Source organism: Periplaneta americana, chromosome 11 (assembly GCF_040183065.1).
Source record: "Periplaneta americana isolate PAMFEO1 chromosome 11, P.americana_PAMFEO1_priV1, whole genome shotgun sequence".
NCBI lineage: Eukaryota > Metazoa > Arthropoda > Insecta > Blattodea > Blattidae > Periplaneta > Periplaneta americana.
In genome coordinates this window covers 335,514-407,602 of record NC_091127.1, presented here as the reverse complement: position 1 = coordinate 407,602, position 72,089 = coordinate 335,514, and the positions used below count along the sequence as shown (strand labels likewise).

Genomic DNA, 72,089 nt, shown 5'->3' with positions numbered 1-72,089 from the left:
GAAGCAGAGTTTTAAAGCGAGTAAATGAACGGAGAGGGAGGAGATCCTCCTCTGCATCAGCGCATGGGCGGGAAATAGAAACCGACTGGTCGTGCAGCAAGCTCGCTACCGCTGCCATCTAACGATCTTGCATTCAACCAGCCTATAACACATTAGGAGGAGGCACAATAATAGTAATATACGTTACAAGAGCGGTATGTTGACGTTTTCATATTCGAGGAAAAGATTGAAAAAGCGAAACGTAGTTGAGCTTTTTTAATTTCCGAGAACATGAAAACAAACATACCGCTCGTGTATCGTACATTATTTTGTGGGAAGATCGTTTATTACATACCCGAAAGACGAATTTATAATTTGTTGCAATGTAATCTCCATGTTGGTTTCTGTTTAATGACGCCAACTTCGGAACACCAAAATATCTTTCTTGCTATAAAATGTTTTCTGTGTTTACTATACTCCAGCAGGCCGTGATATACGTCTGTCTTTTTTTCCCCCAGTCTATAAATGCGAACTTAAAATAAACGGTAAGGTTATGTAATGATTTATTTTTCATTTTAATATTTTAACAATATTATTTATATAACATATTGCAGTAATAATATCGGCATCTGGAATCTCGTTGATTTTTTCACGGCTTCCTTAATGTTACTTGTATCAGGAATGCAATAAGTTTCGTGGAATAGTAGACTTTACTTAATTTTTGCAAATATTTAAAAATAATAATTAACATTGCAATTTAGGTGAAATTGCAGTGATAAGTTTCCAATTTATAATAATTACTATGTTAAACGTCTCTAAAAATAATATGTTAAAAGCCTAAAGCAGTAAAATGAATGTCGCGCTTAAGCGGTAAGAAGAGGGAAATTGTTATGTGTGTTACGTTGGGAATACTGAATGTGGTATTTCACACTTACCGCGTATTGGTTCTGTGCGGAAAAGCAAATACGCACGATCTCGCACAAAACAGTTTTAACGCAACGCTATGAAAGACATCACATAAACTTTTTTCTTAAATTATAAATAAAAAATATTATTTATTGCGCTTTATATAGGCTACTATTCATGGTTTGAAACTTTCAAGGATATATGAAAGTTAAAGTCGGGTTTATATAAAACAAAGAGGAAGTAGTTCTACGTTAGTATCGCAGATCTTTTTGGCTCCTGAAATTCACTTCCATTCACTGTGTACTAGACGGGCAACAGCCAAGTTGTCAGTTTTGTACAAATATATTTGAAATTGAAAGTAGGTACTCCAAACTACATTATTTTTAACACAAAAAATTGGCCACCGGCAAGTTTGAACAATAACGATAGTATGACTTTACAAGAACTGATATTCTTCAAAAGCATGTGATACTGAACTTGTAAAATGTACATGTGGCAACACAGACCACGTGCGTGGGTGCAGTGTTCTCGCTTTCCTCAGATTATTTCCCATTCCCATTTCCGCGGTTCCGGTTACGTGTTAGTAGCTATAGTCTCTTCCAACACGTGTGATGCTGTAGTGTGCTCGAAAAATGCTGCGAGGTGAATTTCCTTGTAATTGTTAATTTGTGCAATTATTCAACAATGAATGGAAGTGAAAACATTATATATTATGGAAAATTTAGAAAACTCAATTTACAAGAACAGATTATTGCTATACAGAAGGGAAGGCCAACCCCAACATTACCTGGTCTTACATGTATGCATGTAGGCTAATTTGTAGCATGTTTCATTCAAGAAAGTGTCATTTCGTCCTGTTACCTTCTTTCCTCCTCTTAAGAAATACGCAGGAGCCGCCACTGCTTTCTTCGGTCATTTTTTATTGATCATAGGAACTTTATTTCACCTCATGTGAATTTAGGTACTTCCATCCAGTTTTTTTTAGGTCAACATTTTGAGTTACCCTATAATTACATGTCTGTACAACCAAGGTTTTTACAAAATTTAATTGGGATTTCCTTGTTTCTTTAAACTTATGTTCATCTCACTTTCCCACAGAAATTCCAGAACTTTGCTATAACGCATACAGCATGTCACTGTCGCACTGAAAAGGCTATCTCAGTCACTTATAAATCATGTTATTTTGAGACAAATACATAAACGTATTCATTCACACATACAGACACAGTATGACGACGATGCATATTCAGAAAGAGGCTAGGGGGGAGGCAGGCAGAGTGAGAGGAGAAGATATTTTATTGAATGGGCACGGCTATGAATGGAGGCCCGGCCAGCTGCATGCCACGGCCAGCAATGGCCCGCAGTCGTAACAGGCTGCAATTACGCAGAAATGTACTGCAGAGCAGTGAGAGGTGCCGCTTACTTTACGTAGTTAAAAACCAGCAAGAATTAAAGTTTTAAAATTAGACTACGTCACTGCATCTTCCAATAATGAAGAAGAGGGTTCCTATGTCCTTCACATTTAATTTATCCTTTTCAAGCTTATATAATATAGCTGTGTAAGTTTATTTAACAAGCTCTCCTAGGTCTTGCCTACATCCGTTTGAAAAAAAAAACACATGCAGAAACTAAGGGTGTCAAATTTATTTTATCAGTTTTTGTCATAACTCACATTACTTCCTTTAAGCTTCGGCCCTCTTGTCCTGTCACTCCCGTTTCCCCTTTCCTCTATGTTGACAACCGCTACAGAGACGCACAGGAGACCGGAGCAAGACATATACGTACACGTAAAATACAATATTTTATGCTCGACCATGCCGAAATGTAGTAATTATACACCTGGTAGCAGTCCTTTAATGCATGTCATTAAAGTACACCTATTCATTATAGTTCAGTTGTTCAGCCAATGAGAAATCACCATTGTAGCATTATAAAAGCGCAAGTATCGATTATTCTCGGATATGCAATCGAAAGACAACTAGCAAAACGTCATGGAGGCTGGAAATCCAATACTGTCGCAGAAGGTTATGTTCTGTTACTATAATAATTAGTGTTAATTGTAAATAATATTCAAATAAATTCAATTTGTCATCTCGTTTTTCAATGTCGAATTCAATTTCAAGGTTATATCAAGTTTAACTATCTTACACTCTAGATTATATCAAGGTCGTCGACATTCATTGCTCGGAAAAAATCAATACTTTCGCGTCTGCGCACATCTCACAATTTACGAGATTGCACAAGGTCAGTTCCGCTCCCCAGTCAGATAAGAATAACATGAAAACTTATGAATAATTTCAAGTTAGAAATATGGTCGAGCATAAAAAGTCGTATGAAACTTGCCTATAATGGTAATTAAGACGCTCGTATGAAAATGATGAAACTCGCTTGCGCTCGTTTCATAAACATCCTCGCGTCTTAATTACTATCATTATAGGCTCGTTGCATAATATACGAGTACTATTATGGTAACAATTTAATGGGTTCTTATTAAGTACAATTAATTATAAGTACAGTGGCAATTTAGTCCCACGTAAAAAAGAAAATTGTCCTCATGATTATTTATCACTTATTTCAGGGAACATATACAAGAATATTTTGGACACACTCTTTATCACAATTAAATAAGGATGACATAAATAGTCTACAGTATATCAGAATTCAGCTGAAGTCGATGAAAAACAAATATTTAAAAGTTAAATTCTTTAACAATCTTCCACAAACTCTAACCTTTAAACACATTTCGTAAAATAATTTTCAAGTGGTTAAAAAAAGAATGTTATTACGATGTAAATTAATTTCTGTTTTGTAAGAGTCCAGAAACTGAATTAAAATTGTACCCTAATGTTTTTATGTATCATTGGACAATGTCTATTTCTCTTCCATGAATTTGATTAATGTCAGAAATAAATTCCATCTTTCGGAGAAGCGGTGGAGTGGAAGTCTAATCTCTGGAAGAACGTTTAGAGCGTAAGCAGGAGTTAAGGGACGGTGGGGGTGGGGGTGGGGGGTAGCACGTAGGTGGACGTTCCGTCCGCCAATATCCCTCCTCCTTGCTTTAAGATTTCTGTACTTCATTCCGGATAAATTGATATGTAGTTATTAGATATGAACAAAGCTCGATCATTCGTGAAGGAGAAAGCGCTGTGCACAGACAAAACGCCCAGATCGTACTGTCAAAATCAGTATTGTGGTCTGGATTTGTAATCCTGTGGGCCTGGGGTCGATTCGTCATATGTATCAAAATGCCGTTTAATGTTTGCTCGAAGAAAGTCACTTAAAATCTTATTACAAAAGGCACTTTACACCCACATCATCTTTTTATAAAAAAAATTAGGCCTAATAGAATCACCTACAATTTGTTAAATATTTCATTTTAATTCTACATTTACTGCAATTTTACATTTAAAAATAAAACTATATTACCTCCAACGAGCCTATAATGATAGTAATTAAGACGCAAGTAGGTTTGTTTATGAAACGAGCGCAAGCGAGTTTCTTAATTTTCATACGAGCGTCTTAATTACCATTATAGGCGAGTTTCATACGACTTTTTATGCTCGACCATATTTCTAACTTGAAATTATTCAGATATATACATTTTATTTGTATCTGACAAGATTGGAAGTGACCTTGTTCTAGGTCGTGAATTGTGAGATGTGCGCAGACGCGAAAGTATTGATTTTTTTCGAGGAACAATGTCATTGACCTTGATGTAATCCCGTTAAACTTGATATAACCTTGATTATTGAATTCGACATTGAAAAACGAGATGACAAATTGAATTTATTTGACTATTATTTACAATTAACGCTAATTATTATAGTAACAGAACATAACCTTCTGCGACAGTATTGGATTTCCAGCCTCCGTGACTTTTCGCTAATTCTCTTTCGATTGCATATCCGAGAATAATCGATACTTACGGTTTTATAACGGTACAAAGCTGACTTGTCATTGGCTGAACACCTGTAAGCGGAGTTGTCATTGGCTGAACACCTTTACTTTAATATAGTAGGTGTACTTTAATGACATGCATTAAAGGACTGCTACCAGGTGTATAATTACTACATTTCGGCATGGTCGAGCATAAAATAATTTATGAGTCCTCTTTTTTCTCAACTTTGCATGGCCTCCTGGATTCTATTTTTCTACATTTGAAGTAGGCGTTAAATTAGTTGGACTTGGGTTGCAATAGCTATTTCCCTTCTCACCAAGTCCACAAACTCTCATTGGGTTCAAATACAGAGAATTTTCGGGTGAAGGCAAACGAGAGATGTTTTCCTGACATAACTCTTTTATCAGTGTGACAAGTGCCCCATCATGCATAAATACATATGTGACTCCATTTCGATAGGTGCCAGTCTTTTAATTGTGGAATTAGTCGTTTCTCCAACACATCGATGTACAGGTTCTGTTTTATTGTCCCCTGAACAATGTACAGGTGACCTGCAACTTTCCGTGACATCACTGACCAACCATGGTGGATGCTTCACAGTAGCGCTCCGCATGATTAGGAGTAGCTGTTTGCACCTCCGGTTACCTCCGATTGATGCCGCGCAGGTTGTACATGTGCTATGGCGCAGACATACACTTTCCGCTGAGCATTCCTTTATTCGGATAAAGTAGTGGTTCGAATCCGACTATTTTTTTTAATAAGTGTGTAATTTTTTCCTTATTCTCTAATTTTTTACTCTCTCTCTCTCTCTCTCTCTCTTGCTTGAAGTGCTACTTTAGCCGACAGATTTTTTTTCTACATTTGAAATTCATAGCATTTGTGGAAGAGAGTATTAGTTTTATGTTACTGATCAAATTAATGTCATTAAATTCAATTATTGCGAAATATATAGCAAAAGTACAGTTTTTCAGTAGCTAATGTAAACAATTATAGTCCTAGAAATATTCGTTTTTTTTTCACAAATAGTTACTGCCAATTAGTCTAATCGATTTAGTTTAACGTAAATTATATTAAATGAAATTTCAGAATGGAACCGAAGAAATGTGTGGTATGAATGTGTTAAGGTTCACTGTTTACAAGTCATTTATTCAGGCTCTTCGTTACCTTTAACTCTGGAAAGCACTTTTACATAATATCCATGAATATGTTCTATTAGAACAAAGTATAATTTATTTATATTTATATTTATTTAATGTGCTGTACAACAGCCAGTGGCCAATTACAGTTCAGCACAAATATAACAATAATAATAATAATAATAATAATAATAATAATAATAATAGTAATAATAATAATAATAATAATAATAATAATAATAATACACAAAATTTAAAATACCGATAATGTAAATTGTAAAGAATTTTAATAATAACCCCCTTGACAAAATTCTGCTACTTTAAACTGAATGAAAGAATTTCCATGTGTCGCATATCCGCTTCAGTGCCATTTTATTCCACTGACAACTACCGCCAGTCTCGTCGGTCGGTCGGTCGGTCGGTTGTCGCTTCCCTCCGGAGCTCTGCGTCCTCCCTCTACCACTGCGGTATTACCGGAGATCACCGGAGGAGAGCTTTATTCGTAATCTTCGACTGATCCGTCAGTAGTATTCGCTTTAACATGCATTCAGATCCAATTTCTCTTACTTTTTCCGTAGGGAAAACTTTTCTTTATCAGTCATGAACTGGAAGATTGACTCGTGCGAAAAGAATACCTGAGAAAGATATAGATACAGTATGAAGGGTATAAACTTTGAAGTTTAGCAGTCCTTATAGTTGGATGGAAATTTAAAATACGTTATTAGAAAATGCACAATGTTTAGTACGTACGCTTTTACAATCCTTAATACTGAAATGCAGGGGCGGATGCTAGTCACGAAAGTTAGGCTTGCTCTTTTATTCATAGGGGAAGATGGGAGGATATAATAATTCATAATTAATGAAAATAATCAGACCCACATAAATAATTTATTTTATAATTATGAAATCATTATGAGTCATGGATCATATTCGCTTATCAGATGTATTAGTTCTATATACTGTAATATAACAAACATGGCCAACAAAACAGTTTTAGTTTTTTCGACCCTGCCAACCAATGCACATTGTTGTATTGACCTGCACTGAACGAGCGCACATATTCTCTATAATGTTAAGAATTAATAATACATGCAGCAGCTAACACATGCATTCCGCTCATACAATTACATTGCACAGCACATTCCCGCTGTCAATACTGCTCTGTGTAACGTTAAATAGTCGTTGGTGTAGCTCTCAGACCAGAGCTTCAAACAACACATAACAAGCATGTGCGCCTGGGACGGACTAAGGAGGAAGGCACTTGCGCGCGCATCATATTCTCGCTGTTTCTACGTCTTTCCTGTAGCTTCGAGAAACGAGCAAGCGTTGCGATACTTGCGGTGTGCAACCTGCGGATGGTATTACGCCTATACAGTATTCCGAAAATAAAAATAAATTTTAATGTACGTAACGCCATTTTGAGAAATACACATTCTACGAAAATATTGGGCTTGCACAGCAAGCATAGCATGCCCTGAGAAATCGCCCCTGCTGAAATGTGAGTGCTGCTTTGTCCAAGTAGACGTTTTTACATCATCGCATCCGGTAGAAACATGTTTTAGTGGCATGCAGCACTTGTAGCCTTGCTCGTGCGCACAGTTCTTCCAGAACAGCTTAGTTGCCAACTGATATAGCTTTTTTTCTGTTTGAACGGCATTTTACTACACGATGAGAAGGTAAATTTTCTCCCGTTTCCGGTTTCTACTAATGCCGTTGACAAGAGTTCTGAGAAATGCAAAGTTTCCTCGTAACTTATTTTTGTGACAAATTCTGTGTTTTGGATTGAAGCTGCAACCCCAAGACTTGGCGTGGATGCCAATATTCCCCACGACAAACACTCCAAAGGCACAATGCGCAATATGTAACGAACTGGGATACTTCGTCACACCGCCCCGCCGGCCGATTTAGTTTGAAAGCAGAGAACAGCACAACGTGGCTCTGGACACTAGGTTTGCCTTCACCTGCGGAACGCAGTTAACGCTGCTATAGTAATGTATTGTCCGGAATATTTTCATATAATTGTGGACGCGCTCAATACTGAAGGCAGTAGGCTAGTTCTTCGATTACAGCAGCGAAATGTACCAACTCTTTAAAGATTTACTGACGATTGAAAGATATTCGAAACATGTAGCAAGGACAATCACTGTGTTGAAATCGGGAAATCTGGAAATTGTTAAAGCCCTTCAATACGTCCATGATTTGTGCAAAAGCATTAATCAAATTACAGTCGAAGAAAGTGCAGTAGTGAAAGAAAAATTGGAAAATGTGTTTCAGAAAAATGCAGGATTTTCTACTAATGTTGCCTTATAAGTGGCGTCTTCTTGGTGGCACTTGTGAGCTTCAGACCTGTCTTGACGAGACAACATGTGCAATTAGAGATGACGAAGAGGCAAATGTTGCGAAAAGTTGGCTGCATTAGAAATAAATAAAAGTGTATTTTTTTAATTTGCTTGTATCACATTTTGTGACGTAGAAAGAACATTTTAGAAATTCAAAGTATTTTACTCCGAAAAGCGAAACAATACTCGTTTAGAATCATTGAAAATGTACATTGTTGTACATTGGAATAAGTATCGAAAATAATGTGTATCATTAGACAACGTTATGGAGAAGAATATTTTAAGATCTATTATACTCTTATGTTACACATTGGCCCATATCCCAACAAGACGAAGAGCATGATGGTCATAGAAAGAAAAGTAAAGAAGGTAAACTTGCGAATTTTAAATGAGGCAGTAGAGCAAGTTGATGGCTTCAAATACTTGGGGTGTACTATAAGCAGTAACATGAGCTGCTGCCAGGAAGTCAAAAGGAGGATAGCAATGGCCAAGGAAACTTTTAATAGAATAAGGAGCATCTTCTGCGGACCTCTGGAAAAAGAACTAAGGAAGTGCTTTGTTTGGAGTGTAGCATTCTATGGAGGCAGAAACATGGGCATTACGACGAAGTAAAGAGAAGCGACTAGAAGCATTTGAAATGTGGATATGGAGAAGAATGGAACGTGTGAAGTGGATAGACAGAATAAGAAACGAAGCTGTATTGGAAAGAGTGGATGAAGAAAGAATAATGCTGAGACTGATCAGGAAGAGGAAAAGGAATTGGCTGGGTCACTGATTGAGAAGAAACTGCCTTCTGAAGGATGCACTGGAAGGAATGGTGAACGGGGGAGAAGAGTTCGGGGCAGAAGAAGATATCAGATGATAGAGACATTAAGATATATGGATAAAGCAGAAAATAGAAAAGACTGGAGAATGCTGGGTTTGCAGTGAAAGACCTGCCCTTGGACAGAACACTATGAATGAATGCTTCGTTGTTGGGTGAACGAGCTGCAGTAAGTGCGGCTGAATGGTTTAGTAATAATGTCCTTGAGGAGCCCATCGACAGATTACGGTCATGAATGAAAAGGCTTCGTCACCTCTGCATGAATGAATGAAACTGTCCGGTCGGCCTGCCCGAGAGAGAAATCGTCGTAAACAGGTTTGGTCTGCTTCGGATGGAAAGAAATCCGCAGGCGCGAGGTCATAATGCGTCCGCCGCGCCGTCTCTTTCTAATACATCATCTCACTCTCTCTCTCTCTCTCTCTTCTGGTTAGGAAATGAAAACGCTGAGCAAGGGAGAAGCGGATTAGCGCGCAACAACTACGCGTCATGTAAATCGATTACATACATTCTTACGGACATGCAGACACAGATGGTCAAGAATTAGCAAATGCGTTGGCTATGCATTAATTGTCTATTGTAAATAACTTACATAGCGGTGCAAACAGTAGCGGCCGGTGATCGAAATCCTCGGTGAGGCCAGATGCAACTAGTTTAAGTGCCTCCGATAGGAAATGTTTGTTTATGATATTAATTATTATTGTTATTATATTTTTAATATTATTATTACTGTATTACTATTACCTCAAAAAATACCAGCTAAAAGAGCTTGAAGTAATCGGACTTCTGGTTGGAGCAAGAGGTACCGCTACTCTCTTCATGAAAGATGTGTTTAAGAGGCTTGGAATACCTACACCTATTATTCCGATTGTAACCTTAGTTGCATTGAAAGGATCAATTGCTGTCCTGAAGAATCACCTATATTCGAAATCAAACTAAGTTCAGTAGCATTCTTTACTTTTTTGTAACACTTACCTTTCTAAAAATAGCTATATTTCCACTAATCTCAAAAAAAAAAAAATATATATATATATATATATATATATATATATATATATATATATTTGCAGCTATGTACTTGTAAGAATTTCATTGTTAAAACAAAATTAATGGTTTTTCATGAACTTGTAAAAATTTCTATGGTTAAGTACTCTTTGTCCCTTGTGGCAGCTCACGAATGGTGAGAAGATATAAATTATTATTATTATTATTATTATTATTATTATTATTATTATTATTATTATTAGTCTATTATTATTACTATTAATGAAAAATAATAATTTCACTCACCAAATAAGCTGTTATGCTCTGAGTTTCAGTGATTGTTTCAGTGTGATGAAGCTTCCCACATTATGTGTTGAAATTCTCCTTTCTTTCTTTTCTTTTTATTTTTTTCCTTTGGCAGCAACAAACAAGGCCAAGAGAAGTTTATTTTGCATCACATTACCACATAACCATTTATGTGGCCCATACCAGGATGCAATAGAAGCTCGCGTTTTAAGATTAAATTATCTGTCAGAAAAATTGTCAACTTCCTTTATTTCAGTATTATTTCTTCTCGAAAAAGGATACTCTAACAATGAATTAACTGCACCAGCATTATTTCTCTCATTTGTTTCTGTTTATATTTTCCCGAAATATATAACACTGGCCCAGATTCACTACTGTAATACGAAGTACAATAGTAGAACACCCTCGCTTATGTCATAAACTAAGACATTTAAAGGGAGAGAATAGAGTGGGTCTCTGCCTGCCAAAGAGCTGGGATTTTGTTATTTATGACCTATTTAGGAAGACAAGTCACCACTGCTATTCCCACCCCACTCTACCCTTGAGGCCGGCCCATGGATGGGAGAAGTGAAACCTGACCAGGCCAGACGAATTGTGCCTCAGCTACAACGTTTTAAGCGCAAACTCAAAGCCCGCGAAAGGACATGAAATCCATAAGCCAGACCCGGCACGAACGATTCTGGCCTCAGGAACAAATTTTACTGCAAAACAGGTCTATATACATCACAAAGTTTTCAAATGCTTCTACAGCGATATATGCTTCATTCAAATAACTAATACATTATATAGAAACACAAAATTTGACTTCAGTTAAGCCAAGTGACTGAGGCCCGGCCTCACTTGCCTCAATCAGCCGCCACTGGTGCAAACAAAACTTACCCATCTCCCATACAGTATTCAGGCCGAACTCTTTGCGATCAAGAAAGCAATGAAATGGTGCACAAGAACAGGAGAGGCTCGCGACAGGAACACTTTGGCTGTGACGCATGCGCAGACCTCTCATGCAGTGTTAGCGTGATCCTTACCTGAATTTATTTTCGCGTGTACATTCCAGATCAAATCAAGAAGTTTCCTTCGTGCTCCGGTTACACATCTTGCATATATGAAGGTTAGGTTTGGTTAGTTTAGGGTTTTTATTAACCAAGTCCGCGCATGCGCAGACAGCCAAGATGCCGCACGTCGCAGAACATTACTAACTCTCAAGCAGCAATGCATGCAATTGACAATAGACATATCTTAGATCCTCTTACAATTGAAATAATGAATAACAACACATTCTATTTTAATAACATATCATACATAGTGTTTAAATGTTCGTCTACAAAGTATGTATATTAAAATTATGATTTATGTAGGCCTATGTTTCTGCCTAGCTACTCTCCTCAAGAATGTGATCCTACTATAAGAATTTCAAATTTTATTTTAGAAACAACAGAGACTTTTATGTGTATAATTATAGCATTTTTGGTTCATTTATGATTACTGAATTATACTTGTGTAATACTCTGGTATCAGAATCTTAAATTTTAATTCAGAAAAAACAGATATGTTTGTAAATCATGTAAAATGTTATGTCATTCTCAAGTCTTTGTTAATCAAAACGAAACCGTTCTTTTGCTTTTTCACGACCGTTTTAGGGTAATATACTTAAGAAGTAGGCTGCTTAAAGATGATACTAATACTACTAGCAACAACAGAGAAAATCTATACTACAATTTCTGAATGAAAAAAAGAGATGGTGTTAAGATTGGTAATGGATTATTATTATTAGTGTAAATAGTAGCAAATCATGTTGATATAGTAACAAAGATAAGATTAAAAGAAATAATATACTCAGGGAAGAAATAAACTTGTTTTACAATACATGCTACATAATTATAAACTACGGAAGTCTGTCACATGAGTTGTTTAAAATGTCATTGCTTAAAGTAGCCAATTCTGGAGGAAATTTTTTTACCGAATTATACAGACGTGGATCATATGTAGTAAAGCAGCAGATGTGAAGCATTTAGGTTAAACTAAATTAAGAATTTCATTTCGTCTTCTATTATGATCATGCGGCTGAGCTACAAATTTCATTCCATTTTTATGACAGAATTTCATTAAAGAGTATTTTAAATTTGGCCAATTCTAAAAGCATTAAATTCGAAATTGATCAAGTTTGTTGGATAATCCAGTCGCCTTTTCAAACAAATTTTGATTATACGTTTTTGCAACTGAATTAGAGGAAGAACACCAGTTTTTGTAATGCCTCCCAAACCAGTTATACCATATTGGATATCAGATTCAACTATAGCCAAATAAATCAAACGTAAGACACGAGTAAGCAAGTAATGGCGGAGATTTACAAATTTGTGAACTGTTTTGCGGATCCTGTTACATAAAAAGGTGATCCCATTTCAAGTGCCGATCGACAATAATTCCCAGGTATTTCACATCTACAGACTCTTTGAGGCAAGGGCATTCAAGGATTGTAGGGTGTCTACAAATTGAGTTGTGAATTGTTAATTTTAAATGAGAAAGTGATTTCAAATTGCTCAATCCAGAGGCTGTTAAGAGAAATGACACTAAAGCAGTTTTAGTTATATTTAGAGATAGCAAATTAGCATCAAGCCATTTCTTCATCAAATTTGTATCTGTATTGGCATATTTATAAGTGTCCTCCCAAGTTAAACCATTGAAAATCACCACCGTGTATCAACGTAAGAATAGCAGGAGCCATTATATACTTTAAAATCAATGTTTAAGAAATCGTTAATATAGGCTATATTAAAAATAGAATAAGAACCTAAAATTATTCCCTGAGGGACTCCTATATCAATATTTACATTTTCACAGAAATTATCAATTTTGGTTATCTGGTTTCTTCTGTTAAGTATGATAATACCTCTGACTCTTTATATAATTTGAACTGGTAATGGAAATTACGAGAAAACGGCTGAACGGATTTTAATGAATGACCCATCCATCATTTTGAAGATTGAGATCCAAGGATTTTCAGAAAAATAGTAAATTTCAGTGAAGCATTAGTTTTCCTACATAATTGTCCTATTTTCCAAAATCCATCTTTCGTCAGTTTTGAGAACTAAATGCATTTCAGAATAAAATAAAACACTCACTACAATAAACAAAATGCTATTACGCGAAGGCCATGACTTGCAGGATTGCCAACATATTTAGAGTTCAGATGGCTCATATTCTCTGACATCATAATGCCAATATGTCGATCTTCATTTGTGTAATTTTTTGATAACGTACAAAAAATAATTTACAGGTCTTATTCGCTGGTCTGTAGTTTTCCGAATACAGCTGTATGTGTATTGGATATTAAGAATTACAAAACTTAAGAATGTTTGTTGACATTATTACCATTAAACATGAAATATTGTTATAGTTATCATTTTATTTTTATATCGATCTTTAGCGATATAAATAATATTCAAGTTATAATTTATATTGTTATCGTTATTTAGTGTTATAAGTAATATTTAAGTTATCATTTTATTTTATTATCATTCGTTAGCGATATAAATAATATTCAAGTTATCATTTGTATTCTGTTATCGATCTTTAGCGATATAAATAATATTCAAGTTGCATAATACTAGTGTTAGTTTTTTCTTCTATTATTACATTATACTATCTTGTAACACAATAAAATGAAAAGGAGTAACCACGATTTGAACCTGAGAGGTTGATATCTAAATTCGAACGTTTTTCTGACTGAGCTACGGGGCATATGCGGAAAAATTGGCCCAATCCCTCTCCAAGACGTTCTGATGCTTTGTGGAAGCTCGTCCAGGATGCCTGGGATGCCGTAATTGTGAACAGTCGCTATTTGAAAAGACTAGTCGACTGCAAGATATGATCGAAATGAGAGGAAGATGAACTAAATATAGAATCATGGCTCTTTTTTTTTTGAACTTTCAATTGTTTGAATTTTATAAATCAGACAGTAAGTTTGTTTTGTTTATGCTACGAAAGATATTTTTGTTGTGAATATAATCTTTCTTTCCTTCCATTTGCAGCCAAAATGCCATAATAAAGTCATGGCATAATACATTCATGAATCTGATGTTAATTACTAAAACAGTCATAAAGGAGACAGGAGTAATTACATTTTCTCTCTCCCTTAAAAAAATATATATATATAGAGTACTAAGTTGTGTTGAACGCACGACCTCACAAATACCATCCCGAAACGTGATATTCTGCAATTGAATAGCCGCCCAGAACAACGCTTAACCCTCATTTCTTATAAGTAGAGTTTTTTGTTAATGATGCGCATGTGTAATGCCTGTACTCGTGCACACGTGTCTGATTGTCAGCCTTGCTCTAAAATTAAAAGTATGTGTAGTAGGCCTACAATATATTTTTCCCGATTTTTGAAGAATTTCGTATTTGCTGGTTACAACCTTGTTCTGGGAGGCTGTTCAGTTATTTAATGTATTAAATTGATTTACATATTTTTGTAGTAATATTTCTAATCTTATCTGTGTTTATAATTTTTGTATAGCTTTTACTTTATGCAGTCATCGCATTCAAAAAGGATCAAAGACACAAACGCTTCGCAGAAGTCATAACACTTTCTATTTTCATTTTCAAATAAGCTTACTGCGTTTCTGAATACCTAAAATAATTGTGGAAAAAAATCGCATTTCTGATTGTGCGATAAGTTCGTGTATGACTGACTGGATGACGTCATCATTGATTTTATACAGTGTAAATTTGAAATTGAAATTTATGATGTTGCTATAAGACAAAGAATAATGGAAATAAGATTAAATATATAATACATCATTATAAGAAATCAGAAATTTTACAATATAGTGATCAATATAAAATTAATGTGGTAACAGGATAAAGAAAGGTAACTCAGGATGTGGAATGAGCACGATCTCGTAGTACTGAAGACTTTCAACAAAGATATTATTTCTATTGTAATCAACGCGTCTTCAAATATGAAGGCATAACTCTTTAGTACAGGTACGCTCAAAATTGTAAAAGCGCCGATTACACGGATGATGCTGCACTGCATAACACACACAGTGTACGGACTGGGCTCCGCAACTACATTGCAGCACCGCCCGTGTGATGGCTCTCATACTCTAACAAATACTGAATTTGAAAAAGGAAGGAGTATACACTAATATTCAGTTATTGAATTATTATTTTATTATGTTTAATATAGTTATGATATTATATCATATGTAATGTTATTTTCATATTCCACCATACATTGCGGTCTGTGCATTCTTTTCTGCAAGTAATCGGAAATCTATTTCCAACGAATTTACTGCAATGCGCAAAAGATGCTCATCTGTTAATCGGGACCTACTGTATGTTTGGATTTATCAACCTTCATTCTCGAAAATAATTGTTCGCACACGTATGTCGAGGCGAAGGTAGCTAACATAGTGGTAGCGAATAAGCTCATCTCGGGATATTTCCTTTTGTTCATTTTTTAACACTTCTATTCTTGTCAAGTCATATTCTCTGCATTACTGAATTCTACGTCACTTTGTAAATCAATTAACGCATCCTGGAACTGCACTGTCACGGATTGTACATTTACTATGAAAGGATTGACAAAAAATATTAATATCACTCTCCATACATCTAAAACCACTAAATGCATGTTCTGTGAATTCACATTTGAGCTGTTCCAGTACGGAGATACAATTAGCTATATTTTATTCAGGCACTAATTGTTCGACTTTCTTCAATGTTTGACCTTTCATGAAGTGCTTTCAATTCTTGAAACTGTAGTGCACGTTGCACCCCTGAAAAAATATTTTATCATAACATGTATTTCTTTTGGAATAAAATGAAACAATAGTAATAATAATAATAATAATAATAATAATAATAATAATAATAATAATAATAATAATAATAATAATAACAACGTTGGTCTATGAATACATATTACAGAAAACAGCTTCCCTGTTACTTCGACGTGTTCTGTGTAACAGAGCGTATAATGTCGTTTTATGTTGCTCAGTAGTATTGCTGACAGTACCTTACAATATAGTAAACAGTTCACTTTTTCACCGAAAGTACAACAAAAATTGTCTTCCTCCTACACTGTACGGAATGATCGTTTTCTTACAGAAGTTTTTGACTGTGTCATTGTCCTGCAATGTTCGTACGTTTACTAAGTAATTGAACTGCCTTCCGCTGTCACCCGTCGAGCTTCGAACGAAGAACAGCACGCTCTACATTCGAAGGTTGTGATTACAGAACGTAATCGCGAGTCAGAGAATGAGCATACCTGCTTTAGTAGCTCCATTTTCATGAAAAAGAAATCAAGAAACGTCCAAAAGAATATAAAATGCACTTTTATTCCATTAAAATCTGAAAACACGTGAATTTCAAAACATGTAGGTATCCACAAGAACCTGCAAATGTTTTAAAAGAAGTTTATGCTCAATAACATAAAGGTCATTATTATTATTATTATTATTATTATTATTATTATTATTATTATTATTATTATTATTGTTATTATTATTATTATTATTATTATTATTATTAGCACTGCAGTGTACACATTCGCACGCACGCACGCAGTCTGCCGTGTCACACAACGGCGGCCAGCCAGCTTACTACAGTACTACTAGGACGTACAATCACGACATGAATGGAAGGCAGAGGGGGCGTAGCGCGCAACAGCCACGTTCATCTTTTTATTTAAAAAGAATATAAAACACTTGTGCTTCTGGTCTTCTTGTTGTAGTTGATCTTATTGTGAATCGCCTCCCTCTCCTGCATCCTCACCGGTCTCAGCGCGCCACCCCCCTCCAGTAATGGACTCGTCCTAAGTCATTCATGAGAAAACCTTTCCTATAAAACCTTGTAGTAGCTGAGATTGGGTGGGCAGTCGACCGGCAACACGGAGGAGCGCGTATCCAGGGCGATAGGTGACTTCAACGCGCGAGTAGTTCGATCCCGCCTAGCTGTGTGCAAGTTTTGCGTGATATAGCTTCTCAGTTTGTAGAGATAATGCCACAATGAGGTGGTTCTATTTTTATCACTTTCTGACAAGGACATAAATGTTCCTTACTTTAAAAAAGTTTTTTTTTTCCTTTTCGTGTGTTCACAGTAAATGGATTGTAATGTTATTGTAAGATTGACTGAAAAAAGACAATTACGTATTAACCCGTGAATCGCAAAGCATATTAATTTTGTAGAAATAAATATTTGAGCATCAATCTGTTACTAGCTTTTAAGAAAAAAAAAACGTAAACCACCTGGATAGTAGTGGGTTGAGCGCACAAAAAACGGAACACGATCTGCGGTTATAGAAAAGGAGATAGCCACAATAATTCGGCCACGTGCACAAAAGAAACCATCAAAGAAGTTCAATATAGTAACCACAAATCTTGGCATTATTTTGTATATACGAAAGTTCGAACGAAGTAAACAGGAAGGTGGTTTTCGAGGCTTACAGCGTGGTAGAGCACGACAATCAGCTGATTGCCGCCACATTGTACACTTTCACACGCAAGACACAAGACAAACCCTTTCACCTCAATTCAACAAACAGCTTAAGGCAAAACTATAGCTTAATTTTCACTTCTGAATATTGGTTGAGAAATAAGGTCTTTCACACAACCAAGACAGAGCACTGAGCGGGATAAAGTGGCAGGTGTCCAAGTGCGAGTCGTCAACAAAACGAGATGACTGTACGAAATTCAGCAGTGATATTTCTTGGCATAGCAGCAGCTATTACCAGCGTAGCGAAAGCGTCCAGGCTGCCGTTGGTAGTGTTCCAGTACCACCATCACCACTTGCATGACCACCAGGACGTCCAGTTAGAAGAGTCAACGGCACCTAGTGCAGACGTCCATCATTCTGTGCATTTTCATCACTTCAATGACGACAGGGGCATCAGAGTTCTCTACCAAGTCGGGGTAAGTCTTGCATTTGTTATACATTATGTTCAGGTAAATAATTCAGCGGAGATGAAGACGTGTTTTTGAGATGAAAATAAAAATATAATCATCTTTAAACACGGTATTTCGTACCAAAATGGTCTTATAGAGATGCCAGCATGTTCTATAAAGTGTAAGTTACACTGCAACTCCAGACAGGATTTGAAGTACTATTTTATTTAACTAAATTTAATTAAAATGTGTCTTAGTGAAACTTACAGCAGAGTCCGTATAGGCCAGTTTCTATCTGATGCTTTTCCAATTCACTGCGGGCTAAAGCAGGGAGATGCACTATCACCTTTACTTTTTAACTTTGCTCTAGAATATGCCATTAGGAAAGTTCAGGATAACACAGAGGGTTTGGAATTGAACGAGTTACATCAGCTGCTTGTCTATGCGGATGACGTGAATATGTTAGGAGAAAATCCACAAACGATAAGAGAAAACGCGGAAATTCTAGTTGAAGCAAGTAAAGCGATAGGGTTGGAAGTAAATCCCGAAAAGACTAAGTATATGATTATATCTCGTGACCAGAATATTGTACGAAATGGAAATATAAAAATTGCAAATTTATCCTTCGAAGAGGTGGAAAAATTCAAATATCTTGGAGCAACAGTAACAAATATAAATGACACTCGGGAGGAAATTAAACGCAGAATAAATATGGGAAATGCCTGTTATTATTCCGTTGAGAAGCTTTTATCATCCAGTCTGCTGTCAAAAAATCTGAAAGTTAGAATTTATAAAACAGTTATATTACCGGTTGTTCTGTATGGTTGTGAAACTTGGACTCTCACTTTGAGAGAGGAACAGAGATTAAGGGTGTTTGAGAATAAGGTTCTTAGAAAAATATTTGGGGCTAAGAGGGATGAAGTTACAAGAGAATGGACAAAGTTACACAACGCAGAGCTGCAGGCATTGTATACTTCACCTGACATAATTAGGAACATAAAATCCAGACGTTTGAGATGGGCAGGATATGTAGCACGTATGGGCGAATCCAGAAATGCATATAGAGTGTTAGTTGAGAGGCCGGAGGGAAAAAGACCTTTGGGGAGGCCGAGACGTAGATGGGAAGATAATATTAAAATGGATTTGAGGGAGGTGAGATATGATGTTAGAGACTGGATTAATCTTGCTCAGGATAGGTACCAATGGCGGGCTTATGTGAGGGCGGCAATGAACCTCCGGGTTCCTTAAAAGCTAGCAAGTAAGTAAAGTAAGTATTTTATTTAACAACGCTTTCAATTGCTACTTGGCCGAGGTAATGGCCCAGGAATTGTGCCTGGGACCTGCAGTCAATCTCTGATTTACTTTGAAGACGAGTATTTGGCAGAGAAATAAAAATGTGTCATCACTTTTACACTTTATTTTCCGACTAACAAGTCTTTGTAACCGTAAGACATAATCAAATCAGAAAGTGCCTGTGTTATGGGGATTCCATATAGAAACTGGAAATACAGTCTTTTCAGTAAAGGATGGTTCACAATAAAGCGGGAATGGAAACGACAACGAGAACGAGAACAGAAATAATGTTAAAGTAAATGTATTTAAATGTAAGCATTCACAATAGTTAATTGTGAATAGTCACATTTAAATATATTTATTTGAACAATATTTCCGTTCTCGTTCTCGTTGTCGTTTTTGTTCCCGGTTTATTGTGAACCAGCCTTAAGTATGGAACATCACTCCATACTTACGGCTTTTAAGGAACCCGGAAGTTCATTGCCGCCCTCACATAACCCCCCCCCCCCATCGCCATCGGTCCCTATTCTGTGCAGGATTAATCCAGTCTCTAGCATCATATCCTACCTCACTCAAATCCATTTTAATATTATCTTCTCATCTACGTCTCGACCTCCCCAAAGGTCTTTTTCCCTCCTACCTCCAACTAACACTCTATATGCATTTCTGGATTCGCCCATACGTGCTACATGCCCTGCCCATCTCAAACGTCTGGATTTAATGTTCCTAACTATGGAAGGTGAAGAATACAATGCGTGCAGCTCTGCGTTGTGTAACTTTCTCCATTCTCCTGTAAATTCATCCCTCTTAGCCCCAAATATTTTCCTAAGAACTTTATTCTCAAACACCCTTAATCTCTGTTCCGCTCTAAAAATGAGAGTCCAAGTTTCACAACCATACAGAATAACCGGTAATATAACTGTTTTATAAATTCTAATTTTCAGATTTTTTGACAGCAGACTGGATGATAAAACCTAGATGATAATAACAGGCATTTCCCATATTTATTTTGTGTTTAATTTCTCCCGAGTGTCATTTATATTTGTTACTGTTGCTCCAAGATATTTGAATTTTTCCACCTCTTCAAAAGATAAATTTCCAATTTTTATATTTCCATTTCGTACAATATTCTGGTCACGAGACATAATCATATACTTTGTCTTTTCGGAATTTACTTCCAAACCTATCGCTTTACTTGCTTCAAGTAAAATTTCCATGTTTTCCCTAATCGTTTGTAGATTTTCTCCTAACATATTCACGTCATCCGCATAGAGAAGAAGCTGATGTAACCCGTTTAATTCCAAACCCTGTTATCCTGAACTTTCCTAATGGCATATTCTAGAGCGAAGTTAAGAAGCAAAGCTGATAGTGCATCTCCTTGCTTTAGCCCGCAGTGAATTGGAAAAACATGATAGAAACTGGCTTATATGGACCCTACCTATTTATATATTAATTTTACGAAAAAATGGTGCATACAAAAGTTGTTACAAATAACCCAGTTAATGTAATGCCAGTTTCCTTACAAAATACTGATTCAGGTATACGGTATGACAAAACACGTCTTTTATAAATGGCAATCTCTACTAATTTTAACATATTTGAAATATCTATTCAATTTTACATACAGATCATTCACACCTTTGAACATTCTCCTGTGGCTGGTGTTATGCTTCTTCCAAAGGCCTTGATATGCACATAATAGAAATAAGTTTGTCTATTATCTAGAGTAGACCATGGGACATTGTTTGGACGTGAACAGCTCTCATTTCGAACATAGCTTAAATGTTCTCTGAAAACTCTATGCGTAAAATTTAATAAAGATTCAAAATAATTAGAATTTAATAAGGATGTCAAGGGGCGTAAGTCAAAGTAAACTCAGTACATGCTGCATTCTTGTTTGTCTACTTTTGGCATAATATTTAATTGGATATTCAATCTATATATTTTTATATTCAGTGAATTACGATAGTTAATTTATCGTGTAGATTAATATTTATCCAATCTACGAGTGAATAATTTGATAAACTGGAATAAAATATGTGAAGTAACAACAATTTGTCTCATTACATTACTTTTACTTCTGCAGAAAAATGACATTAAATATAATTGATATATTTTATTTAAATGAACGTCTTCATTTCACAGTCAAAAGTGTTAATTTAAAAAGTAGGGATTTGGTGGTATTTTAGTCTTTTTAGAGGAATCCGTCTCTTAATCGATAGTCCACATCACGTTAACTCAAATTTATATTTGACACGTGATAAACATGTACAGTGCTCAATGCTTCTTCATTAATTTCTGTTCTTAATTTAATCCAATAAGCTTAGTGGGTTACTTTGACAGATTGTCTGTATTTCAACATCAAATAGCTACAAGAAATAGTACAACACATTTATTTGTTTCTGTTATTTAAATTTTGCAACTGTTTACCCATTGCAATACTTTTACTTCTACATCAACATTGTTTTTTAAGGCATGTCTTAATTTAACCCCATTTTCTTCGTCTTAAAATTATAATTATTTATTAGGACGAAGTTAAGCCATCAGGCCTTCTCTTCTACTTCACATAAATCAATTTGAGATATGAAGTAATTCGTACAATACAACAGACTTATAACATTCATTAGCTGCGGTGTATGCTACACACTACAACTTGAGAACATACGTTACACGCAATGTAGAATATACAGGGGCATCATTTTATTTTTACTAACATTTCTAATATTAACCTGGCTATATCTTTGGATCAAGATTGAGAACCGCAAACACCATTTGCTACCCCCTTCCACGACTGGAGTTCGATGATACTGGCGTAATATACAAACATATCACTTTACTAGGTGTAGGAGGGAAGAAAATTAGTTCATCCATTTACGTAAACTAGGAAATATTGCGCTTTTGACTCTGATAATTTTCATTAGGTTTTTGTTTAATCAAAATACAGTACAGTATTAACAATGAGTGTTTTTACTCACGAACTGAGCTGTCCATACGGACGTATTCATTATGCAGTGTATATTATACTGTCTACAGGACATTAGTGTACACTATGGAGAAAAATGAAGTTAAATTGAAAAATAATCATAATATGGATATTTAAACACATTTTTGAAAATGGTGCCCGTTCATTTCGATGCAGGCTTCAGTTCTAATGTACATATTATCGCACTATAAACTATTGTACGTAATTCCAATTACCAGTTTCGTACTTCGTATCAGTAACTCATGTTGAAATAATTCTATACCTACTCTATGAAAGAATACCTTACGTACTGTAAATTCAATCTTCACTTCTGCCCGATCCGAAAAGATAAAATTACTCAAACACGCTATCTACTGTCCGTCCAAGTGGTTACGTCGCAGCGTCGTAGAAAGGGAGGAAATCACGTGACAGTTAATTACTTAACGAGCCCCTTTTATTTAAGTTATTTTAAACAATTGTATGGGTATAATATTACGTAGACGTCCAATTCCTAACAGAAATTAATGTTCTCAGAAAAGAGCTAAGACAGCCCAGCCACTAGCCTTTACAGAAAGGCGAATAGAAGCAGGTGGGGGAAACCGGGATGCGACGTAGGCAAATGGACGACAGTACCTGTGCAAAAATGAAATAATATTGAAAGCTCTTTCGTCACTGGAAAACGCGAAAATATTTTGGAACGTACTGTTTACTATGACCGTAAAGCTACTATCTGTATATGCGGTCTTGGATCTGTGTGGAGGACGGTTGAACTTCATTAGTAGAAGGGGGCGGGAGTGAAGTACATTAAAAAACTCAGGTACAATAAAAATTGAAGTAAAAATAAAATGATGTTCCTGTACAATAATACATAGGCCTATAACGTATGGAACAATATTACAAAGAAGAATAGATCTTCAGTTAAATTTTTATGAGACGAAAAGAAATATTAAATTAATGTGGAACACTAGCTTACACACATGATAGACATGTCTAATAACAACTTTCCAAGTTTATTCTGAAACTCGGCAGGACCCGACAGTTCCTCATCTGGCGCGGGAGAGAATTCCAATTTATTTATTTATTTAAATTTAAATATACAGAATAAAGAATATAATTACAAAACAAACAAGAGAAATAGAAATAAAATAATACAAGCAATATAAAAAGAAGATACAGTAGTATTAACAAAATTTGAGACCGAATGAGCAGCGCTCGTGCTCGGTCGCAGTTCAGATGTAATATTAAAATAAATAATAATAATAATAATAATAATAATAATAATAATAATAATAATAATAATAATAATAAAAATAAATAAGTAAAATAAAATAGGAACTAAAATATAATTACAGCGGCAATGGAATTATATAATATAATATTAACACTAGAGAAGAATAAATATCGCACGTGAAAAGTAGGACTAATATATTTCCAACACAGCTTCGTTGCTTATTCTAATTCGGGGAGTGCAACACTAAATGATAAATATGCATTATTGCAATCAGTTTGTTGGTCAGAACTTTTCAATAACATTATTATTATTATTATTATTATTATTATTATTATTATTATTATTATTATTATTATTATTATTATTATTGACTTCATTTTTCACTAGTCGACGTGTGAGTTGATTTCTGCAGTATTGAAGCTCATATAATATTTTTTTCGCACTTACATGTTCTATTTTCAAAGCATCAAGTTTTTGCCATTAAAATGTAGGTGAGTTCCACATTTTTCACGTATCATGTTTTATTTATACACCACTTGTTTCCAGTTCCCATTTCTGAAATACTCTCAGAAATATGTTATCACATAGAAATTTTAGTTATTTTGAATATATATTGTTAACTTGGAATGACATATAGAATTAACAATAAGAAATTATTTTTCGACATTAAAAATGAGAGAACAAAAATAATATTGTCGCCGCTCCTTTTATCTTGTTAATAGAGGCGCGTCATGGACAGAGTTTAAAAAATGTTAAACTTCAGTCATAATCCGGCATGCATCCAAACAATAATTATCTATGTGTTTATTTCTTCATCATGTATCTCTCACTTGTCCGTTATATGCCTTTCTCCTAGGAAAAACCTATAATTCACTTGCAATATATACTGTACGTATTATTATTTAATGGCCATTAAAAGTGTGACAAAGCTTTTTCTGTTTTAAGATTAATCGAATTACAAATAAGGTAGGCAGTTTTATTCTATAACTTTCAATAATCCAGTTGAAAGTGGACTTCGAGAAAGTGTCAATCATCGTACTACTCGAAGTTTCATAAAGGCTGTTTTTATGTATAACTAACCTTCGTAATATTATTGTCTTGAATAGAGTTAGTTGTTAACAATATTAACATACTACTGCTACTGCTGCTGCTGCTGCTGCTGCTGCTACTACTACTACTAATAATAATAATAATAATAATAATAATAATAATAATAATAATAATAATAATTTGAAAAAATCCGAATTCTTTAATGTTTTTATACGCGTGCATATTAAGCTTAGTACGGAACATAACTACTCGCAGTATGCATCAACTTCTTAGATTTACTTGACGGCTCAGTTCCATTACTTGGCATGATTGAACTTCAGTTCAAAAAGGTTGGACCACGCTGAAAGACTAATTTATTTATTTATTTAGCTATCAAAGTGAGTACAAATTAAATTTATAAATTTTTATTACTTGGTAAGTTTAAAGATAAGAGTAATTTATTTCATATATAGGTGGGTATTGTACGTAAAGAACATGTTTGAAAATAAATAATAAGTAATTAAATGGTATCGAGGTTCTGCTGATATGCACATCTGTTATCAGGCAGTACATCTCACTTGACGATATGTGTCAGAGGAAGAACAATATTGTATGACTTGAGGCTTTCCCGGCGTTTGATATAGAATAACTCTTCTCGGGTTCTCAGCCAGTGAGTTGGAGATTAGCTTCCAAGCTTTCGACCCTGAAGAAGATGCCAGAGCTAGCCGTCGAAAGCTTGGAAGCTGATCTCCAACTCACCTGGCTGAGAACCCGAGAAGAGTTATTCTAAGAACAATATTGTTTGTATACATCTGAAGTCTGATTAGTGTAATATGTAGCTCAATGGCGATTATGCAATGGAGGGGGAAAGGAACTGGCCACCCTACCTCATTATCTCCTGGCCTAGGTGCCTCATAAGTGGTGCCATGTTGGTATCACTTGTGAGATTCAAACCTCTCCACAATCCATGCGCCATGCTTGTTACGTTGGAAGAAATCGTAGTCTGCGCGACATCGGCTGAGCAAATCGCAATATAGCGAACGTAGAAGCTCCGCCCACGACTCCTTCCACTTTTCCCCTACTAGCTCACCAGACACTCTACGTGATAGGCGAGTGTTGTGTCGAATGCACATTTCATGTGGGTGGGGATAACTTCCCCTACTGGCGTTCGCTATATTGCGATTTATCCCATCGGCTTTGCCCTCCCCCACCCCTCATCCGGGGCAGCGAGTAAATTACTGTACTCCAACCACGAGAAAGTCTCCAGGGAATGAAACGAATCGGGGTGATGCTGTGAATGAATGTTGATGTTATAAGGTCACACACGTGGGTACTCGTATCTCTATTGGCTATCTTTCAAAGCACAAACCATAACACTGATATACACATTTTATACTACCCTAGTTACAAAATTAGATCACTGTTAATCTCCTGGTCTTTTAATCCCTCCATACAGGAAATAACATATGCAGAAGAGCACATGGTTTTTAAACTGACGTTATAACTCTAATATTATCTATCTACTTCGCTCCAATAGATGACGCAATAGTAAGCACATTCCTTTCACGGTTGGAGAACAGGAGTGCGCATGCCTTTTTCTAGATAGGCTAATATCCAACGTTTCGGAAATTGTTTTTATTTCCAGTAAATCGATAATTCTTGTTGCTTCCATAAATAAAAATAAAGTCTGTTTTTCGACGTGCGTCATCCATAACTATTTACATAAACTATTTGGAATGACAAATACGAAGATTTAAGCTCGAGAGGAAGGATGCGAAATATTACATTAGTCACATGAAATAAAGGACTGTGAAAATTTCTATGACTTTATTCGAAAACGGACGTTTTTATCTGCGAATATCCCTCACGCATTTAATCTTGAAAAGGAGGCAAATAAAGATGGTAGTGCGTGTGGTCACTCCAGCGCAACCTCCATGGCTGCGTGACGGTTCAATGGCCAGGGGGGCGGATTCCCATTCAGCAGATCAGAAGTCCCAAGTTCTCCCGTCTCCATTTTTACTTTTTTTTTTTAACCTAATAGCCTTAAATTTCCTCGAACCCGTGCACCTATAATTCCTTGAGTTTCAAGTATTGTTGTGATTAATGATGATCGTGGAGCAATCGCCATTCCATTCTATTTATCAGGCAGAGGCGAGTATGTACAGGGCGTGAAACAGCAAACCACCAGCACAAATGTGACAGAATTGAATTCGTACAGTAATAATAATAATAATAATAATAATAATAATAATAATAATAATAATAATAATAATAATAAGTAATAATAATAATAATAATAATAATAATAATAATAATAATTGTTGACTGAGATCTATTTATAGACAGGAAGAGTATTTCGAAATCAAATAACCAGGGTGACTTAGTAAGAAAGGACATAACTTTTAGATAATATACGTAGTACCGTTTTGAGTAGAAAAATTGATATGATCACGCGTCCGATTTCGAATGGCTATTTATTATTTGAAAAAAAAATGAACACATCACTATTAATGCTGCGTTATAATTTGGTATAAAGTAGAGTTGACCACATTGCAATGTTGAAAATGACCGAGATTTAAGTCTTGAAAATAAGAATTCGCAGAACTGTGGTTAACACACTAGTAATACATTACGAACAAGCAGTGGTGTACGCAAAATTTACAATTTACATGATCGGTATTTAAATTTTGTGTATTATTATTATTATTATTATTATTATTATTATTATCAAACATATAAATTGTCAAATGCACAAAAAGTTAAACGAACGTTTCACAATAAAGTCAGAATTCTAACGAACGGGTGAATACCGCTCTTAAAATGAGTTTAAAATCGACAATGCACAGTATTTAACATGTGCACTACAGAACTGTCAAAACAACCTTTAAAATATGTTTCACAAGTTAAATTTCATATTGTGTCGGCTTCATTTTATTACAAGGCCGGTACTAGATAGCGGCAGGTCTCTCTATAAAAAGGCACCATTATCGAACATGCCGCAGCACCAAGCACTGGGATTATATTGCAGGAAGACTATGCCTTGTGTCGATGTAGATTTTGTTACTCTGATAGCGAAAAATTAGAGAAGGGAAAACGATTATGGATAAAAAAAATATTCAAATCTAAATGCGTATTTTTTTTTAAGTTCGGGAGGAGAGGCTCAAAAACTCGGTAATCCCCGCTCTGCAAACAAGCGAAGAGCCCCGTGGGTTTTGGTGACTTTGAACGCCCTGTGTGGGGGTGATGATCACTAAGGAAGCTCACGATTTTATATATGAGGAGACTAAAGCACAAGGGGTGTAAGTGACATGTTGAGAAAAATGAGTTTAAAGTTACGTGACAATGGAAAACTGTATGCAAAGTCTACGATGTCTATTTTGTGCTTACTATTGAGTCCTGGTTGTATGAAGCAGTCCGCTGCAGATTCTGAAGAAATTTTAAAATTAAGATATTAGAAATAACCATTTTACAACAAGACGTTGCACTTACACCTCTTGTGTTGCAAACTATACGAGTATGAACTAAATGTAAAAAAAATGTAATGTGTAAATTACAAAATACATTCCAAATTCAAACAAATGTATGCGTATGAAAGAATTTGAAGACTTTCAAACATACAGCATTTCCATTTATGTTGCTCACCTAAAATATTTTTTTCTCAGGAGCCAAATGAAAAACTGTTTTAAACAAAAGTTGTTTAAGTACCATGGGGAATTTATACTATAGGTATATCTTTCTTGTAACCTTGCTCATTAAGGAGATACAGTGATAACTTCATTTTTAAGGACTTATTCGATGAACTCCTTAAAATGTATCACAATGTACCATACCAATAAACAAAACACTGAGGGGTGCAAAAAATATGGAACTCACAGTGTACGTGCTTGCTGCAAGTCCGGAATGAAATGACACTTTGTAGCACTGCATTACCGTTGTTGGGCTTGTTTCATAATGGCAGATGATATGCAAGATTCTTAATCATTCTTCGGTACCTTTGAGGAACAGAATAGTTATGTAGTACGAGCATGACGGATGCCAGCACATCACGCCTTAAGAGCCCGTCGTGATATGGACCAAACATAACGCAGTGGGTGGATTGGCCTGCTCGTTCTCCTGACATTGGGGAGCGGTCAAGATGCTTCTATTGAACGCCACCAGAGGACGCGCAGCAACGTATTATTGATGTCTGTATCTCCGTTTAGTAGGCAACATTATGAGATCTAGCGCATCATTCATCCAAAGGTTTAATTATGCACTAATCCTAATTGTCAACACTTCGAGCAGGACATGTATGTTCTGTTTTAGTAGGAATACAAAGTGCTATAAACTGTCATTTTATTTCGGACTTCAAGTAAGTACGTACATTATGTGTTCTGCAACAAACATCTTCCAGTCACTATTCTTCTTAATACTTTCTGTTATTCTAAAATTCTGGTCACATTCCCTGAATCAGTTACAGAAATTATGAATTTGTGGTTTATAGGCTGAATATTGGATAACATAGAGCCAGAATTTGATCAGTCGTTAACAAGTAAACTTCTTTTGTGCGAGATCGTGCGTATTTGCTTGGTTTCCGCACAAAACCAATTCGCGGAAAGTCTAAAATTCCACATTCAGTATTCCCAACCTAACACACATAACAATTTCCCTCTTCTTACCGCTTAAGTGACATAATGATTTTTACTGCTTTAGGCTTTTAACATATTATTTTTAGAGATATTCAATAAAGTAATAATTATAAATTGGAAACTTAGTCTACCACTGCAATTTCACCTAAATTGCACTGTTAATTATTGTTTTTAAATATTTGCAAAAATTAAGTAAACTCTACAACTCCACTAAAGTTACTCCATTCGTGATGCAAGTAACATTAAGGAAGCCGTGAAAAAATCAACAAGATTCCACAGACAGACGTATAAAACGGCCTACTGGAGTATAGTAAACACAGAAAACATTTTAAAGCAACAATGTTGAAGATAGATATTTTTGTTTTGCAAATTTGCCGTCATTGAACAGAAACCAAGATGGAGATTTCATTACAACTAATTAGAAATTCCTCTTTCAGGTATGTAATAAACGATCTTCGCACAAAATAATGTACGATGCACGAGCGGTATGTTTTCTTTCAATTCTCGGAAATTAAAAAAGCTCAACTACGTTTTGCTTTTTCAAACTTTTCCTCGAACATGAAAACTTCAACATACCGCTCTTGTAACGCATATTACTGTAACATAGAAGTATATCGGCACACGCTGTTATGTACCTAACACATTTCCATTGCCCTATTCACCACCGTCACTGACTTTACTATTCACTTCATCATTTCTAAAAAGCATACTGTATGCTGAAATGTGGTAAAAGCCAGGGTCGCGAATATAACTGTTCACAGTTAAAATTTGGATACAGAGTGCGGCTTATTTTCGGGACAATGCGGTGCACATCAGCAACAGACTAGCCGCAACACAGGGAAATGGAGAGCGGCGGTGTTACTGCATAATCAGTGAGAGGGCCTACACTGAGACTAGAAGATTCTGTATCCTGCGCGCAGCGTGAAGGCCACCGTATAAGTGGGCCAATACATTGCACAGAGAACTGGCTGAAAGGTAAACCACTTCAAATCTTGGAATCTGTCACCTCGAACACACCTCTATGTGACGGTTACTGGGCGGGAAACGTTGAGCTTACTACCATCATATGCTACCCAAACCTCGGTCCATGCTATTTCACACGGTGTGGTTTCCAAGCCCACTCCTCCTCCTCTATTTCATAATGTCTTCCCAATTCTACTTTTCTTCTTTTTCCTTCATTCATTCTGTTTCTTACGCTCTGCCTATTGTTCCCTTCCTCTCGTGTGCTTCCTTTTAACTTTTACTCCCAATTCTGTCTCTTTCATTCCTGTCTTTTTCCTTCCTTCCTAGTTCTTCGTTTTTCCTCCCACCTTTATTTTCCTCGCATCCTGTCTTATTCTGGCCACTCTCTCTCTCTTTTCTCTCCCTATTTCTTTCGCTTCATTTCCTCGTTTTTCCCCCACCCTTCTCCCATATCTTTTTCCCCTCCGGTTTCTTGCCTCCTCGTTTCTTCTTCCTTTTCTTTGTCTTTCTTTCCTCCTAGATTCCATTTTCTTTCCACTCTTTCTTCTTCCCCTCTAGCTTTTATTTCTAGTTTATTGCCTCTGTACTTTTCCCATTCCTCCCCCCTTTTCCTTTGCATCTCACCATATATCTTTAACAATATACATAACATACACAGCTTTCCTTTTCTTTGTTTCGACAGTACGCTATTTTCACTCAAAATAGTTTTTTAAGCGTAGGCCGGAGGATGAAACCTCCCCCAATTTTCAAGAAACATTTTCAGATCTAAATTAGATTTAAAGCATGGATGAAAAGGCTGCCATTGGCGTTGAAAGTTCTACATTGGAAGACAAGCAATGTTTGGCTGTTCCTACCGACAATGCCATGATTCGACGAGTTTATTAATTTGCTACCAAACAGGGTTGCCAGATTATGAACAGTAGTCGCCGATTTGTTAGTAGTATGCAGCCTAAGTAGTAATCACACCGTAGACAAATAAAATGCAATGAGGATATAACGCAAGTTACACCTTTGAATTGTATGCATTCTGTAAAGTCTTGGGGTAGTGAGAGTAGGCTCAGTCCACAAATGGCCCAACCCACTAAATTCGCGTATTGAGTTTATTTGCTTTAAAGAGCTCCTCATATTGTTCTCTTTAAAGTGTAAATCCCCTAATCATCAGTTCCAGTTTTTTCATGAGATTTCAACATAATTTTTGTTTGTGTATCACATTTCGCGCACTGTTACAAAGAGGTAAATTGGAAATATAGTTTTGTTGGTTTGGGTCATCTGTTCGCTGAACGCCTCATATGTGAATGAAATAAAACAATAGCTCCACTGAAGTTTCCATAATTTTCGCACCACTTGCATTTACAATTAATCGAACGCAAGATTTGCCTACGTATTCTTTTCATTTTGGAGTCATCTCCTGGTATTGAAACTTAAGAACAATAGACCCTAATTTAACACGAGATTTTCAGGAAATCTAAATTATAAAAATAATTATGTACTGATATATATTAAAAATTGTAGTTAAATTTTGGACCGGAACAAAAAAAAATTATATTTAATGTACTATGCATTTTTCCTTCAATAGGCTGTGTTAAATTCAGGTCAGTACATGTAACAATAACGTGTAAAAAAATCAAGTGCCTACTAGGCCTACTAGCAGTTTCTGAGAAAAGCTTCATGAAATATAGGCCTAATGATTTTAACATAGCCGAGATAGGACGTACCGGATCCCTTAACATTATAAATATGGTGAAGAGGCGTAACGTGTTCGGTCAGTCAAGTCATTGGCTTTTGTATCAATCCTGCAATGTACCATTGGAGACAAGACTATCGCCAGGCAAGTTCAGTGGTGGGGTTGCCACCTTAAGAGCCTGTGGACAAACGTGCTAATGCATTTTCTCCATACAGATGTAACAATTATAGAGCTATACTCGGTTTCCGGAGCCTCGTTTGTAAAAACAAGTCGCACAGCGTCAAGGTGAGGGTGGGGATAGGGTAGGAGAGGTTGTAGATGAATGCACAATGTTAACCTACCGTATAAACTCACTTTATTAACTTCGCTTATTAATATACCAATCTACATAATACACGCTTTATTTGTTTTAAAAACTCGATTGTTGTAAAATAAAGATAGCAAAAAATATCGCAAAATGTTCTTAAAACATCAGACACAGTCAGAATTGTTTACTTGAGGTAATCACAACTGTCATAGGATTAGGCTACCTGGGATAATTTAATAAATTACGCTTGAGGCTAAATTATTAACTTACACTAGAAACAATAATGGACGTAAAATTCATCGACGGGGAACTCCACGTTTAATAGTTCTAAAATCTGAATAAGTAAGTTGGTGGTTATTTGGTAACTTACAATTATTTCTATTTGATAAGTAAGATGTAAACCAACCCAGGGTCTCATCTTTAATACTATAAAACTTTAATTTGTTAATCACTATTTTGTCACCTAGCAGTCAAATGCTTTGTGTTCTCTTGATTTCTAATGGAACATTACATTGTTTGATTACTGCATTTTGTGATAAAGTAAGATTCCACCCATAAATGAGTTTGTTAAATTAAATAACCAGTGTAAGTAAACATAGAGCAAGAATTAATGTAGCGGGAGAGCTAACATTAGTATTAGATAAAGCGTAAAAAGAAATAAATATTGAAACAAATATAAATTGGAAAGGAAATAGGAGAATAAAACAAGAAGTGTAAACTGACGAAGAACTGAGATTAACTGAAACGGGCAATTTTTAACAGATGTTCAATGGAGCTAAATGCTTACTACTTGCTGGACATAAGAGATACGATACAGATTAGCTCTAACGGATATGAACTACGTTGTATGTAGATTACTGACTCCAGGTTCAGGCGGAAAAAAAAAAAAAACCTGATTTCGAAATGAACCAACTTCCAATTAATGCGCAACGCTGCACGCTTCAAGTGTAGCAGTGCAAGGCAAGAGCGCCACTTTTACAAAAATGAGAATAAATTGCCCAGCTCTGCGTATCGACTGTAAAAGTTCCCTGAGCCCCAAACTCTGTCATGTTGGATATGTGCCGTAACTGCCTCTCCTGTAAAGTTAAGGCTGGTTCACAATAAACCGGAAAGGAGAATCGGAACGAAAACGGTAAAATTGTTAAAATGTGTACATTTAAATGTGAGCATTCACAATTAACGAAAAGCTTGCCGGAGCCCGGGATCGGGAACGGAGAGTTGGCCAAGTTTCAACTTTGGCGTTCACGTTTCCGATTACAGCCCACTAGATTCATTCTATTGCCATCTAAAAGCTATTTTGTCGTCGTATATTTTGTAGCAAGAAGACCGTGACATAACCTATACATTATTTTGTTCTGTGCTGTGCATCATGGAGCAAGTTTTATTTGATGAGATTCTAATATTGAGTGTCGAGTAAAATCCTCACGTTTACGATAAGCGGCGCGCCTCGTATAAACATGAGAAAATGAAGGAGAATACGTGGCTTTCAATAGCTGCATCTTTGAACACCGATCGTAAGCGAATCATATTTTATTACTGTATTGGTTGTATTACACACTACATATTCATGCTCCAATTCAATAACTACTGTTGTGTTTATTTTTGTTCTATTACAAATGTTTCTTCTCTAATTATTTTACGTTATGGTAGACTTAAAATAGGTTGTGATAATAAAGATGCATGGGCATATTTATAGTACCGTACCTAATGAAATGTTTCAGTTGAAATTTCGAAGTTGGTTAACCTGTGTTTATGTTGGTTGCCTTGTATTCGTGAGAGAACGTCATTGGTCAATTATACACAAATAACATCAGAATGCGTAATATCGACTTCACATATCGTTATTGACATGCATATAGATATGCATAGTCGTCTACGTTCTCGGTTTATTGTGAATCAAAAATTTTCATATTCACTTCCTCTGCTTCTCGTTTTCATTCTGGTTCTCGTTCCCGGTTTATTGTGAACCAGCTTTTAGCTGTCTGCCGTGCAGGGGACGTCGATGTAAATAATCCTACGCTTCACCGGAGTGTTATACATACTGTGTATCTGAAATTATGCAGGTCCTCGGCACTGAACGTTCTGCAGCTAGAATCCAGTTTGCTATACTTCCTTCACGTTGTATCTGCGGTCTTCCTTAATTACAGAGGTACCGGTTGTAGGCACTGTTATGTCATCCTTCAAGACCTGCAGGCGTATTCGCTTCCAGACATTGTTAACCGGGAGCTTTGTATTTCCTGAAGAACTCATTTCTTGCGAAGGTTTTGGAGAAAATAAAATGCTACATCGTAGTCGAGCACAAAGTTAGTACAACTCACGGTCCTTCTTTGTATTTCCACTCACTCTAACCACAGTCTGGTATATACAGTCACGAAGTTCAATACTTAATAAATATGCAACCATAGATAGTTGCTAACCACCAGGATCGCTACTATCGCCTCATCACGGACCCTTTCCCTAGCAGACGATAAAATGTATTGTACTTTCGATATCGTGTTCTTTTGAAAAAATTAACACCTTCCTTCCACTATTGAAATATGAAATACATAAGGTTTATATACTATTTTCATTATATATATATATATATATATATATATATATATATATATATAATATTTTATAAACTCACCGTCCTGGATCTTTCGGAAGAAGGATAACTCTGACCTTTTTTTAATACAATTTATAGTACTACTGGTCCCATATTATTATTCAAATTATTGTAGTCAATTACAGTTATTACAACCGATAACGATTATTTCACAGTTTACACAACTTTTCACAACAATGCGAAATACGGCACAGTTAATGCCTTTTCGATCTAGACCAGGCTGTAATATATGTTCGGGTTTTCTATTTCAGTGTATGGAGCTCAGTGAAATATTATATTATAACTTTATTGCGTATCATAGCTAAGTTTTATTTAGTCTAATTTGTCCATAAGTTCCATTTACTTCTTCCTGCATAATATGTTGCAGAAATAATTGCAAAACTGTGTTATTTTAATGTGAAGAGAATTTTACATGTTAACATAATCTGTTCGCATCAACATTTTAAGTTTAGAATGGAAGCTATTTTGAGGTTTAATAAAAAGAATAAAAGTTAAGTATAGTAAACATAACCTATAATCTCCATATGACATAACATATGTAATGGCAGGGCATTGGAGACCAATAAAATGAGACAGAAAGGGGCAATTGGTACAGCAAACATAATCTATAATTTCAACACATCTAAATATCCGTGCGGTGCAACTGAAAATTATTGAATTGTGCATAAGTGAATGTACAAGAATTTCGCAATATTTAATCGTAATAAAGGCAGGTATTACACATACGAACAACGTAATTTTCACACAAAAATAATATCACATCCTAACTCGCAAGTGAATTATGCTTGAAGTGTCTCATAATCATTGTTTTAAATTATGTACTTGTAGAACTTAACTTTTTTATACACCTGGGGAATAAAATTTCGTTTGCACAAAAAATTAATTAACTCCCTTTACCCATGGCTGATATGGTTAGGGAAAACACTGTCCAAAACATTAAGAATGTTGATATTTCATTTCACACATTATTCCTGGATGATACTCGTAACAAGAAAAGGGTTGGAAATATCGCGATTGTTAAATATGCCAGCATGTATGGAAGAACGTTATATGTAGAGGCAGCCAAAACAGTTGAGTCATCAGCTCAGCTAGCCCTGAACACATGAGAAAAATGTGGAATCAATCCGAAATATATTCTCAGGGTCAGTCAATGTTATGATGGGGCTAATAAAAAAATCCACGTGTTCATTGCTTAAATTATCGATTACATCTTGTTGTAATGGTAAAGGTAGAGGCCAGGTTGGCCCAGAGGTTAAGGCTTCCACCCTTACAAGCAATTGGCAGGAAGGATGTCAATTCTACCTGCCCGCCGCCTTCACCCCAAAAGGCTGAGTAGACTCCTTGTTGTAATGGAAGCTGTTGATATCCATAAAATTAATAATTTCTTTGAGCAATGTACAATGCTCTGCAATTTTTTGAAAAAAAAAAAAGAAAAGAAAAGAAAAGAAATAAAAGTGAAAAAAGATATATGGAAGAAAGGCCTTAGTACGGCTCTTAAGCCAAAAATGATCAATCATTATGATGTTCGTGTTATTATTTTACATAGATAATTATTACCTAATACTGGAAGCTTTGAAATATGTGGAACATAATACTGGTCGAAAGTTTGATGGCGAAGAAATTGCATTAAATACAGGTCTTTTTAGAACAGTAGACAACAAAAAACACTGTATTCTTCTGCTTTTTATGAAGAGGCTGCTTGGAATATTGCATCCTGCTAACAGATGTTTACAAAATCATGAGATCAGCTTGAAGCAAGCCAATGGCATAATTAGTGTTGTAAAAAAACTCAATCCAAAAAATTCTAGAAGAAGAGTTCATGATATCGTGGAAGAAAGCCCTCATTTGCGCAGTGAAGACCAATAAACAACTGAGAACAAACGAAGGCAGAAAGGTAACAAAAATTGGATTACTTATGAAACAATTAGTGAGCCATTGGTGCTCGACGAAAGTCAAAACTTGAAGAGCATGCAATAAAGTATTGGAAGAAATGAAGAGAAGATTTCAAGACAAAGCTGGCTTGTATCTGCAGAAATGTTAATCGTTACAATAACATTACTTCACAGAACTTTATATAAATATACCTCAAAAGAATAAATTGTTATAGCAAAGAACTATTAGGGCATGCAGGTTCAGTTCAAGAAGCGAATGCTGATCACTCACAGATATTGCTACATGATCCGGGTGCAGTGCAGCCCCGCCAAGGCTACCCTGGTGCTTGTAGTCACGAAGACATGAACCCGAAAGACCTTCTTAAAATAACCAATAACTTAAAAGAAAGAGAATTAAAACTTTCTGATAATGTATTTCGAACAGTTCACTTCAGGCAAAATCCAGGAGGCATTTGTAAATCTAGTTAGAAGACACATACGCAGAATTAATTTCTAAGCTTCCCTGATCACGTAACACCATCCCTCGAAATGTTGTCCTGGCTCCGTCTAGAAGATCGTAGGAAAATCCACTGTCTTTCCCTTCTCTTTCACATATTGAATTTCTCCACTCCTGTCTATCTTGCGTCTCGTTTTCAAACTTTATCCACCCATCATAACCTAGACACACGATCACAACACTCCTCAATATTATCCATTCCCTCCCACCGAACATCCTCATATTCATCTTTTTTCACTGTGGCTGTTCCTCGGGTTTGGAATTCCCTACCAAGTAATGTCAGGGACTGTCAGACATCAAACCAATTTAAGAATAGACTAACGAAATATTTTTCTAACAATTCTTGTTAACAATAATAGCTGTTTCAGGTTTCTCAATGTTTAATGGTTATATATATCACAGATAAATATCTAAATTGTCTTATTATTATTATTATTATTATTATTATTATTATTATTATTATTATTATCACTATTTCTTACCAATGTTTATTATTGTCACACTAACATTACCGGTACTTATCCAACTTTCATTATTTACTTTCATGTTGTTTTATGGTCTAGATATTAATGTAATAACTATGTAAGCAATTGTATTCAATTAGAATTAGAGTCTGGCTGGGCGGAAGAGAAGGCCTACTGGCCTTAGCTCTGCCAGATTAAATAAATAAATTATTAAATTATTATTATTATTAGTTTGTTACTTCCGTTAGCATTAAATTTTGAGCTTTGCTTTATGTCACCCCATTTCTTTTCATTGTTTAATCTTCTATTAGCACTGAATACCTCGAAAGTGTAATATTTAGGTTGTTATTAAAATGTATACTATTCAAATGAAAGCATTTTATATAATCTATCCCATTTTACGCCTTATTACTTAAAACACAATAGCACTTCAGCAACTGGTTACTGCAAGGAGCTATACAGGCTAGTGGCCAACATAATAACTTTCATCAGCCATTACTTCGCAGCAGTGATGAAATTAGACTACATTGCGCCCGGGGCATGACAATTATTTGGCGCCCTCCTCTGTATTTGGGATGCTTAGCATACAACAACTAGGTGTTTACTGAAAAAAACATTATATTTACAAACATAACATTTAATGTATTATATCATACAAGGTGTTCAAACATTTTAACATAAAAAGCATATAATTATAACATACAATTAATGTTTCACGTTTTTCACACTTTTAAAAATGTATTTTTCATCACACACAGCTTTAACTTCGTACAAAAACTATAAAAATAAAATGTATTTACAGTCTGTACAAAACTAGAAAGGTATTGACAGCTCTTTCTCTCTCTCTCTCTCTCTCTCTCTCTCTCTCTCTCTCTCGCGGAAAGAAAGCGACGTTGTAAAGTTGTGCGATAGTGTGGTGCGATTATCTGCAGTGCTGGAACTGAGCAGCTGACGAGACTTTTTGACTAGAAGTCACATGTTACAGAGGGTTTTGTCGACATACTCTCGTTTCCTCTTTCATTCCACCAACACTGTCCACCTCTGCAATAATTAACATAAGCCGGAGTGACTTGCCTTGGCTGGTCCTCACTTTCTGTCCATTGTGCTTCCTATATATGCTATGGTTGTTCGACTGCTGACATTCATGATTTCGATGCACATCCTGCCCCAGTCTCTAATAGAGCCGTGTCCCGTTTCGCGGACGAGTAGCCTGATAATCTCCAGGCCTAAGTCCACTCGGATCTCAGCCTGTATGTCCTTCATCCCAGCTTCAGTCTGCTTGCTGCTCAGATATCAGCCGACCTTGCATCGGTGAGTAACTCGCTCTGGAGTTCAGATTAAAAAAATCCGTCTGCCAAAATCGCTGGCTCCTACTACAGCATTCGATACCATACTTTAAGCTCCGCTTATGTGTTGTATGAACCTAGAAGACAATCATAATAGTGCAGTGGCGTTAGAAGTCTTCGATAATGTTGTGATGTGGCGGTATGTTCAAGAAAAGTAAATTAAATGTTACAGTTGGTAGATGTTTCAAGAAGGGAAAAGCTAAATTGGTAAATATTCAGTACATCACCGTCACTTCGTAGGAACGCCATGTTTTATTTTTGGTCCAGGGAAAATACTCATCTTTTACGGAAAAAATCAGCCCTGCATTTTGTGGCAACACCGTACTGTATTGTGACAGCCGGGAAACGATCTCACGACCGGCAGAAGGAGGGCAAGGTCGGCCGTGAGTCGGCGCGGCAAATGAAGTTGCGCGCGCATCTGCTTCCTGGGGCATGTGCTGTGGCGTAGAGAGGAGAGGAGAAACGGCGACCGCGGCAGTGAGGGGAGAAATCCAGAGAATTCGAGAGGTGCCATCTTCTAGGCATCTGTCGATTGATCGCGAAATCGTACTCTCCAGAAACAATGGTTTGGTTATAAAATACGACACGCGAGTGAACTTGAGCAGTTGTTGTTGTAGTCGTTGGACAGCAAGCCAGCCAGTCTTGTGTAGCAGTGAAGCCAGCTTCGAGACCGGAGTTCGACTTGAGTTTGTCCGCAGCTGTGTGAGCGTCCGAAGTCCTGAGTTCGAGTGCAGTGGACCGCAATTGGGGGACCTGAGTTCGAAGTTCAGTGGACTGTCTCTGAAGGTCTGGGGTTCGAGATACTGTGAATTCGAGTGACTGAGCTAGAAGAACTAGCCAAGGCAAACGAACTGTGAACTGAGAACTGACAGTTCTGTGTTGTAAATAGTGCTTTGTGAACATTAGTTACGATTAGCAGTACATTGTTTTCTCAATAATCCAAGTAAATTGTCATTGTCGTCTGTGGAGTGCAATAACGAATACTGTGTTGCTGTGAGGAGTGGAAATCCCATTGTTGACGGGAGTATTTAAACTAAATTATAAAGTGCTATTGTTGAAACAATAAAATTACATTACTGTCTTGTAAAAAAGTTACAGTATGTTTGATCCAGGGAAAACACTCGTATTATTTACTATTATTTTTCCTGGATAAAAAAAAATATAATATAGCGTTGCTACGAAGTGGTGATGAAGTGCCGAACATTTAATGTTAAATTAACAGTCAGTGTATCTTCCGCTATGTCAGATATTCTACTAGTTTTTAAATCACTCTACATAGGGTCTGAGAACTGCTCACTTTTATGTTTATTATGCATCACCTTGGTTGAAACTGCATTTGTGAACCTCGTTTTAACCGTGACACCGCTTTTTAGTTCTTTTAAGTTTTCTGGTTATTGTATTGTGTCTCTGTTTAGTGAAGGATTTTAGACAAGGGCGCAAATAGCCATAGTAGCTGACGCGCCCTTTTTAAACCCCACTAACTAACTATAATAATTCTGCAATGGTATCTTGCCTTAAAATTTTCCTTTATTTGTAGCCGTTTATTATTATTTTATTTAATAACTTTCATATAAAAATTAAGAAATTTGCGGTTATTAGCGAAGAGAACCGACAGTTAAAAACTTGGAATGCCACAACTGCTTGACAGAATAAAAAGTGATGAGAATAGTTTTAAACTTTGTCTCTGCAAACGGGTTATAAGGCGCAAAACTTTCCCTTCAAGTTTGATTTATTGCATGCAAATAAGTCTTTTCTTGAACGTGCCCAACTTTCCCCGTCTTCCCCCATGTATTCCAGCAGCAAGGTTTGTTGTTACTACTGCCGACTTAAGACTACGGAGAGGAGGAGGCCGGTCTCGTAGCAAGTTATTGCTTTCCCGGCCGTCATTACGTGGACAAACCAGTTTTGGCGCGCCAAAATTATGGGCGGAAATAGTACGTCACGGTGCCGCAGTTGCAGGCATCTCGTCCATCCAGCTGCCTTCTTTTGTTTTTCTGTTTTCTGAACGTGATTCCCCCGTCTTGGTGATGCCTACAGGAAGGTTGGAGTATAGAAGACTCTGCTGATCGCTTTTTATAAACACTCCGAGATTATTAAAGAAACTGTTACAAACAGCTATAATTACAGGGACGGAAGGAAACGAGGACATGAGACACGCAAGCACCACCTAGTGTAACAACCCGTGAACAACAAAACATTATCTTTTTTGTGTACTTTGGTTAGGGCCTACTTGCAAGTGTAATAAATATGTTAAGCGGCATAAAGGTATGAACACTCTTGAACGTAATTATGCACTTCACGTCCTGCAGTAACATACAATAGAGCCAGATACTGTAGAGTCCAATTCCTGGTAGATACGCTGACCACACGACTTGTGAATATTTAATGTTGGTTCAAAATCCTCGTTTGAACTGGCCAAAGAACGCAGTTTCATGGTATGCGCCTACTACCCTAATCAGATTGCTCAGCCTCGTAGGCTTTGACGGTAACAACTTTTGTCAGGTTTACTATGCTGCCATCTACTTGTTACATAAGGAGTCATGTCATAACTCCCATTTGAATTGCATTAGCGACTGTACTGCCATCTCGTGTTCGTTTACGGCGGACGGGCGGCGATCCTGGCGGTTATTCTCTTCGAAGTGACTTTTAACATAGGGATGAGCAATGTGATCTGGGCTACTATTTAATCGGGACAGCTATCCAAGTTCGAACTCCAGTGACATGAATTAGAATTTTTAGTAGATACAGTATATCAGACGTCTCCAAAAGCGTACTCGCGAGTAAGCCCCTGAACGGAACCGAAGCCAGTACGTAATGACCGCACTCCGCCTCACCTATCCCCACCTGTACTGTACTCCATGTTTATGCGCAAACGAAGAGCAGTGGCGGACTGCCATTAGCATTGTGTTGGTCGGGTGTTCCACCGTTTCACAGTGTCTTCTAATCATGGACATAGGTAGTACATTCAAGGATGAATAGGAAGATTCATTTTTTTGTTTTAGTGGGGAGAATGTGAAATGCTTATTTTGTTCGAAAATTCTTAAGGGTTTGTTGAAAATCAACATGCGACGAGAATACTGGACTCTTCACAAAGAATATCATACAATTACAGGCATGTTGGACATGTGAAAATAATTTATTTTGGGGCTATCTGTATGACTGCTGGTTATACATAATAATCAGTATATTACAATATGTTTGCACTCAGTTCCGCAAGACAAATATATAGTTTTTCGTTTAATTTTAGGTGAAATGCGTAGGCCTACAAATATTTTGATAAATATAAAACAAGAAAATACAAACACAAATCACACGCGTGTCCTCAGTATTAAACAAAAAAAGCTTCTTGCTAGCCATGTTCTAGCTTGGAATATTGGAAAATCAATGAAGCCCTTTACAGAAGCATCATTTATAAAATCGTGCATACAGGACGTTACAAAAATACTGTGTCCAGAACAATTTAATTTTTATTGGGTTATTTTACGACGCTGTATCAACATCTAGGTTATTTAGCGTCTGAATGATATGAAGGTGATAATGCCGGTGAAATGAGTCCGGGGTCCAGCACCGAAAGTTACCCAGCATTTGCTCGTATTGGGTTGAAGGAAAACCCCGGAAAAAACCTCAACCAGGTAACTTGCCCCGACCGGGATTCGAACCCGGGCCACCTGGTTTCGCAGCCAGACGCGCTGACTGTTACTCCACAGGTGTGGACTGTGTCCAGAACAAAGTCAAAGTTTAAGAAAATGAAATTGTTTCCAGTTACAGTTCAGAGAAGGAATTCCAAGATCGTAAATGTAATTGAATCTGAAGTTGAAACCACAATTAACCAGTTTGTGTCTTACTCACTTGCATTGGACGAAAGCACAGATAGAAATGACAAAGCTCACGTAGCCATTTTCATCCGAGGAGTTAATGAACATTTTACTGTGTCTGAATGTCTTCTAGATGTAATTACAAAATACAACTGGAGAAGATCTTTTCTAGGCACTGAAAGGCACTATAGAACAGAAGAGGTTGAATTTGCAATGGCCTGTGTCAATAGCAACAGACGGGGCTCCAGCTTCATGTTTGTCAAAATAATATACAAACGTATGATATTTCTTATTCTTTTGATGTTATTATTTGTAAACATAAGCAGACTGTTGCCGCGATCCCCCACTGATCGCTTCCATCTGTTGAGGTACGAGTCTCTCCCCCTTCTCTAGCCTTACAGCACACTGTGTTCGGCGGGCAGTATCGAGACCACGAATGACGATACGCTTTTTGGAGACCTCTGCAGTATATTATACAGGGTGCGTCAGAAAGAACGGATGGATTTCACATGGCAAGAAAATTGTAAAGATTCATCAAATCAAAAATGTATTGTTATCAACATATTCACCAATACATGCAGTTTATTTATGGAAAACAACATTATCCATATGATGTCCTTGGCTTTCAATACAGGCATCGAGGCGTTTTCTGATGTTCGCCATCACTTTCACAGTCATAGCTGGTGCAATTGCCACGATTTCTTCACGAATCGCTGTCTTCAGTTCGTCCAGTGTATGTGATCGATGTTTACAAACTTACGCCTTCAAATGGTCCCAAAGAAAGAAGTCGCAGGGCGCGAGATCTTACCTTAGCCTCGGACAATCTCAGTGCAATAGAATTTCGTCCAGGTGATTTCTTCTTTAATGTTGAACCTGTGATACGAAATAAAGCCACCCACCGCAAAATTGTATTCCGAGTTGGAATCCTAGCGTGACATCCGATGTCGAAATGAGTCCTGAGTGGCGATCACAGACTCTTCATTTTTCAAAAATGTCTCTACGATGAAAGCACGTTGTACACCAGACCAACACCATGTTCTCAACTGAAACTGCATTCTATGGCTGACCCAACAGTCGTGGTCCCCCTCACTATATCTCTCTCTTCGTTGCGTATCGATAGTTTGAAATCCATCCGTTCTTTCGACGCACCCTTTAGATGACAATGGAGCATGTTTTATGAAGTGATACAGTTTCCCGTTAACACGTTTTCACTGTCATCATGGTTATCATCAAATTACCAAAGACTGACTCCTAACCTTCTCCCCATTCGTGAAGGAGGGAGTAAACAGTGGTGCTTAATTCTAAAGAGGTATGGAGTAATACGTAGCCTAGCAGTTCCATGTCGTCAAGTGCACAGTACGAGGGGAGACCTGAATATTACTCTGTTAAACACGCACATTTATGCTCGTCGCCAAATCATAAACTTGATTCTTGGTTTCACATTACTCATATTTTTCTCGGATATCCGCATCATTGCTTATGCGTGGTACATCGAAATTAAACAAAGCAAGAAACGGGGTCAATACAGTGGAAATAATGTAAATTGCCTTTAAGGGGCCTGTTTACCTTTTATATGTACGTAAATTGCCTCCCATTTGCCTAGGACGTCGAATCTTCAAATCCGCCACTGAGTGCATCACTCACTATACTACTTGTTCATCCGTGATATCCGCATCATTGCTTATGCGTGGTACATCGAAATTAAACAAAGCAAGAAACGGGGACAATACAGTGGAGATAATGTAAATTGCCTTTAAGGGGGCTGTTTACCTTTTATATGTACGTAAATTGCCTCCCATTTGCCTAGGACGTCGAATCTTCAAATCCGCCACTGAGTGTATCACTCACTATACTACTTGTTCATCCGTAAAAATGACGTCATTCCATAACAGACTTAGGGGAGAGTCGGGTAGTATCGGACAGTGCGTTTTTTTCATCTACCACCATATGGTAGTACCTGAATGACATGGTTACTTTTCTCTATGCGACATTACTGAAACGTAACCATATCAATCAGGTACTATCATCGTGTGGTAGATGAAAGAAACTCACTGTCCGATATTACCCGATGTCCGATACTACCCGACTCTCTCCTAAGTCTTTTCAACGCCACTCACTCAGATATTTATCTCTTTCGCGTGTTAAATATTACAGTAACTAGTTCCAGCCTGTTATAGACCATATTACGAAGTGATATAGTGTTAAATGTTGTGTAATCAAGATGTATTTATCGCTTCATTGAAGTTCTTAAACAAATACATAGCGACACACAAGCCTCGGCAAAAGGAATAAATCTGTTTTCCGCAAATAATTATTTTCACAAAATAAAATACTTGCACTTCGGCAAGAACAAATTACTCGACTTCAGTTCGTAAGGGCTGTTTGTTTTAAATTTAAATAAGTCATTAAGTAATGTTTAAATTTATTCTAGCAACAAAGATCCTGTGTTCCGATCCAGGGTCGTCTAGTATTCCCCTTTTAGTCTTATCTTTCATATCTGATGATGCCAATAGGATATCCGGATTTGTGCTTGAATGTGGCGTAATCATTTTGGTTATATATTATTTCCAGTGAAGTAAAGTGAAGAAAATCTCTACCTGTGTATATTACATCCTCCTATAAGTGTGGTTTTTGAGGCTGTCGATATGAAGTTAATTAGTAGCAGCCATATAGGCCTGTTATGAAGTGTTGGTTGGTCTTCCTAACATCAAGTTTTATTATCTCCTATTTGTCCTGGTCTTACATCTCTTTTGTGATTTGAAACTTCGAAATGAATGTCAACTAAAATTTCACCGGCAATTTGTCTCGCTTTCGGTAAAATGTGTAAAGAGTAGGCTACTTTGGTATGGAAAGCAATGTAATTGTCGCGATGCTAAATTAGACCCCTGGATCATGAATATATCTATCTCATCTTCCTCAAGTACTTTAGAGAATTCTAGTGTTTGTCCATCAGCATTCCATTGGAGAATCTTGAAGACGTTGCAGAGAAGGAAAATGTTTCTTGTAGACGTCCAAACCCGGAGATTCGATTGTGGAACTACTACTTCGGAATATTTATTTACAAGATTCATCTCCACATGTATGAAGACTATTTCGCGTTATCCAGAGGACGAAAGGCTGGTTCACAAACCGGGAACGAAAACGACAACGAGAACGAGAATAGTAATAATGTTAAAATAAATTATTTAAATGTAAGCATTCACAATAATTAATTGTGAATAGTCACATTTAAATATATTTATTTGAACAATATTTCCGTTCCCGTTGTCGTTTTTGTTCCCGGTTTATTGTGAACCAGCCTTAAGTCTTCTTTACACCGCTAACGCTGTATTGTTCAGAATATGATTTGTTTCTATAACTCTATTGTACACAGATCAAAATCTGTTTGCGTTGTTGTTTCTTTCAGAAGACAGTAATATTAAAAGTTACGTGGGGACTGTTCTTACGCGCGCAGTTCTCTGTAGTGGCAGGGCAGCCTTTCCCTTCTCCCACATCAGACCAGGTGCTCGCGACGTCCCAGACGTGCACGAGATGGGCTATGTGACGAGATGCTAGGTGCTGCTGATGACGCGTTCTTCCTTGGAAATAAAATCGGAGATCGCAAAACAGAAACGTCATATCTGATAATCTACTGAGCATTAAGTGTTTCGCACTGTTTCGTGAGTTTTTGAACGAAGATCAAATATTCGCAAGCAACGCTAATCGAATCACCTGGCACCAAGGACACGAGAGAAATTGATATAAATCTTCACTTTTCTGCCAGGGATCGAACTCTATTCCGCTCGATTTGTAACTGTTAACAAGATCATTTGGGCTATAGCAGAGGACGAAAATATAATACAGAGAATAAAAACAAGAACATTAAATGCAGCGCTTCTACTGCCTCATAAGGAGGCAAGAGTAGAAATAAATTCCAGATAATCTCTCTTCTGTAAATTGCCAATCCAAGTAACTGCGAGAGGGTAACAAATACGAAGTCAACAAAATAATAACCAGGAATGACTGGTCCACCAGCTGAACACGAAGGCCTGATCTTCAGTTCACTTGATTAACTCAGTGCATATGTCTGCTGAACATGAATGTAGGGTTCCATCACCCCGATCTAGTCGTAATACAATAAAACAGATTTGAGGTCTGAGGCAGGGTTTATGACTGCAACAATCACTGCATAATATGTAAGTGCACAATGGCCACTTTGATTCTAAGTGCTGGATCTACTTCGGGTCGGATCTCGAACACCAGCCAGCCAGGATAGGTTATTTGAATGTGCGTTTTGGAGTAAAATATTCCACCTTTAGACCCCCGAGTTCTTGAAAAAAAAAACATTTCATTATCTTTAGGGTGTCACATTTTCACATGACTGAATATCACAGCGACGGGAAACAGTCACTCTCAGAGAGGTTAACCTCTCCCTGTCTTAGTTGCTGTGTATGCGAGTCCCCGTCCCTGGAATATAGGCCTAGGGTACCAATTTACAGTGACGTGCAGAATGCAGCTCCATAACACTTCACAGACACAGAGTGAATGGATTACCACCTGGGGACTCGAGTTTTCTATAACAACCCGGACTGAACGTAGCCTATCAACAAGTTCCATAATTTGGGACGCGAAGGTATTCAATTTTCTGCAGTTTAGTGACAGAAACTCTGTCCTTAACATAACCCTTACTTACTTACTTACTGGCTTTTAAGGAACCCGGAGGTTCATTGCCGCCCTCACATAAGCCCGCCATCGGTCCCTATCCTGAGCAAGATTAATCCAGTCTCTACCATCTTATCCTATCTCCCTCAAATCCATTTTAATATTATCTTCCCATCTACGTCTCGGCCTCCCTAAAGGTCTTTTGCCCCCGGCCTCCCTACTAACACTCTATATGCATTTCTGGATTCGCCCATACGTGCTACATGCCCTGCCCATCTCAAACGTCTGGATTTTATGGTCCTAATTATGTCAGGTGAAGAATACAATGCGTGCAGTTCTGCGTTGTGTAACTTTCTCCATTCTCCTGTAACTTCATCCCTCTTAGCCCCAAATATTTTCCTAAGAACCTTATTCTCAAACACCCTTAATCTCTGTTCCTCTCTCAAAGTGAGAGTCCACGTTTCACAGCCATACAGAACAACCGGTAATATAACTATTTTATAAATTCTAACTTTCAGATTTTTTTACAGAAGACTAGATGGCAAAAGCTTCTCAACCGAATAATAACAGCATTTCCCATATTTATTCTGCGTTTAATTTCCTCCCGAGTGTCATTTATGTTTGTCACTGTTGCTCCAAGATATTTGAATTTTTCCACCTCTTCGAAGGATAAATCTCCAATTTTTATAGTTCCATTTCGTACTATATTCTGGTCACGTGACATAATCATATACTTCGTCTTTTCGGGATTTACTTCCAACCCTATCGCTTTACTTGCTTCAACTAGAATTTCCGTGTGTCCCCTAATCGTTTGTGGATTTTCTCCTAACATATTCACGTCATCCGCATAGACAAGAAGCTGATGTAACCCGTTCAATTCCAAACCCTGCCTGTTATCCTGAACTTTCCTAATGGCATATTCTAGCGCGAAGTTAAAATGTAAAGGTGACAGTGCATCTCCCTGCTTTAGCCCGCAGTGAATTGGAAAAGCATCAGATAGAAACTGGCCTATACGGACTCTGCTGTAAGTTTCACTAAGACACATTTTAATTAATCGAACTAGTTTCTTGAGAATACCAAATTCAATAAGAATATTATATAAAACTTCTCTCTTAACCGAGTCATACGCCTTTTTGAAATCTATGAATAACTGATGTACTGTACCCTTATACTCCCATTTTTTCTCCAATATCTGTCGAATACAAAAAATCTGATCAATAGTCGATCTATTACGCCTAAAACCACACTGATGATCCCCAATAATTTCATCTACGTATGAAATACCTCGGAATAACATTTAGCAGCGATCTCGGCTGGGGGGAACACGTTACAGACACAGCGGGAAAAGCATGGAGAGCGTTACACTTTGTGACGAGGGTACTAAGAAAAGGCTCTGATAAATCCAAAGAGATTGCATATAAATCACTAGTACGTCCAGTAATGGAATATGGTGCTGCATGTTGGGATCCTTATAGATTAGAACATATTAAGACACTGGAAAAGATTAAAAAACGGGCTCTCAAGTATTGTCGGAAAAATTTACCATTAAAATGGGACACACTCACGGACAGGAGAACGCGAATTCGATTATGCGCACTGTTCAAAACATACAGAGGTGAGCCTGCCTGGAGAGAAATAAAAAATAGGTTGCAGCCGCCAAATCACTCTTCAAGGAACGACCACTCATATAAATTGAGGGAAAGAAGGCAGAGGACGGACACTGGAAAGTTTTCTTTTCTCAATCGTACTATCAGCGACTGGAATGCTTTACCTGCAGACTTACTAAAGGCTTTACCAACAACCAAAAATGTATTTTAAAATAGGCTTAAGGACTTTACTAATAGACAGTAATTATACACAGTATTTAAAGGGTGTAAATGATATTTTGTTATTGAAGTGTTGTATCAGTGAAGAATTATGTTGTGTCAGTGAAGTGTGTAGTGTAAGTGAAACGTGTTCCTGTCAGTGAAGCTTTATAGTTTATAGTGGCAGTGCAAAGTATTTGAACAGTGAAATCAGGATAGAATCAGTGAAATGTGTCGTAGTTCCAGTGCAGTGAGTGAGTTGACAGCGAAATGAGTGTAGTGTTGAAAGGTACTTATGCAGATATGAACATAATTATCATACTCGTGGGTTTTAGTTCGAACTTAGGTTTAAGATACAAATTAGATTTACTTTAAATGTTATGTTAAGTGATCGTGCTTCATTTCATTTAGGATGTTCCCTGTTGTTGTTGTTATTATTATTATTATTATAAATTATTGTTAGTATTAATTATTAGTATTATTATTAATTGTTTATTACTGCCATTATTGAGTGTAATTAGTTACCACTGCCACCGGGTATATTACCCATTGCAGTGTGAATAAATGCATACATACATTTCTTAGCGGTGGTAATGATCTGAATTTGGAATCCGAGTCGCTGAGCTCAAACATATTGATGATGAAACTTCTATTAAAACGTAATGTCCCTGATTTTCCTTAAAACGTTTGTCATTTACACTTCCGGAAAATGTGAAAAGTTTGGACATTTATTATTATTATTATTATTATTGTTATCCAAATATTGAAACCCTATTTTACCTTTGGTATATTAGGGTTACATGTGAAATACATTATGTAGTGATAATACACAATTTTAAAGAATTAATAGTAGGTCTGAGTCATAGTTACAATATGAATACACTAATTAAGAGACAGTAAACAATACTAAATACGTTATGCAATAATTAGTTTCAGTTAAAACAAAATGAAATAAAATTAGAAATTATAATCGAAGGTGTAGAGAAATTTCAAGATTATTACATTAATTTGTGATTTTATACATACAGTTTGGACATTTCATTGCGTGTACTGGATACATTTGTGACGCAGTTAGCTTCACTTGAAATTTTACTCTTATGATCTTAGAGATACCACGTCTAATGTTAATTCATTACCTAATATACAGACGAAGCACACAGTGGGGTTTGGGTTCCATTATCCTTCAATTACTCGATTAGGTAAACAGGGATGAGTCGTATCACGCCTGGGAGTGGAGCGCGCTGGAATGTCCCTGTCGGATGCTGGATGCGGGAATTAAGCTGAGATGACGTCACAAGGCGCAGGTGCGAGCGCAGTCAAGTGAGGAGCGCAACACGTGCACCCGAACCACGAGCACAAAAAGCAATACAAAAAGTGTCCGGGCCTTCCATGTCCGTTCGTGATTTCAGGAACCTTTGCTTATAACGAAGAATGTCAATATACTGGCTTCACCCAACGCCTCCACTCCCCTCTTTGCAAGGAGTTCATTTTCAAACAACTTGGTGGTCAAGTGGTCGCCACGCATCACGTCCAGCCCAGTGATAACCAAGTTTCAGCTCAGATGAGAAAATAATCTTCATTGTGATCTACACTAGTACCTACAAACAGTAGAAACACAGTTCAATATAATGTACAGTAATTATTTCTTCCATGACAGGTTTCAGAAGTGAACTCGCAAATATTTTAATCTGGGTGTCGAGATGGCGTGATTTTCAGGTAGCGTAGCTCTCGAATTGCACTGCAACATTTTTAATATTCTCAATATATCTAGATAGCTTGTAATAAATTGTTTTGCGGGTAACGTTCACTTCCATGAAATAAAATACACGTAACAATTTTATTCTCTTCCCAAGAAATTCGCAATCTATAGACGAAACGTTCTGTATATCAGCTTCTACGTCATTCACAATGAAACATGGGCATGATTTACTAAGTCCAATAAAGCTGAGATAAAATGCCATTCATAGCCATATGACCTGGCATTAAACTTTTTTGCAGAATGCTGTCTCGTCTCGCAGTTCGATTCATCATGATCTTTGCTTCAGACATTTGACGCAGCACCCAAGTAATATTCTGTTCAATTTTCTTTCATCAGTTTGTATAGTCTATAGCAGTAGTTTTGAAGGCGTGACCCACATTTGGGCGAGAATTTTGCTTGCAATCCCCCAACATCGTACCGGTACTTAATCCATTCGAAAAATACAAATCCTTGTAAAATCGAAAACAACGATAATTTAACTGAAAGCGAGCAGATGCCACCAAACCTCTAACGTACCTGCAAGGTGAGAAATCGGAAAAAGCAGACCTACTTTCCAATTCTCTGTTCCTTAGACTGGCCGTCTTTGCTGATATATTTTTCGAACACTTACAAACACTATGAATATCAGTTTCAAGGTCAAGATATTAACATAATAGCCAGATATAAAATCTATGGATTTATAAGAAAACTTTATGTCTGGTCGATATCAACTGACAATTTGATTCATTGCATGTAAACATACCAAACAGAGTTATATCAGCACCATGTTGTTGTTGTTGTTGTGAAGTTGGACCTGCAAGTAGTTGACCTTGCATGAAGTGCGAGACAGTTATTCAGTGTGAAAGGAAGAAGGGGGTGTTCGACAATGTGAAGGACTAAATGTTAAATTTATATTCCAAGTTTTAGCTTAAGGTATGTAGCATGCTTTAGCCTAACATTGGGCGGAATACAGAAATTCGTGTGTGCATACTGATGACCGACAATCATTAAAGAGAAGATAATACTTTTGTGTTTATTACGAATATTGAGATAGACTTTTAAAAAGAACGGATCGACAAAAATGCTTCATGCTTTATAACAATTGAACTTCAAAATAGTATTTAAGGTGTTATTTGCGGGTTTGTAAGATATAATGCCATTCTTTACAAGTTGCAGGCCTTGAGAGTGACATATAACTGAAGTTACTACACTATTATAATTAAGTTTCGTAGATCTCTATAGACGTTTTAAAGTAGTTTTCATCTGCATGTAATTTATTCATATAACATCGAAATATACATTTCTTCCAGGCGAGATTATATCCCGCAGAGGAAAAAGTCATTTGCCTGTTAAATAACCCACGTGAAACTATTTGAAGTATTGCGGAAAAAAGGGACATCAGATGAACTGCGAGATTATATACATGTTGCCATTTTTAAATCATGAAAAAGACAATGAACATGAACTATTTTAAATCTGATTTTCGGAAGTTCTGAAAACAATTCAGTAGGAACTACCATACGTTTTTAATGGAACATAGTTAAACTGTAAAGTACAATCTCGTACAAGTATCACAGAACTATCGAAACCACTTTATTCCATCGAGTCTATTGCTTATTCTTCGAAAGTAGGAAGATAGCGGAAATCTTTTCATGAAGATAATGTCAGAACTAAGGCCAGACTGATAAAATGCCTTGTCAGAAAAACTTCGAAAGAAGAAAACCAGGCACACCAGTTCTGAGGATAACCTACAACAGGTTGAAACTAGTCAACAACAAGGTACCTAATTTTAACACGTGAAAGAAATACAGTCTATATTCCGAGTAATTATTATTATCTATGGTTCGCAAGTCAGTTGCCTTTTTGAAGAAGAAAATATTTGCTACATGTAACTCTTTCATTTCGAAGTAGCTAATATATGTTTATACCAAGTATAAGGAGGATGCGAATTGATTATTTTTTCCAAGGGGGACGGGCGATATTAAAATTTTAATTGTCGGTAAAAATTCTACCCATAATAATTAGCAATGTTGGCCCCCTCGAATTGTTACGCAAACTATATTACAGTAGATACCTGAAGGGGATACCTCGCAGGGACCTTTACAGCAGGGGAGCCGATCCCTGGCATCCTCCTCGTGAATTCGCACCCTAAGTATAAGTGAAGATGCAAGATCATGCACAAACATTTTATACACGGTGGAAGTGATGTGACTGTGCAGATTGAACACATTCAAACTCTATTGTGTTTGCAATTACGTGCTGGTTAATTAGGATGGAAGTCTGCGCGTCGCCGGTTCACCTATGAATACACACGCAAACTAGACCTGAATACCAGCATTCCGTATCTTAGTCACTGCAGTAGGGTTGCCAAATTTCCTAATGACAGGAAATAACGATACATGTTAATATACTTAATTTAAAAAATTGTCCATTTTATTTAAAATCTGCAAAGGGATAAATTTTTCCTCATCGACTTCTCTAATGACAAGAGTAAAAATCAGAATCATACAAGTATATTTTTTTCTGAGAGAAGTATTCATTTGGGACTAACATGGTATTAGAATTTTTGTTGCACTCTGCACAGTTGTATTGCTTCCACACTGTAGGCTATGTGACTATTATTATTATTATTATTATTATTATTATTATTATTATTATTGCTTTCTCGAGGTTCGCAAAGTGAAATTAAAGTATTTGACGTGTTTTATCTTCACGAAAATGCGACGATGATAGAAAATGTAGATGATGATGATAATAATAATAATGAGTAGAATCAAGTAAAGTGTATAAATTTATAGCTTACTTAGATGGCATACCAATAATAATAATAATAATAATAATAATAATAATAATAATAATAATAATAATAATAGTAATTTAGAAAGTAAATAGAAAGAGGTGTATGTTCCACTCCTATCTATGTTATTTTTACTTGATTCAAATGTGTCAAACACAAAATACCTTCATAAGATAGTTGTTTTCGAATAATGCATAATGAAGAAGTAAAAATATGTAATTAAATTATATAATATAATTCTATATGCATTCAGTTGCTCTTGTATTCATAACTCAGTCCTTCAACGTGGACGATACGTTATTTGTTCGTAATGCTACAACGTGGCCGCCCCTTCTTTCTCCGAAGTCACGGAGTTCCTGGTTTCTTTCAGTTTATCTATATCAACACTAATGAATTCTCTTACTTACTTACTGGCTTTTAAGGAACCCGGAGGTTCATTGCCGCCCTCACATAAGCCCGCCATCGGTCCCTATACTGAGCAAGATTAATCCAGTCTCTATCATCATATCCCACCTCCCTCAAATCCATTTTAATATTATCTTCCCATCTACGTCTCGGCCTCCCTAAAGGTCTTTTTCCCTCCGGCCTCCCAACTAACACTCTATATGCATTTCTGGATTCGTCCATACGTGCTACATGCCCTGCCCATCTCAAACGTCTGGATTTAATGTTCCTAATTATGTCAGGTGAAGAATACAATGCGTGCAGTTCTGTGTTGTGTAACTTTCTCCATTCTCCTGTAACTTCATCCCGCTTAGCCCCAAATATTTTCCTAAGCACCTTATTCTCAAACACCTTTAAGCTATGTTCCTCTCTCAAAGTGAGAGTCCAAGTTTCACAACCATACAGAACAACCGGTAATATAACTGTTTTATAAATTCTAACTTTCAGATTTTTTGACAGCAGACTGGATGATAAAAGCTTCTCAACCGAATAATAACAGGCATTTCCCATATTTATTCTGTGTTTAATTTCCTCCCGAGTATTATAGAAAATTTAATAATAATAATAATAATAATAATAATAATAATAATAATAATAATAATAATAGTAATAATAATAATAATAATAATAATAATAATAATTTAGAAAGTAAATAGAGGGTATGTTCCACTCCTATCTATGTTATTTTTACTTGATTCAAATGAGTCAAACACAAAATACCTCCATAGGATAGTTGTTTTCGAATAATGCATAATGAAGAAGTATATGCACTCAGTTGCTCTTGTGTTCATAACTCAGTCCTCCAGCGTGGACGACACGCTATTTGTTCGTAATGCTAAGTGAGAAACAACGTGGCCGCCCCTTCTTTCTCCGAAGTCATGGAGTTCCCGGTTTTTTTCAATTTATCTATATCAACACTGATGAATTCTCTAATCATACATATTATTTTTATTTAATATACAAACTTATAGAACTTCTGAAAAGGAAAGAGTGAAATGAATGAAAATCATTTTTCTCTATTTCGCATCGGTCCATTATGAGAGTCAAACAAATGTACTACAGGTACCTCCACCGTGTACTGACTATGGTCCACAGTGTGTATTATTTCTCAATACGCAATTTCTAGCATTGGAAGTCTGTGGCAGCAGGCATTCTGTTCCTCGTTTAGTAATTCTACAACTATTTTCATAAATAATAATTTCTATATATTCGTTTTGAATCTTGCGTACACTACTTTTAACACTTGAATATAATTAATTGATTAATTAGTGGACTTACTCGTATTAATTATGTAAGATTTGTGCGACTTACAGCTGTTTCAGTGCTTCACGCACCATCCTCAAAGCCTACTAGATCACGGCGTCATCTCGAACTTCTCTGCCTGTTATGTGGGTGTGTTTGATTGTTGAAAGGTGTTGAAGAGTGGAGTCAAATAGTGTGTGTGTACTGAAATTGATCTGTGTGTTGAGAATTTGATTAGGGTGTGTTTTGGTGTGTCTGTATATTTCGTATTGTTCTAGTGTGTTGAGTTTTTGGTTCTTGGGTTGTATGTGTAGGATTTCCATGTCCGTATTTATGTTATTGCATGTATGGTTAGCATTGGTTATGTGATCGGCGTATGTAGATGTATTGTGTCCTCTGGTTATTGCTTTAATGTGTTCTTTGTAGCGTGTTTGGAATGATCTGCCTGTCTGTCCTATGTAGAACTTGTCGCAACTATTGCATGTGAGTTTGTATACACCTGTGTGGTCGTATTTATTTGTTTGTGTGTTGAGATGTCTTTGTAGTGTGTTTTCTGTTCTGTATGTTATGTTGTATTTCTGCTTTCTGAATGAAGATGCGATCTTATGTGTGCTTTTGTTTTCATATGTTAGTGTGATGTATTTCTTGTGTTCTTGTATTTGTATTCGGAGGTTAAGGCATATTGTTGCAAAGCCGGTAGGTAGCGGATTCGAATCCCTATCCGGTCATGGATTTTTTTTCATTGATGTAATCCTATGGCATTTCCTTGCGGGCACGTAGCGCTACTGTCTGCAAAGGCGCCGCCGCTGTCTGGGCTGATTTGGCCCGTAATGGAGTTGGCTTCACCTTTTATATATTTGTGTTCGGCAATGTCTAATATTTATGGAAATATATGAAGCGAAGTTTGTGTCATACAAAATTCACTAGCGCTCCTCGTAGTTCGGAGGGAAACGCTACAGAAAAAAGGAAAGGGAGAGTTCGGAACGTATTGAAGGAGGAAAAACAATGGAACATGGAGCATTGTCTGAGAAAAAGTGACGTATAACCACAAGCATAACGCTTCACTGGCCCACACGAGGATTTCTTGTCGCCGATAATTAACGACAGTGAAAGTGAGGGTCGACGTGTTCAGCAAAAGCGTGCTCCGACCTCAAAGAGCCGAAGACTGAGTAATCGCATCATTGAGCCTTACTAGGGCCTGCACGTTGTCCAAGAGGCTACAGGGTTAGGAATTACTGCAACGGATGAGTGCGTGCATGAACAAGCGGAGTACTTCTGTCTGCTCACGCGAATCCTGTTTCGTCAAGTTGGGCACAACAAAACGTAGACCACTTTAAGAATTACAATAGTATTTACAATTCATATTACTTAAACCGCTGGTATTCAATGTATGGGACGCGGGGTTGTCTCAGGGGGTACGCACCCCACTGACTAGGCATGTGAAAACGCTGACACATTCGTTTTATTATGCTTGTTGATAATAATTATTGCAGAGTATATATTTTCTCTTATACCTAATACAAACCATGCTTCATTAACATTTTACATAATTTATTGCCAATTATTACTATTGCATCAACAACTACTGTATAATAATGATGATGATGATGATGGTGATAATAATAATAATAATAATAATAATAATAATAATAATAATAATTTTTGCATACATCAATCATACCTTTTTGTTTTTTTTAGTAGGTTATTTTACGACGCTTTATCAACATCTTAGATTATTTAGCGTCTGAATGAGATGAAGGTGATAATGCCGGTGAAATGAGTCCGGGGTCCAGCACCGAAAGTTACCCAGCATTTGCTCATTTTGGGTTGAGGGAAAACCCCGGAAAAACCTCAACCAGGTAACTTGCCTCGACCGGGAATCGAATCCGGACCACCTGGTTTCGCAGCCAGGCGCGCTGACCGTTACTCCACAGGTGTGGACACCCTTTTGTTATATCTTATATAATTGCAATGCAGTTTACGAGGTACGAAAGTAAAAATAAAAAAAAAATTAAAAAATAATAATTTTTGCTGAATGGATTTTAATGAATGACACATCATTTTAAAGCTTGGCATCCAAGGATTTTCAGAAAAATAGTAACTTTCAGTGAAGCGTTAATTTTCCTACATAATTTTTATATTTTCCAAAATCCATCTTTCGTCAGTTTTGAGAACTAATTGCTTTCAGAATAAAACAAAACACATACTACAATAAACAATAGCCTATTATACGAAGGCCATGACCTGCAGGATTGCTGACATATTTATAGTTCAGATGGCTCAGATTCTCTGACAATGCCAATATGTCGATCTTCATTTGTGTAATTTTTTCATAACGTATAAAAATAATTTACAGGTCGGAGGTTGTGCCAATTTCTAAAGCCTTCTCCACAACAATGCATAAAAACAAAAGATAACCAACCTATTAATTCAGCTTTATTAGTTTGATATTAAAATAATTGGCATAATCTGTTTACCTTTCAATTAAACTGCAATATCTCGAGACCCAATGAAGCTACGATAATGTAGCCTACATGGACCTATAAGGCGCGGGACATTAATTACGCATTATCAATTGAGCCCAAATTTACTTGATTCGGCCAATTTGGACCAATGTTATGGTAGAAGCGCTCAAATACATGTTTCACCATAACTTTGGTCCAAATTGACCGAATCAAGTACATCAGGGTTCAATCGATAATTCATAACGTTCTGAGTGTTAAATACGTTATCGTAGCTCCATTTGGTCTCTAGATATTTCAGTTTACGTGAAAGGTAAACAGATTTGCCAATTATTTCAATACATAAATTTGTGCTGTGTTTATCACTCATGGAATATAATAATTAGTTCCTTTCGTCCATTAAACGCAGAAAAAATTACGAAATCCATTAAAAATGTGCATGTCGTCAAACTTGTTATCAGACAGCATTAACATACTATCCGTTTAATAACGTTTTATTATTTAATAATAATTAGATAAAACTGTAGATGTGCGACCTTAGGACGTTTGTTTTCCAACTGTCATTCTCCTCTTCCGTACGTAAGCCTATCTTTTGCTCCAGTAGATGACGTATGCGACACCCATTCTGGCATTGGGTCTTTAACAGTAATTCAACATAATCTATGTATGTTCGTATGTCGGTATACGTGTATGTTATGTTATGTATGTATATTTAGTGTGTTCCGTTCCCGCTAGAATTAATCACTTATTCATCCTAATCTTGGTCTTTCAGTGTGTCGTCCTACTTCTGGTTTTCACTGAGTAAATCGATTTGTTCCAGTGTCATTGCTAGTGCCCGGAATTTTTTTTCTGTTGCACGGAGTAGGGACCCGAAGGCTTACACCGCATTGTACTTACCAGTCCTATTCTGTGAATCATTGGGTAGCCGAACGACCGCGCTCTTGTACAAGTACAGCACGCCGCATCGTCAGCTTAATCCGGGCTATGATATGTGAATGAAAGATGGCGAAATGAGTCCGAGGTCCAACGTCGAAAGTTACCCAGCAATTCTGGTTCGATTGGTTGAGGGAAAACCTCGGAGAAAACCCCAACCAGGTAACTTGTCACAATCAGGATTTGAACCCGGGCCCGCTCGTTACACATCAACAAAATGGGGCCACAACCTATATCGCAGGGTATCATTTTTAGAGGAATTTTATGACAACAAACTGATAAGCTCTGGATTATGGCCCTCTAGATCGCCAGACCCTACTCTCTTGATTATGTTTAATGATTACCGTTGCTAAAAAGGTACAGCTCTCACCCATTTGAGGTTTTCAAGTGCTCAATAATGTGTAGAATATATTTTATTAACACTTCCAGTGTTCGAAAAGGCTGCTTCATCAGAAAATAATGTAAGGGTTCACAGGCAGACAGGTAGCATTGGGGTTTTTCTCGGGATCTGTACTATTTTCAAACAAGCCGTTAATTCTTCGGACTTTTCTTTAGACAAAAATGGTTCAAAACAAAAGCTGTCCAATTTGTTGAGAACGAAAATATTCTAAAAAAAATGGTCATAATTATTCTATTCAAAATATCAGAACTGTCCCCCGTGCGTCATGAGTACGCCCAACGGAATGCCGCCCATGACGCAATTTCAATGAGATTTGAAAAAAATTAGCTTTTTGATTTATTGTTTCATTTAAGAGAAATTAACTGTCCACACCTGTGGAGTAACGGTCAGCGCGTCTGGCTGCGAAACCAGGTGGCCCGGGTTCGAATCCCGGTCGGGGCAAGTTACCTGGTTGAGGTTTTTTCCGGGGTTTTCCTGAACCCAATACGAGCAAATGCTGGGTAACTTTCGGTGCTGGATCCCGGACTCATTTCACCGGCATTATCACCTTCATTTCATTCAGACGCTAAATAACCTAGATGTTGATACAGCGCCGTAAAATAACCCAATAAAAAAAAAGAAACTAACTTGTGGCTGGGTATGGGTCAGAGAGATTTAACTTTTCCACATGAAACCTAAGCATAAAAACAATGAGGAAAGAACTTTATCAGTGAGCGGTATAACAGACTGGTCAGCCAAATGGACTTTCAAGACAGCCACTTTGACAATTTGTAAAAAACAAGAGAACATCAGACTTCGACTTAGCAACCATAAATGATGTTCTCTTGTTTTACAAATTGTCAAAGGCTGCTAATTTCTAAACATGGATGACCAATTTCGTCACTCTTTTTTCTACATAAGTTTCTTATGCTAATATTAAATTCCATGTCCTATATAAAAACACACACACGCACGCACGCACGCGCACACACACACGCGCGCACGCACGCACGCACACACACACACACGGTATACTGTATACATGACGAATAAAGGAATTAATGTAGATATTCCGTATTAAAGTGCTGACTTCTATTCTCTTCATGTAGAACAGCGAGGAAGAGCTGCCTGACTGCAGCCCCTGGGCCGTATGCAGCAAGGTGGACCTGTACGACGCGCCCTGGGTGGAGAGGCAGTGCCGCTGTCCCGGCAGAGCGCCCTGCTCCAGCCAGCTCGACGCCACGGACGGCCACACCATCACGGACAAGACCCGCCAGTTCAAGGTGCGGACCCGGGTTCGAATGTCTCGCTTTGATTACATGACAAACAAACCTCTAGCCTTATAAGCCAGGAGTCTCGGGTTCAAATCCCGGTCGACCCGTTCTGAATTTATAACTTGCGTTGAATAAGTCCATGATTTAGACAACACAGAGATTTCCACCGGTTCCCTTGTATCATCGCAGCATTCATTACGAGCGAAATGTCGCCTGTGTGTACAAACTAAGTGCTTCACGATATTGAGCCATGACGAGCAACAACAAAATACGGACCCTGCATTGCACAACAAAAAACACTAATGTCTCGTTTGGCTCCATAATCCTCACAAAGGAAAGGAATTGGGTATTGGAAATACAGATTATTATTATTATTATTATATTATTATTATTATTATTATTATTATTATTATTATTATTATTATTATTATTATTAACATTATTATATTACGGATGTAATGGATTTTGAAGGTGGAAACAGTGATGAACAATTTTTCATAAATTTTATTACAATATACAACAACCGTGTGTTAACAGTACTGGATGTAATAGTACAAAACACGAGTATGTTTAGATATGAAAATTAAATGAAGAGGATTCCAAAGATTATGCAGTACAACTACAGAAATAGACTGGGAAAACAAGTTATGAGAGGGACCCAAGGTTCTTGGGTAAGCAATATAAAGTACTATGAAATGAAAATTTTTCATACTTTAAAGAAAGGTTTGCCAATATATCAGATCCGGAAAGAAAAGAGGGAACTCAAGTTAGAACCCAATAATAAATAAATGTAAAATTATAAAAACAAATAGAGTGGACAACTTGGGTGAACGGACAGACAGGCAGAAAAAAAGTTCGGAAATGCCAGGACAGCGAGCTCTGGAATACTAGCGAAAACAGCGAGGGGTGGAATAATAGCAAAAACAGCGAGGGGTGGAATACTAGCAAAAACAGCGAGGGGTGGAATACTAGGAAAAACAGCGAGGGGTGGAATACTAGGAAAAACAGCGAGGGGTGGAATACTAGGAAAAACAGCGAGGGGTGGAATACTAGCAAAACAGCGAGGGGTGGAATACTAGCAAAAACAGCGAGGGGTGGAATACTAGCAAAAACAGCGAGGGGTAGAATACTAGCAAAAACAGCGAGGGGTGGAATACTAGCAAAAACAGCGAGGGGTGGAATACTAGCAAAAACAGCGAGGGGTAGAATACTAGCAAAAACAGCGAGGGGTGGAATACTAGCAAAAACAGCGAGGAGTGGAATACTAGCAAAAACAGCGAGGGGTAGAATACTAGCAAAAACAGCGAGGGGTGGAATACTAGCAAAAACAGCGAGGGGTGGAATACTAGCAAAAACAGCGAGGGGTGGAATACTAGAAAAAACAGCGAGGGGTGGAATACTAGCAAAAACAACGAGGGGTGGAATACTAGCAAAAACAGCGAGGGGTGGAATACTAGCAAAAACAGCGAGGGGTGGAATACTAGCAAAAACAGCGAGGGGTGGAATACTAGGAAAAACAGCGAGGGGTAGAATACTAGCAAAAACAGCGAGGGGTGGAATACTAGCAAAAACAGCGAGGGGTGGAATACTAGCAAAAACAGCGAGGGGTGGAATACTAGCAAAAACAGCGAGGGGTGGAATACTAGGAAAAACAGCGAGGGGTGGAATACTAGGAAAAACAGCGAGGGGTAGAATACTAGCAAAAACAGCGAGGGGTGGAATACTAGCAAAAACAGCGAAGGGTGGAATACTAGCAAAAACAGCGAGGGGTGGAATACTAGCAAAACAGCGAGAGGTGGAATACTAGCAAAAACAGCGAGGGGTGGAATACTAGCAAAAACAGCGAGGGATGGAATACTAGCAAAAACAGCGAGGGGTAGAATACTAGCAAAAACAGCGAGGGGTGGAATACTAGCAAAAACAGCGAGGGGTGGAATACTAGCAAAAACAGCGAGGGGTGGAATACTAGGAAAAACAGCGAGGGGTGGAATACTAGCAAAAACAACGAGGGGTGGAATACTAGCAAAAACAGCGAGGGGTGGAATACTAGCAAAAACAGCGAGGGGTGGAATACTAGCAAAAACAGCGAGGGGTGGAATACTAGCAAAAACAGCGAGGGGTGGAATACTAGGAAAAACAGCGAGGGGTAGAATACTAGCAAAAACAGCGAGGGGTGGAATACTAGCAAAAACAGCGAGGGGTGGAATACTAGCAAAAACAGCGAGGGGTGGAATACTAGCAAAAACAGCGAGGGGTGGAATACTAGCAAAAACAGCGAGGGGTGGAATACTAGCAAAAACAGCGAGGGGTAGAATACTAGCAAAAACAGCGAGGGGTGGAATACTAGCAAAAACAGCGAGGGGTGGAATACTAGCAAAAACAGCGAGGGGTGGAATACTAGCAAAACAGCGAGAGGTGGAATACTAGCAAAAACAGCGAGGGGTGGAATACTAGCAAAAACAGCGAGGGATGGAATACTAGCAAAAACAGCGAGGGGTAGAATACTAGCAAAAACAGCGAGGGGTGGAATACTAGGAAAAACAGCGAGGGGTGGAATACTAGCAAAAACAGCGAGGGGTGATATACTAGGAAAAAAAGTGAGGGTGGAATACTAGCCATGTCAAGTCGTACGACCTAAACTATGAGAATTATTACCCTTGTTGCTTGCAGGCATATTATAAGATGTTTATGTCAGAAAATTAATAACGATAAATTTATAATACTTCCTCATTTGCTAAAACAGCGAAAAAATTAATCTAAATCTTCAAGAATGATTAATCCTTCCAAAGTCCTACTGCTTGTGATTTGTTGGGGACACTGCTTAGTACTGAAAGCATTACTGGCACATTCATTCATATTATTCTGCCCAAGAGCAGTTCTTTCACTGCAAACCCAGCATTCTCTAATATTTCCTATTTTCCGTCTCCTCATAATCCATATATCTTAATGTCGTCTATCATCTGATTTCTTCTGCCCCGAACTTTTCTCCCGTTCACCATTCCTTCCAGTGCATCCTTCAGTAGGCAGTTTCTTCTTAGCCAGTGACCTAGCCATTCCTTTTTCTCTTCCTGATCAGTTTCAACATTATTATTTCTTCACCCAATATTTCCAGCACAGATCCATTTCTTATTCTGTCCGTCAGTGTCAAAGGCTCTATTCTTCTCCATATCCATATTTCAAATGCTTCTAGTCGTTTCTCTGGGCTTCATCGTAATGTCCATGTTTCTCCCCCTTACAATACCACACTCCATACAAAGCACTTCACTAGTCTCTTCTTTAGTTCTTTTCCAGAGGTCCGCGGAAGTTGCTCTTTTGTCATTGCTATCCTCCTTTTGACTTCCTGTCAGCAGCTCATGTCACTACTTATGCCTGTACTATAGCTCAACCAACTACAAAAAGATCTTCGACTTTTCCAGTACTCACGTGGCCATGGAGGGGGAGACGTCATCACTATACGGGCAGCTCGCTAGGCCGGGTTACACTAGTCGGACTCCAACTGTGATAGACAATGACATTGCCCCTTCCTTCAAAACGTTTTTTATCAAAGTGGCCGAAACTCCCGTAGCTTCCATGTTGATGTGACAACATATTTCTACTTAAATTATTTTTTTTTTCTTGTAAGGGGTTAGGTACATCTTACAGCAGTAAAATTTTGGAAATATTCAACATTTTTTTCCTCCATTACTGTATCTTATACAATAATGAAAATTGGTATATGTAAAACACTGTCCTGCTATATGAAAAAAAAATATTTTTACAATTAAAAAAAATTTACACTTTTTTTTTAATTCATTGCACTGTGCAGTGATGAATCATTTTCCCATAACTCAAAAACCTTCCAACATTCTGTAATGAAATTTTTTGTGTGTATTTATGCATGTTATATCTACAATATGATACAAGATCACTTCTCTACCTTTGATAGATTGTCTGATAAAAAATAAATTCATTTAAAAGAATGCTCAAGTATCAGTACTTTATTCTAAAACAAAATAAAAAACAACCCGTGTTAAAACTAACTTGTTGATGAAACAGAATTTTAGTCAAACCTAAGAGTTAAAACTGTATAACACGGGATTAAATTTTAATCCCTGTTGATGAAACTGGGCCATGAAGATTACTGATCAGCCTCCTCTGTTTTCAATCCACATCAATTTTCTTCAGAATCCTCGTAAGTTTATTGCAATCCACCACTCTGTCAAAAGTCTTTTCTAATATGCCTAATACATACCTTCTTTATTCTTCTCTAGTAGCTTTCGTCGATTGTTCGCGGCAGTCCAATTGCATCTCTCGTAAGCAAAACTGTTCTTCTTCCAATTATCTTTCCATCTCAGAATATAGGTATTCGTAAACGTCGATTCAGTATTCGTACGAGAATCTTCGCTGAGAGTGATATCAGGCTAATAGTCCTGAACTCATTACCAGTTTTTTGGCGTTACTTTTATGATATTATTTTAAACTAGCCGTACCCGTGCGCTCCGCTGCACCTGTTAGAAATAAATATAAAGTAATTAAATAATTAAAATAGGACGTTTGATCCAGGGAACATTCGTGTTTGATAGAAGGATAAATTGTTTAATATGTTACTTAATTTAAATTGTATTTAAATAATTAAAATGCGGTCATTTTGGTCCAGAGAGCAATCATTTGGTGCAATGACAATTCCTTTAACATGTTTCTTAATTGTTATTACATGCAACCATAGTTTAATGAACATTGACATATCATTTAGTTTTAATGTGTATACTTTATATTACTTGCTATATGTTTCAGAAGTTACTGTAATACATTGTAGAATTATGTCCGTCTAGAGAAACTACACTTTCCAATGGTGAAATAATAATTAAACAATTAATTAGCTTCCGATGTTACTTCATACAAACACAGAAACATTCTCTTAGCCTATGTTCAATAGCTTTCGATTGTTGTCCAAGGCCCCTTATAGACGAAGTCATTTGTTTTTATTTCAGTACGGCGCCTGAGATGGCGTTGTTATTGTAATTTTAAAACTCATTTATCTCATTAAATATCAGTCCTATCAAAATTTTGTATAGAATAAAACTTATCGTAAATTATTTTTAAAGAAACTTTTTTAATGTAATATTTTTCATGAAAATCAATAATAAGCGAGATATTTCGATTTATTTAATTCAGGCCCCGTTATAACCTCCCTTTTGAATAAAGTATTTTGAATGCCATATAGCCTAAAATCTAAGTTACAACGAACTTAATTTATATTCCAATTTTCATATAAATCGGTTCAGCCATTATCGCGTGAAAAGGTAACAAACATCCAGACAGACAGACATACAAACAAAAATTTCAAAAAAGCGATTTTCGGTTTCAGGATGGTTAATTATACATGTTAACACCAATTATTTTTGGAAAATGGAAAATTACCAGAAAAATGTTGGCTACAGATTTATTATTAGTATAGATTTCCAAGCGTGAATGTTTTGCATTCATATCTCCGTGTATTTGGTCTTATTTTTTAGCTGTGGCATCTTTAAATTTAATGTTAATGGCCACTGACATACTCTTTATTTGGAGTTTCTTTCCAGTAAGTAACAAAGCAATCTGATGTTCTGATGGCTCATAGCAGAGCCAGATTCCATTCAGTTCATATCCGTAACAGGGATCTGAATTGCTTGCACTAAGCCTTTATCCATGTTGCAGCTGTGCGAGCCCGTGAAGAAGCTGCCCAAGTGCCGCTACTTCAGGGACATCACGTGGACGCTGGTGAGCGGCGCGGGCAACGCCACGGAGCAGACCCTGCGCTGCCACTGCCCGCGCGGCGCCGTGGCCTACCTCGTCAAGCGCCAGGCCCTGCACGGCCTCCTGGCCTACCGCTACTCTTTCGCCTGCTCTCCGCAGAGCGTGAGTGCCATGATGCTATTTCTTAACATAAACTTATTTTACTATTACTGATTTCTTCTTCTAAACAAGCTTCGGGTACCTGGTGATTCCAAAGCAGCTCTTCCTATCTGGTTTATTGAAGTGCAGTCTTAGTCTATCTATATGTTTGATCCCTCCCCGTGTACTTGTATATCTGTAATGGTGTTTTGCAGTCCCAGTTCTTGACGAATATCATCTTCCAGTGGTCTCATTTGAGCAGCTTCAATTCGTCGTTCAAGTCCCAAAACTCTCTACCACACTGTAGTACAAGTATGCTTATTGTACAGGGACATCATTTTATTTTCATTTCAATTTTTATTGTACCTGAGTTTTTGAATGTACTTCACTCCCACCCCTTCTACTAATGAAGTTCAACCCTCCTCCACACAGATCCAAGACCGCATATACAGTCATATTAGCCTTACGGTCATAGTAAATAGTAAGTTCCAAAAATATGTTCGCGTTTTCCAGTGACGAAAGAGCTTTCAATATTGCATCATTTTCCGTTTGCCTACGTCGCATTCCGGTTTCCCCCACCTGCTTCTATTCGCCTCTCTGTAAATGCTAGTGACTGGGCTGTCTTAGCTCTTTCCTGAGAACATTAATTTCTGTTAGGAATTGGACGTCTACGTAATATTATACCCATACAATTATTTAAAACAACTTAAATAAAAGGGTCTCGCTAAGTAATTAACTGTCACATGATTTCCTCCCTTTCTACGACGCTGCGACGTAACCACTTGGACGAACAGTAGATAGCATGCCTGAGTAATTTTATCTTTTCGGATCGGGCAGAAGTGAAGATTGAATTTACAGTACGTAAGGTCTCTTTTATAAAGTAGGTACAGAATTATTTCAACATGAGTTACTGATACGAAGTACGAACCTGGTAATTGGAATTAGGTACAGTAGTCTATAGTGCGATAATATGCACAAAAGAACTGAAGCCTGTATCGAAATGTGTTTAGATATTCATATTATGATTATTTTTCAATTTAACTTCATTCTCTATATTGTACGCTAATGTGCTGTAGACAGTATAATATACACTGCATAATGAATACGTCCGCATGGACAGCTCAGTTCGTGAGTAAAAACACTCATTATTAATCCTGTACTGTATTTTGATTAAACAAAAACCTAATGAAAATTATAAAACTCAAAATCGCGATATTTCCTAGTTTAAGTAAATGGATGAAGTACTTTTTTTCCCTCCTATACCTAGTAAAGTGATTTGTTTATATATTACGCCAGTATCATCGAACTCCAGTCGTGGAAGGGGGTAGCAAACGGTGTTTCCGGTTCTTAATCGTTGATCCAAAGGTATAGCCAGGTTAATATTAGAAATGTTAGTAAAAATAAAATGATGTCCCTGTATCACAAAATCTTAATAGGCATCTTTGTTTGTTTTCTCAAGTTCCTTTTTTATGACCCAATTAATGCAAGTCTATCTCTGATTACGTTTTCGACTTCCTCCTTCTCTACCTTAGTTACTACATAGCCAAAATAATTAAGGGCGCTCACTTGTTGAATTGGACAACCCTGTCCCGTAGCCTACAACTATTTTGTCCTCGAATATTTTCCTTCAAAGGCTATCACTCTGATATGCTGCTACATTTTTCAATATTTCTGAAGACCTTCTTTCTTGATAAATTAAACTCTGATCATCAGTATGATTATATTAAAGTTCCTAGTTGTTTGTTATGGCCATTTTTCACACCTTTTGAGTTTCCATTTTCCATAGTTTCATTATATGTATTAAACAGTAGAAGGGATAGTCCATATCCTGCGCCCGGGCTTGAGTTCGATTCCCGCTCGAACTGAGTACCTAACTGGATTTTAACATGTTTTCCAAACTGTGAAGCAAATTTCAAGAAATCTCATGAAGAATCCTCGGCCTATCTCGCCAAATGCCATCTCGCTCTCATAAATCTCACTGAGGCTACATAACTTAGTACGTAGTTGATACAGCGTCGTTAAATAACGAACCAACCTATGTCTCCATCATGAGTAGCAGTCTTTGCCATGTTTCATGAACTGCAGTCCTGCTGCTAATCCTGAGCTTGATTACCGAGTGTCACAACCTTAACAAGGTGCCACTCTGACCACTTGCAATTATAATGTCTTACATTTACCGATTTATTTCCTATGGCTTCATTTGTGCCATATCTGATATCATAAGCAGGCTTCGAGACTTCGGACCCAATGAGCAGTTCAGTGGGAAATCCGCATAACGACGTGCTGAGTATAGTGGTAAAGCGTACAGTGGGTGAGGGTACTGTAGAATGAATGCCAACAAATACGCAAAGGAAAACGCTCTGGATTTGGAGGTTCTGGCGAATCATTTGGTTTTCATACAAACCTATTTTCAAACTGTGTCTGAAACTATTACACGGTTGGAAAAGTCAGAGCAAGAGATGCCGGAAGCCCTCAAATTAGTTGAGGAAATGACACAGAGAATTAATGAGACACCAAGTACACCGGTTACTGCACGTGTAAAACAGAAGTGGAAATCAATTTTATGTAAAAATAACGGATATGGAACATTGTGTAATATAAACAGCAAATTAGTGGGTATAGATTCACCCGAGAATAAAGGACTGTCTCTTAGAGACTGCAATGATGTTAGGTTTTTTCGTTTTGCTCCCATCACGTCATGCGACATAGAGCTCATCTTTTCACAGTACAAACTGTGTTTGGCAAAAAACAGAAAAAGAATTACGTTTGAGACACTGAAAATGTATCTTGTAGTACACTGCAGTTCGGTACTGTAACTGCACTTCCTAAAGAGGACCAATAGGATAAATGGAGAAATTAAAATTGCTACATGTTTATTTCCACCATTAACACTGTGTATAATTAAACATAAATGCTTATAAAAGACAGGAAATAAACGCTTTTCACATTCTTTTGACAATTTCATTGTGTAATATAACTTATATTTACTTTCAGAATGTACATATGTGTGTGTTTCCCCATACTACCGTACTACATTAATAGTCTTCTTCGTATGTAATCGTGAAAACTTTGTAACTAATTCAACAGTTCATAGCATAAATACACGTCAAAAAATGACTTTCATACTCCATCGGCAAGTCTATCGTGCTATCAAAAAGGAGTGCGTTATATGGCAGTAAAAATTTTTAATAGCCTCCCTATCGATATAAAAAATGAAACTCAAAACATAAAATTATTTAGGGCCAAATTAAAGAAGTACCTAATTTCTCATGCCTTCTATTCTGTAGGTGAATTCATGACATTCAATAACACTTCATGAAATTGATACTAAAACTTTGTGTTGTACTAGTAGACTATATTGTAAATCTCGTCTGTATATATTTCATCTAGACTGTGACTATAAATTAAGATTTTATAATAGTATTAAGTTTTTTGACTTGTTCCATATTCTGGCTGTAAGCATGTATGAATACCATGGAATGTTAATAAATACAATACAATACAATACTCTACTCTAAATAACAACGTCGTTACCTCAACACATCTCTACCTTTCACCACCTGCAGCGAGTCAACAACCTATAGTACATGCACAGTAAACTTATTGTATTGGGTCCCAAGTCTCGAAGCCTGATCATAAGTAAGCAAAAATGTGAAATTTGGTTTATAATTTCATTTTGGGTTAAAATCTTTGTTCTCAATGAGCACTTTCCTCGGAACACCTTCGTCTGTCTCCGATATTCAGGTTTTGTTTGAGCTTTTGCAGCCCAAGGGTTGATGAAAGTATTACTATTAATATTATTATTATTACTAATAATAATCCTTTACTTTCACAGAGACTGAGATGCCAAAGAAAGGAGCCGTGCCGCTTATTTACCGTAAGGAAGCGCCAGGAGTTGCTGGACGAGGTCAACACGAACACGCTGTGCCAGTGTCCTCATGGCCACACCTGCCCCAGGCACCACACCGACGCAGGTGTCATCGCAGGCAAGAGCTACACGGAGGAGGCCATAAAGACGTACAGCGGGTACTGCGTCTCTTGAACAACGTGCAGACCGAGTACTGGAAAGCATAGTTCGGCGCCGGAGAAATGGAGCAATAACTTCTCTGAGGCGAATCCCATGGAAATGACTATTACAATCCCATGGCTGTAGCCAGATACATGCAAGTCTGGTAGCACCATGACTCTGAAGATGTGCCAATGTAATCTTAAAGCAGAAAGTGATTCACAGTGCCTAAATAGTTACCCCGCTTCAATAGTCGTCTGACTAATTTCACCACAACAAGATTCAAATCCAGATTATCACAAAGAATATGTTTTCAATGCACTTAAGTGGAAAGAGAAAAATTATGATTTCTTAACAATGAATATTTAATTCAGAATATTTTGTTCCTGAAGTCTGGAGTTCGATGCCTTCGGTTTTGCAGTGCTGTACAGGAGTTAATTTCAACTCTGCAGTGTGATGAGACCCTTGCTCCTTATTTCCAGTCCGATCTTATCTTGAGATATCAAAGGATGTCACCTGCCCAGACCTAGCCTGCTGTTCCGAGGGACGCGCACTTAATAGAACCATAAAGCATGTGCACAGTGTTGATACAATTACGTAATCAATGTCACAATCTCACAAACTTAGCGTGGTATAAAATTCCTCCCATTACCCGGGATTGTTCCAACAGAAAGTCCGTATCTCTTCCCGGGTCTAAACTGGCGACGCGAGAATATAATAGTACATTATGCAACGAGCCTATAATGATAGTAATTAAGACGCGAGTATGTTTGTTCATGAAACGAGCGCAAGCGACCATATTTCTAACTTGAAATTATTCAGAAGTATTCATTTTATTCGTATCTGACTGAAGATCGGAAGTGACCTTGTGCATAGCTCGTAAATTGTGAGATGTGCGCAGACGCGAAAGTATTGATTTTTTTCCGAGGAACAATAATGTCATTGACCTTGATGTAATCTAGAGAATAACATGAACTAATTTTGATATAACCTGGAAATTTATTTAGAATTGAAAAACGAGATGACAAATTGAATTTATTTGAATATTATTTACAATTAACGCTAATTATTATAGTAACAGAACATAACCTTCTGCGACAGATTGAATTTCCAGCCTCCGTGACGTTTCCCTCGTTGTCTTCCGATTGCATATCCGAGAATAATCGAAAACCTAAACTTTAATGAATAGGTATACTTTAATGACATGCATTAAATGACTGCTACGAGGTGTATAATTACTACATTTCAGCATGGTCGAGCATAAAGACATTTAATACATAGCACCACTTCAACTATGAAGAAATATTCACACTGTAGGCAGAATTCCCATTCTTCCATTGCTTACAGGACGGACAACACCCCCAAAAATGTTTTCTATAAAAGTGATTCAACTTAAAAAAAATCAACAAACTTCATTTCCAAACTTGAGGGAAACATGACATAAAAACGACACTTGTTTTAAAGTCAATACCAGTTCACCACAATGTTATTAGACATGCATAACTTGGTGGTTCTCGCCGCGGGCACGTCTGGCTGCACC

General features: G+C 37.1%; 1 protein-coding gene across 1 annotated transcript; it reads left to right on the top strand.

The window, feature by feature from the left end:
• Nucleotides 1–17,917: 17,917 nt before the first annotated feature.
• On the top strand, nt 17,918–70,712 carry aos (protein argos). The gene is made up of 4 exons (XM_069838791.1): nt 17,918–18,284; nt 60,526–60,699; nt 66,367–66,567; nt 70,379–70,712. The coding sequence occupies exons 1-4, from the start codon at nt 18,051–18,053 to the stop codon at nt 70,583–70,585; spliced, it is 816 nt and encodes a 271-aa protein (XP_069694892.1). The 5' UTR covers nt 17,918–18,050; the 3' UTR covers nt 70,586–70,712.
• The last annotated feature ends 1,377 nt before the right edge of the window (nt 70,713–72,089 follow it).

Excerpts from the sequence above, each read along its gene's own strand:
- aos (XM_069838791.1), top strand. The coding sequence starts at position 18,051 with ATGACTGTACGAAATTCAGCAGTGATATTTCTTGGCATAGCAGCAGCT. Across the intron at positions 18,285-60,525 it reads GAGTTCTCTACCAAGTCGGG|AACAGCGAGGAAGAGCTGCC; the intron begins GTAAGTCTTGCA and ends CTCTTCATGTAG. Across the intron at positions 60,700-66,366 it reads ACAAGACCCGCCAGTTCAAG|CTGTGCGAGCCCGTGAAGAA; the intron begins GTGCGGACCCGG and ends TCCATGTTGCAG.